Consider the following 56,685-nt stretch of genomic DNA (forward strand, 5'->3'; position numbering starts at 1 on the left):
ACAATATTTATACAAATATATAGTGAATTGGACATTTGTCCGTATTATATAATTTATGTGAGTATAAAAAATGGCATATATAAATAAAACAAAAATATATTAGATCAAAGTTTTACAAAGATATTTAAATTATCATATTTAATTTACCTACGTTGGTACTTAAATACAAATTTAAAGAAATGAATGAATAAATAAAATTAAATAGAATTTAAACATATGTAATATGAATTACTTATACGTTTCAATTGTTTTTACAAAAAATATATTTAAAAAAAATTGTATTTATTGATATAATTTCTGGAAATCATGTTTTTTCTGTACCATAATATTTTTTCTAACTGTAAATAGCGTTCACCTAATACTTTTTATATTCAGCACTCCATGTCGGTTTTTTAGACACGAGCACACATAAGTCACAATGTGCACTTAAGTTTTCCAATAACATGTTTTTTTGGGCCACAAAAAACCGCTTTACTAAACTAAACGGTGTAACGCGTAATTTTAAGATGTACAGGGTGATAAATTTAACGTAAATTGAGAATACTCAATATTTCTTAAGCAAATGCAATTTTGTAGTTTTTTCTTTTAAAAAAAAAATGTTGTTTACGTTATTTTAAAACATTATGAAATAACTAAATATTTAACTGTTTTGGGATTATCCTAAGGTCTATCGACTTTTGACACTATTAAACCCTAAATAGAATCAAACTATGTCATTAGAAAGATTAAATAGTTTAGCCATATTAAGTATAGAGTAATCTATAACCAAAACAATTATTAATTACGATGATATTATTAAATAATTTCTCAAAAAAAACTACTGTAAACCGCTTATCTGAATTAAATACTAGCTACGCCTGTTATATTTTATAACGTGTGTTTTTATCTTCATCAAACCCTTTAGGCCTATCAGTTACTATTTAAGAATACTAAAATAATACTTCTTCAATAAACCACTTAATATACTGTGCTGGTTTTTGAAATAACTAAAAAATATTATTTTTATTGGCCAAATTTAAAATTTAATTTTTAATGCTTGTAAGCAAGCTTAAATCTTATTTAAGCCAACTCAATACCAATATGGTTGTGGCCAGCCAGGATATGTCTTTCCACAACTCACGCTATCTCACTACATATACAATATAATATATATACCTGGACTTACTAGAAACCTGGCTAAAGAATTGTAAAATTAAATTGAACGAAACAAAATCAGCCCATACACTTAAAAATACCACTTAAACCCAAGCTCGTTGTTTACACTACCCTTTTCAACCCAATATGAACTTATGGTATTGGTATTATCTGGTGATTAGCAAAACCTTCAATCACAAAACAATTCGGGCCTTCCAATCCATATGCCTCTGAATAATCACAAAAGGCCTTTAGGTATGTTCAAAATGTTTTACTCTATTTCGGCCTCTAAGACGACTTAAAAAAAACTAGCCCAGAACTAGCTCGAGAACTACTAAAATTAATGATTTTTTTATCTTATTTGGTGTCTCAATTTTGAGATTCCTTATTCATGTTATTCACTGAATTTTTTGCATTCTTTTTTTTTTCTCAATAGCTAACTTATTACTAATTACTTACTGCTAATTTACTTATTGTAAATACTTTATCAAAAATAAAAAAAAATATTAATTAAAAAAAAATCTGTTTTAGTTTTTAGCTAATTAAATTTAGTTAAGTTTTTAATGGGTGATGGAAATGGAGATGTTATGTAAGAACAATTCAGAGTACGAAAATTAATCCTACGTATTTCAAATTGAAAAGTACTTTGATTTCATATTATTTTTCAACTCGTTATCGTGTGCTAAATTCCAAGTTTGTAAAATTATTCTTGTGGTTGTGTATTGATTTAGAAACATGTTTTTGTGTTGGCTATTACTCATATGTTATTCACTTCGATACGAAATCGAGAAAAATAAAACGCCAAAAACAATGATAAATAATTGTGATTTTACACCCAATACTTCAATTGGAAACCTAAACTTGGGCCTCTGGTTGAAGAGTTTAGCACAAGTTGGAAAAAATCGTTCTAGATAGAATAAAAAAAATATTATAGGTATATTCTTTAAATATTTATTAGGTAAATCATAGATATCCAGTAAAAAAACAAGTTTTGTATAAATATTAACTGTGTTATTAGCATTTTGAGAAATAGGCTGGAAGACTATCGTTAGTAATAGAAATGATTAATGTGTTTTTGTTTAAATTTTAGACACTTAAAATAATATATCTAGATCAATGGTAACGACGTTGTTTTTGTTTTGGATAAATTTCTTATTTAGTTCAAATGATGTATGACTATCAGGTAACTGTTTGAACAAGCCTACAAAACATCACATACAAATAATATGTTTTCTTCTTATTTCAATAATAACACTTAAACTGTGTTTTCGTGTAAGAAACTAAATATAACATTTTTTGGAAAATTAATAACAATAATAAAACTATATATTGTTTTTAAAAGGATTTAAATGAATATAAAAATAAAATTGTAAAATTATTTATGACCTGGTGCACAGACATTTTTAGGTGCCCTTAATGTACCAGTTATTGCAAGTGTAAAAAATATAATTCAGCAAAATTCTAATTGCAAAAGTTAAAATTGTACAAAAATTGTACAAAATTATATGTATAGTGGCCGTAAAATAAAAACACGAATAGGTACATGAAACTTTAATAGATGTGTAGCTAGAACATCTCAATATTTTTTCACAAATCTGGAACATTCTTTAAACATAGTACCTACTACCGATAAACATTGACAAAACAAGAACATATCATAAACCTTTCCCACTAAAAGAGATAGACATTTCTTCTTTTTTTCACTTTTTCAAGCAAAGTTTTAGGGATTTAGGTCTGAAAAATAGACCGGAGGTAGATCTAGAACAAAACTATAACATGTACAATTTTCTCAAAAATTTGCAGTGGAATTTTTTCTAATAAGGAAAAACTCCAAATAAAGAGGAAATCTTAGCTTTGACCGTAGTCAGTTTTCAGGTTTTCAGTTAAAAGCATAATTGTCATTAGGTGTAATGGATTTATCGATATTTGTATTTAATAACTCTCGTAGACCTGTGACTTCCCCGTCCCGACTATGTCCTAAGCCAACTGTACTGGCTATCTTTAACACCTATTTTTTTTGTTATTTTTGTATTAAATATTAATTTTACAATTGTGGGCCTATGTATTCTAAGAGAATCAGCGAATGGTGTTTCCAAAACGAATAAAGACTTAGGTAAACCCATTAATATATTTGTTATAGGATACCAATAAAGTAAATTTACAACAAGCTTCAAAACCGGAGTTGGCAATTTGATCGGGTAAAACTTTAAGTATTGATATTATATGAAAATAGCACGCTATAACTCTCATGGAAATAGTATTACTGTAATACAATATTAAATAGTCGTTATTAAGGCACCTTTGTCACGCCCAAAAATGTGTTTAAAATTATATAACTATTTTATGATAAAACAAAATGTATATAAAAACCAAAAATGCTTGGACGCCTGAAAAAAAAGATAGGCAACCTAACCTACACAAAATTAATCGGTTTCTTTTATGTAACGAATGAAATTATATTAATAACGTCACCGATAAAGAAAAATTAATTATTTTAATCAAAATTAACAGAAGCAACGCCACATTCTAATTGAAAAACTTAAGTCAAAACTTCGGGTATTTTTTTTAGAACGGAACAAATAGTTAAAAAAAATAAAATGTAAAAAATTTTTAATTTATTTAACATTAAAATTGTTAAAATTAAAAACTAAAATCTACAATGTACTATTATTTTAATTTACCCCATTAAGCATTAAATTAGATAAAGAAAAAGATTAATAACAATTTGAATGCTAATTTCTAATTTCTAATTTTTATTTTTATACAATACTATACTTACAACTTACTGGGGGTGTTGTCAAAACTTGGCCTAGCCTCCCAGCCTTGACTTAGGCATTTTTTGGAGTGGGTTGGGTATTAGTTTGTGTGTATGGAGGTGGGTTAGGATATGAAATTTGTGGGAATTGGGGATTAGTGAACATGTTATTATCAAAAAAAAAAAAAAGAGAAAGAGACTACCCGTAAAAACGACAGGACCGCGGCCGTGTAGTGGTGTCATGGACACGGTATAGTCCGTTCGTTGGACTTGTTTTGTTGTGCCCTCCGACTTTTTAGTTTAATTGTTATTTATTAAAATTATTGAAGTTATTATGTTGTGTAATACGAACAGCTAATAATAAACCACGGCGAAACGTGTGATCTTTCTTTTCATAAAACGTGTGTGTTGAATTTATTTTTCCTTTAACTTTTTATTTTATAAAATCGGTTAAAACTTAGTTAAACAATGTTTCGCGAGGGGGGAAGGGGGTACATGTTTTGCAGTGGTTGTTGATAATTTTGAAACCCGAATTGGTGATAAGGGAAACCACCTACTTGTTGAAATGAAGTAAATCCACGACTATTGTTATTCCAACCTCCATTAAAATTATTTTGGCACCCTACATTCCTACGTTGAGTATAATTATTATTCCTTCGATTCGAATTACCCCTATTATTATTTTGCCTATTATGTGGTCTATTCTTATCATTACTATTATTATTATTACTGTTATTATTATTGTAGTTGTTATTATTACGTTGATTATAATTATTATACCTTTGATTTCCATTACCCTGATTATTGTTGTGCCTATTTATTCTGTTCCTATCATTATTTCCGCAACTGGAATTACTATTAGGTCTATTATTGTTAACATAATCATTGCTCTCGTTATTAACTGCATTTATTTGGGGTGGGGTAATTTGAGAATTTAGTAATTGCTCCCTTAATGCGGTAATTTCCTGTCTCAAGTCGTCGTTAACTTGTACTTGAGATGTAATCTGTACTTCATTAATCCTAGTATTCTTAAGCTTCTCAATCTCTTTTCTTAGTAATTCTATCTCATTACTTGAATTGTTGCGCACCGCATGCGCGACTTCATACGCCTTTACATTCTTAATCACCTTGTCTACCGTAGAATTGTCTTTCGCGTCTATTCTCCAAAACACTTCTTCTGGTAAACTTTTAAGAATAATGCTTACTATTTCCTCTTCTGACATTTTTTTATTAATTCTCTTACATTCTGCTAACACATTTAAAATAAATTCCTGTAAAGATTCTTCTTCTCTCTTTTTCCTCTTACTCAGATTTTCTTTTAAAAGTAATAATTGATCTGCCGAATTATAATATTCAACAAAAGCTTTCTTAAAAATTGCTCAAGTTAAGTTTCGAATTTCGGATTCAATTTTAAGAAAAATAATTTTTGCCTGTTGCCTAAGATATAATGGTAACATTACTAATTTTTGTTTATCATCCCAGGTATTTGCCGCAGCAATTCGCTCATAACTATCTAGATAGTCATTAATATATTCTGTTAATTTATTAGAATAATATTGTGGTTTAGCATTACTATTACAAGCCATTTTATTTTTAAAAATTGTATTTTCCGGTTTAGTATGATCGCCTTTTTTATTATTTAATGTACTGTCTTGCTCGTTTTAAGAAGATATTACTGTCGTATCTATATCGTCAGATGAGCTTATATCGCTAGATTGTCGAGGTATATTAGAAAATCCACTAGGAATAACTATCTTATTCCTAATAAGAATCTGATTAATATCAGAATCGGAATCTGAGTCAGAGTTTTATTCTAATATATTAAGTAAATCGTTCTTAGAACAATAGTAATAGGAATAACCCTTAGAGTCTTTTTGCTTCAAAATAGAAAAAAAGCACACAAAACTTACATGTTTTTAATATAACTTTTTAAAAAATAGTCCAATTAGTTCCAAATTTGTATAGAATATTCTTTAGACGATCAAAAATTTCGCACACGACACTAAACTTTTAAGAATCACACCGTCAATAAAAATATGATATTTTTGGAAAACGTGTGTTACATGTACCAACAATATATTATAATTATAAAAAATAAAAGAACAGTAACTACACTATCACTATTAACGCACTTAACTGATCAGCGATGAACGGCCAAATGGTACCAGAAGTATAATAATATCAGACGTGTGGGCCGGATGTTTTTTTTTATCTCAATAGCGTCAGTTCTATTGTGTGTAAAAATGACAAATATATTTACAATAATGATATTTGAGTATTTGATGCAGGCAATGGCATACAAAAAAAATAAAATGACAAACCACTGCTCTATTATTATACAAAATTTAAATTTTGAATTCTATTTTTGCTCTGTAGGTTAGGATGCATTACATCGCAGTGGAAAAAGTTTGTGATTGCACGTCAATTCCACAGAACAAAAATGGCCCTAGGGCCTAATGGGGTCACTCGCAATTACTCGTGAGCCATAAGGAATTGTTTGGAACTGAATTTAAAAGGATCGGACAACATGATAGGGCTACGTGAAGCCCTTCCTAAATGTTTTTAATGATTACGGGTAAAATAGTGACCAGTAATTATTACAACGTCATTCGCAATTGCTAGAAAATAACTTGCTAAGTATTGGAACAGGTTAGAAGTATGTAGCATAAATCCAGAGGGCCAACTTCACACACGTTAAAGCTTTAACTCAAAATATTTGTTTCTCGCTTGAATCAACGATAGTTTAGACTTCTATTTTTTTGAAGAACATTTACATGAACAGTCGTATGATAAGTCCTCAATTTTATATTCTACCTAAATATATAATATATTATTGATATTCGCCAATTTTTCATTTTAGTGGCTCAATTTTAGGCGCGAGACGTTCATCCATATGCATCTGTATTTCCATCTCCCGCTCCATTAGTACTTCTAGAGAATGTAAAATGTGCTGTTATTTATCGTTTTAGTTTATTCGATAACAATAATGTCAAGTCATTAAATATCAAGTAGGTAGCTTACGTCCCAATTCCACGGACGCAAATAATCTGTAAAAAAAAATCTACTTGCTTAAAAGTTGATATCTGGGACGCAGCTATTTTTTTTTTTTATTTCAAACTGTTGTTTTATGTGTATAACCCATTTGCAAGAATCCTGTACTACAGAACAGTATATTATTGTGTTGTACACCAAACAACGAGTCTCTTCGAAAATATTATATACATTTAGTGTAAATATTGTGTGGCTTGCTTTGATACAAAAACATGTGTTGTTTTCGACTATTGGTTTAAAAGAAAATAATGCCAATTTTATTTTTTATTAAATAAGCCTCGACTGCTGGGCCATTTCCTATAACATTAGTTTATTGGTATAATATAATGTTTAGTTATTAGAAATAATTGCAGTTTGATTTAAATGAAATTGAATAACACAGTTCTTTTGAGAAATTCAATAATGTTTCAATTGATCGATAGGTTTATTTATTTTCATTCGACTACAAAAATTAGTTATTTATTTTTAAATAATACGGACAGATGTCTAATAAACAATGAGAAATATACCGAGGTAAATCTGAATAGTAAGATAACACAGATACAACATAACATATTAACATGATATTTTAAATTATTAACATGCAAAACATTTAAACAAATTGAAGAAATAAAACATAAGATTTAGGTCATCTTACTTTTAAAGAATGTAAATTTAAATAAATTAGCACGTCATCATAGCCAGATTGAGGGGTCCTAGGTATTTTACAAATAAATCGGAGAACTTTGTTTTAGATTGCTTCGATTTAGTTACTATATCCTATACTAGTGTTTCCCCAGATTAATGAGGCATATTCCAGCTATAAACAAATCAATTTTTTGTTTAAAAAATGTTTTTCCATTTTTTATAAAATAATTATTAAAAAAATATTTCTAATAATTTGAATAATTTTACTGTTTAACTTTTTATATTCATTTAAAACCTATTAAAAATATTATACGGTTTTATCGTTGTTATTACTTTTCTAAATAGTTGTATATTTACTCGGAAACCTAATGAAAACACGTTTTAAATTGTGTTAGTTATCGAAATAAGAAGAAACCATATTTTAATGCAAAGTTTTGTAAGCTTGTTCAAACAGTTACCTGTTATACGCCAGTACACTAAAGAAACGTATCCAAAAACAAAAACAACATCTGTTAATTCGACCTAGTTAATAGTTTGAATTCTCCATAGTTTTTCAAACGATTTTGATTATTATTTTATTTTAGGACCATTTATTTAATACATTTATTAATTTCAAGCAATAATTATAAATGTAGTACAATTGTCAGTATTCCGGAATTAGTTTTATAATTGTATATAGAAAACAAATTCATAATTTAAGACGTATAGAAAACATTAAGACGGATTATTAAGATAAAACGTGTGTTGTAATATAAAAAAACCGAATTTCTTTGTTATAAAACACATTATTTCGTCAAGTAGTGTGTAATTTACAACATTTCTGACTAATATTAACATTTTTCATCTGAATTTTGATGAACTTTTTGTTTTTACACTTGCAATTAGTACATATTATCATCTAACAGCGAGCATTTACTAAGGCACGTTGTACAGGTAGGTAATTTTTTACTAAAAATCGATATTAATCTGACATATTTAACATATTATACATTAAAAAAATAAAGAAGGATCTACTTTGACATTTAAATATTTTCTTTAACTATTATAACCCTTACAGGCTTCATTTTTGTACAAAATAAGTACTTTTAACAAATATGGATCAAGGCACAATTTTTCAAGTATTTTCAGTTAATTAGTATCTAGTTATACTATGTAAAAATTGTAATATTTATAGTTTTTGTTTAATGATTTTTGCAATAATATCAATAACGAAAAATTAAAAATGTACTACTACTAAATATTTCTCGGGGTTTTCGAAATGAAGCAATAATCGAAATGTATTATTTTCTAAAATTTTACACATTACTTCAGTTCCTGTTTGGTTTTGACTTAAATACAGTTTATAAAACCTAATACCTATTAACTGCACCTACTGTATTCTATAAAACACCCTTTAAGTTTATATCCAAAATCTAACTTTTAACCCCCCATTTCCAACTAACCTTTGTAGTCAAGGCCTTATTAGTAAAAAAAAACTTATATTATTAGTACAAAGCCATTTTAAAAAAAATGCAATTTACTAAATAACTTATTACATCATTTAGAAATCACACCTAAAAGGTATTTTATTGACCCAAAAATTTAAAAATAATAACCCCTTCCCTTCAAAATCCAGAAAAACAACCCAAAAAATTACATATGTGTTAAAAACTAGGGCACACAGTAATTTTCTTTTTAAAAATAGTCGAATTAATTTGTATGGAACATTTTTCAGTTAATGTACCTTTGATAAACATTTACAAACTAATAAAATATTACAAACATTAAAGAATAGAAACTGATATTCTTGGAAACATCTTTCTTCCACATCCCACCCTCAAATCCCTAGTTTATAATGAAAATGTTGACGTTTTCATCTCGATTTTCAATGATATTTAATATTCTTATTATCTTAAAGATCTAATTACGATATTGTAATTCAATAGAATTGTTACAAACTAGAATAGTAGTATGTATGTGTCACAAGGTTCTTCGTTTAGTTTTTTTTTTTAACAAAATCACGTGTTCAATTTTCGCCGGGAAAGCGTCCTATTTTTTGTACATAAACAAAGAGTTTGTTGGTGTATACGTTTAGCGAATTCCCATACTTAATTTTACATACAATCCAATAGCTTAGGAAATAGCATTGGGAACCCGAAAGGAACCAACAATATTCAGTTTTGTGATTCTTTATTTTCACTAAAAACTAACGCTTTACGTTAGGTGAACTTAAATCCATATTATGAGAGTCGATATTTTATTTTCCACCCATGACCTGTACAATGTATAGAGTATAAGATGTAATATATATATACTATGTACAATGTACATGTTTATATATAAACCCACTGCGGATTGGTCGTTGACGGTTCGATAAACGCACCGAGGCGAGGATGAGCGCACATTCAATTTGTATTTTAGTTGGTGGCGAGCTTAGGAAAACTTTTAGGAAGCATATTTCCCAGCGGACGTGCCGGACCGAAATGAAAACAATATCAAATTCCAAAACTAATTTCGTGGCGTAAACAAAAGGTAAAAGTAAAAATAATAGAAAATGCAAATTATACGTGTATCATGTATATATATATTATACATTTGTATTGTACCTATAGTACTTATAGACGGCTCATAAATTAACTCTACAACTCACACACACTGTACTCATAAAATAAAATGTATAATATTCAACCACAATGCCCTAATAAATTCGTCATCGCCTTGTCGAATCGAAGACCTAATGTAATATTTTTTTATGGCACGATTTAGCGACAGTTAATGTTTTTAAAGGCTTATAATTATTTTTCTATATGTAAAAAATTATTTTTTAAACAAAAAGTTTAAGGAGGGGTAAAACCGTAAGGGTGTTTCATTGTTGTTATGATTTTTTTTGTTGGTCTCTGTACTCCAACAATATTGTGTAAGCTCTAAGCGCTGAAAGTAATTCTTTATAGTATTATATAATATGTTTACCGGTAATGGATAAGTATTGGAAAACGTTTTCCTTAACAAAACATACTTTAAAAATAAAAACATTGCTGTGTGGATTTTAGTTTTAAAGTTTAAGTCTTACTTTTTCCATACTAAAGAATACAAAAAATTGTTTTATTTAAAATATGATTTATTAATTTTAACTCTTATTTCAATTATAATTTAAATAAAAAAAGACTTTTACAACAAAATATGTTTTTACACTGTTAAATTTGTTTATTATTCACCGAATTGAATTTTTATTTTTGTAAAAAAATGTTATAAATAATACCCAGGTTTGAGCTGTTATTCATGTATAAATATAATATAGATATAATAGTTGCATCTGTAATTCGCAATGTTATTTTACAGGTAACATAGAAGAAAACTTTTCCCCTGTAAATTAGTAAAATTTCGATTAATTCGGTACCATAGATTTAAAAGGACTAAGCTCACTCTTTGAAGTAATTATAAAATTGGCATTACTTTTTTTTTTCATTAAGCTCTATTTAATTTGTTTTTACAAAATTTCTTAATAAATTATATTTTAATTTTTGCTATAATAGTGCATTTTTTTAAAATCATTTAAAGGATATTTCAATATTCGTATTAATTTGTTTATACTAAAAATTTACATTGCCCCATTAGACTAAGGTACAGAATAAGTTGTTCTTTTTTATTTGACATTTTAGCTATCTAAGGCGTCGCATGTCTGTTATTTTATGTGTTAAACTAGATTTTTCTCAAATTACTCTATTTCGGTTGCAGTAAAGTTATAAAACTTTGGTAACATATAAAAAAACCACTTTATGCTCCGTAAGTCATGTATTTCATTATCACCTGTGTTTTATTACTTCAAAAAAAAAAACAATAAAAGAAAAAGGTCTTATGCGATAGATATTGAGATCTGCAGAGCGAGAACTCATATCCACAATATTATATACACCATTATTAGTAGTTGCATTAATATATTAAACCTTTTCTATGTGCTGGAATGGCATTATAATATCTATACTATTAAATAATGTCACCATAAGTATTTCACAATATCGATAGAGGTATACACGATACCTAATTGAACCCACAGCTACCACTAACACCTGTTAGGATAGTATAGCAATTATTATTTAATAAAATACATTCGGCCATTGATCGATCGTATGCGGGTCAAGCCAACGATGATTTGAATAGCACAAAACCAACGACACTGCTTTATCACTTAAACAAAATAATATAATAACCCTGACTGTGTTATACTATCGACTGGGGAGCCTTAGTTATTACTAAATGATTATTACACTGTAGAGCACAATTATTTCGGAACAAGAACCAAAGTAATAATTTATATTTCGCTGAACCAAAATTTGGCCACAGATGTTGAACTACAATTTATATGACTATTTTTAATTTACCAAAGAGAATAGAACAAAACACTATTAGAAATATATTTTAGCAAATTACTCGAGCGTACAAAAACGCAAGAAACTGATATTATTATACAGCGGGAGTTTATCTAATAAAATAATTAGTGATCGAGTAAATTTGATTATGGATTTTTAAGTAAGCCTATAACCATATTAGTACATGGTAAAAATAAGTAATTTTTTTATGAACGCATTGTGTATTGATTAAATTAAAAATGTATTTTACAATAAATAGATTTAATGTCTAAATATATAATATTTGTAATATATACTATTTATGTTTTAAATTATTGTATATTGTGTAGGTTTTCATAATAAACAGTGAAAGCGAAAAAAAACCTGAAATTCAATCAATAATAGTTTGTGAAGCTGGTCCTGCAACTTGCGGGTCGATGGTTTAAAACAGTATTGAAAGTTCAAAGTAAGTAATAAATAATAAATTTTTTTTAAAAAAAAAACATGATTTTGTAGTATGATATTTTTAGTTTTATTTATTTATTCGCATCTTATTCAATTTATTTATTTGAATATCTTGAGTATATTTTTAGTTTATTGGTATCCCTGTATTGCGAGTAATTTCTTCCATAAACTTAACAATACATTAAGGTAAACACCTGATGCTTTCAAATCTACCATCAGACCACGTACTGTGGTTACAGCAATTTCTAGAATAAATATTGTTATTAAAATACAACTTTACAACATTAAATTCAAATTTAGTAAGATAATTTAAAATTCCAGGGAAGATTTGAAACTTATATTTAATTCAATATAAAAAGAAACGTAACAATACAGAATTATTAATAAATTTACTGATTGATCGAAATTGTGTTTTTACAGTAATTTATTTTTGTAAGAAATTATATTAATTTATTATAATAAAATTTCAAATTAAGCTGCGTGCATCACATCCGATTGTTTTAAACATGTTTAGCTTGCCTTCTACATAATCGTGTCAATATACATAGTCGATGAAAATATATAACACCATAAAAAGGTAAATCTCTCTCTTAGAAAAAAAAACAATGTAAGATACTTGGCAACAATAATTTTAAATCTATGCCATTGTAAATTAGTCAATGTTGTTGGGAACTTTGAATACATTATATTGGTATTGAAATGTGTACCGGCATGAAATGAAAGTATTAGATCTAAACTGTTTTAGATAAGTTAAGAAAAATTATCTGTGTGATAAAGCAACTACGTGAGTTTCTATCAATTAAGGATGTTAGAATGTTATGTTTAACACTTGATGAATATCTAATAGTTATATATTATAGTAAAATAAGTAAGGGTGGGGCCTACGATAATGAATTTACACAACTTCAAACCTTTCAAAGCACAACTATCAGGGTAGCTTGTAAAAAATATTCCAGACATCCGACTTCAAAACTGTTTAAAGACTTTAATGTCTTGAATACAAAACAATTAAACACTAAAACAAGTACTATATTTACTTAAAAAACATCATCTTTCGTCTCCTTGAGCAATAGAGTAAATAACAAACATTCAGTTCATAATTATAACCTAGGCCAAATAAATAATAATAATTATAGGAGTAATGAGTACACCCAAGCCCCCCTCAATTCACGCCTATGGCCGAAAAATGGGGTAACTATAATACTATTTACATCACCACCCAGTGTTTATTATTCTGTTCAGTAATAAATATTCATGACTGTTTAATAAACAAACAATAGTAGTCTCTTATTTTACATTTGCCTCATTCACATTTTATACTTGAAAAAAGAGCCTTTTACAGTTCCATTAAAAACTACTAACTATTTTTTATTTTTATTTATGTACAATAAAGATTTTTAGTGAAAGTATTTAAGTTAAAATATTAATTTCGCAATAAAAAAAAATTGTCCTCAATTTTGTAACAAGCGATTAAAATATTTTTTAATACTATACTTTAATAATAACATGAAATATTATAGTTTTGTACTTCTATCTTTAATAGTATGATGTCTTATCTTATATTCATCTAAAACACTCCACCAACTTTCTGGTATACATTTTTTGAGCTCTTTAATGGAAAAGGAATTCGCTTTCAATTCTTTCTGAATGTATTTGTAAAATGCTTGCGTTGCCTAAAAAGTGTATACACATAATTAATATTCATATAACTTTGCATATTCATAATTTATGCATATTGCATATGTATAATTTATTATACATTTATATAAAAAGAATTTTTGTATAAAATAATATAAATTATTATTATATTATAGTATGGCTTTTTACCTATTTATAAAAATAGCTGAATTATACCTGGAATATTCGTTATAAATAGTATTATCGATACACAAGCCATACAAGTATTTAAAACACTTTCCTCCCGATTGGTTGGACAATTTTTTTTATTAAATTTTTTTTAGCTTAATTTTGAGACTCATGATCTAAAATTGGACCTAAGGTAGATCTAAAAAGGGACTATAGAATATATAGTTTTCTCAACAATTTGTATTCAAACTATTTCTTATTATGTAAAACCAAAGTAAAAACAAAAACATGCTTTATCGTTTTAAATTGTCCATATTGCTATGTGTGCTAAGTGCTAACAGTACTTACCACTTGTTCATGTGAAGACAAATCTACTGCTATAGCCATTAAAAACTAGTTTATTAAAAATAATATACTTAAACATCATTTTTTTACCACGTAAGTTTTAACTATTAGTTTAAAGCTTTTATGGTAAACGTTATGATAAAAATGTAAATGGATTTATTTTTTAGTATTCAAAACAACAGCTGCCATTAACATTGAACTTCAAATTCATTTTGTGTACTGTCGCGAATAAATGAAGTACCTTTATTCATGACATATGTTTACCGTCTTGTAGCTGTAGGTGTATGTACCTACATACCTACAATATTTTCATGTTTACTTGGGAAATGAAAATAATACATTTTCAATTTTGAAAAAGTCATACTCATGTATTAAAGTGGTTTATAGGAACTTTCTAATACAGGGTCCGGCAGTGAAACGGGATGATTTCAATACTTAATTACTATTTAATGAATGAATAAATTTTAATAAATAGAAATATAAAGTATAAGAGTTACAATTTTATGTTCAATACAAAAAAATACTATTTTGTATGTACTACGTTTGCCAAATGACCTCCATTGTTATTTATGTATACTTGTAGGCGGAACTTAAAGTTTTGCATGACCTCTCGCAGCATATTAACGGCTTGCGATTTTTTTTATGGGGATACCTTAAATCAAAAGTGTTTGAGGCCAATCCACCAAGAACTATCCAAACACTCAAACAACGCATTCGGGACGAGATTGAATCAATTTCCATTAATATGCTGCGAGAGGTCATGCAAAACTTTATGTTCCGCCTACAAGAATGCATAAATAACAATGGAGGTCATTTGGCAAACGTAGTACATAAAAAATAGTATTTTTTTGTATTGAACATAAAATTGTAACTCTTATACTTTATATTTATATTTATTAAAATGTATTCATTCATTAAATAGTAATTAAGTATTGAAATCATCCCGTTTCACTGCCGGACCCTGTATTATTGATAGAACTTAAATACAAATAGTTAAGTTCTGGCCTATCAGCAATATCTATACCCATTACACAATGTATATACTACTCAACAACATACACATTTGACGCTTTAAAAAAATTATTAAATTTATGATTACTGAAAAATTAACAATAATTTGTACAAAAGCCTAACCTAACCTTCAATTTGTTAATAATCATAATAATATATTCTTAATTAAATGCATTTAAATGAAACTTGGAGGTTTTCATTATATTCATACAGTGAAATTTTCCTATGATATGTGTAATCAGTGAGTAGAAAAAAATAGGCCTTTCAACCAATATTTTTTTAATCTGTTGTATACTGTTTTTTGTTTGACATATAATACCAAGTTGTTACACCATATCCCAGACAATTTTCTATAAACTTCAAATCATAATATTAAGTCTGTACCAAGTTATTTGCTTGTTTTTTAAACGCACCTTTGCAGTGACCATCAGTATTTCTTAGATGTTTATTTGAAATAAATTAATAAAAACAAAAATATTAGTTCAACACCTTTTCTTGTGCTTAATCGAAGCTTTGTTTTCTAATTAAGCAAAATGGAGGACTTAGAAAGTTTATGCATGCATTTAAAAAAAGCAAAATGCTTGTCTATTGTATATATCTGTATATATACAAGATTACAGGGTGTAAAGTAAAGTTCCATCGAGCTTCAAATGAAATATTCAGGATGCTCTATAGGTACAATTAATGGTATTCATTTTTTTTTTAATTTTAAAATTATTTAAAATAGAACTCGTGTCTAATTAAAAAATTATCTTACAAAAAAAAATAATTTCAAATTTGAAATCGGGAGAATAAATCTTGTTGAATTGATATGTAACATTATTTTTGAGTATCTGGCCACACTTGCGTCCACCGAGTGGCCACTGCGTGGCCGGCATGTGACCAAAACCAATGTTTGTTTTTAAATAAAATACAATTTTATTACAATAAAATAAAATATAATACAATAAAATGCAGTTTTTTAATTTTAAAACAAATATGCTTTAAGAAAATACATAAATAAACTGATGGTGAACGTATAGTCAAGCTGCGCTGTATTGAGTGCTTGTCATTTTTACAAGTGCAACGTTTTTGAAAAACCCGTTAATTTTAATAAATAGAGCATGAAGTTTGTCCCATGCTGAGTTTAAAGGAAAAAGTAATATAAATAATAAATGGATATAAATGGTGTTATCAACAAGAATTGGCTAACGACATCGAATGATGGAAATCTACAACAAAAGCGTGTAAAATACTTTTTGAAAAAAGTACGTTAGGATTCTGAATAAACAAGCTGTCAGTATGCAAAAAACGAATCACAATTTAAGAAGAAAAACCACTACTACAAATGACATTGTGCAAAAAAACAACACAATTATTACACTCCAAACTGAAAGAAAATGATCGTCATATGTGAGATAGGTACCATTAAAATCAAATACGAAAATGACAATTTTATTAAAAGCAATAAAATAAATCAAGCGGTATAGTTCGACCTATACATACTTAAATTTGTATCAAATATAAACGTATTGTATATTGATGAACAATTTCATCATTGCACCAAGCATTTTTGACAGCTATTCATGGTTTAGTAAATAATTATTACATACCTTTTGTTTTTTTTTTTTACTTAGAGAGAAAAATAAATAGACCTATTTCGGAATTGTCGCCGGCATTGTTAGATTTCACTTGTAAGTAAATCAAATAATCAAACGATACACTAAAAAAAATCTTAACATGTCTCTGCTGTAATTCAATTTGGATTTGTATTGATACCACTTGAGATTAAATTAAGGGAGATCCAAAGATGGGTTAAGGATTGTGCAGAGAATTATGTCTTTCCAGAGTCAATAATAAAGAATAAACAAAAAACTATACATTCAAATTATTTAACTAGTAAAAGACAGCACAAAATGTTTACTTAATTTAACATAATTAAATACACATTAAAACAATGATACATTTATCAATAATATTTAATAAAGACTGAAACATAATATTATTATATTATATTATTAAACGTAATATTATTATACTAAGACGTTATTGGCAAACATTTAAAAACAAATGATTATCTTCTAAATAAATAAATATGTCGTTTCTTAAATGGTCATTGCCAAATTTTTTTTTTTTTCAAAATGAAATCCTAATTTAATAATAAAAATGTAGTGTACTTTTATTAGTGTAGCAATGAAGAGTTTTTGTGGGTAAATTTTTTTTTTATAAGGTTATCATAAATTTTAATTTTTTTAACAAATTGTAAGCAAACAAATCTTAATATTTTTATCTATAAATACATTTCATCTAAAAAAAACTGACATGTAGCGTCTTTTTAACAAATAAAATCTATTCGACTAACATTTATTCGTTATATCGTTCTCCGTTAAGAAAATATAAAATGAGTTCGATATTGGTGTGACGCAATGTTTTTTTAATGTTTTCTAAATATTTCTGTAATGCTGCCGAATTGTTTTCCAAAAGTTTCAAGCCGGGTTTATCGTCTGTAAGCGACCATTGATTTATATTAAAATCGTTCAAGATCAAATCGGCCTTCTTCTTAATGCGCATTGACATGGTGGTTAATTGGTTTGTGTCGATTTCATCTCGATAATAAAAGTTAAGGAATTCTATGAGCTCGTCCATAAATTCGTCTTTGTAGCGAATCGCTTCGGCGGCTGACTTGAAAAGCAAATGAAAATCTTGATTAATCTTTACCGAATGTTCTTTTGAACAGGTCGCACTGGCTTTCCGATAGGCCGCCAAGTGTGTCCACGAATACAAGTACAACCTGACTATCACGATGTTCACTATAAGCTCCAGATAGATCTTGACTCGGAACGGTTGCTTTACCCACATCCGGTTTGCAACGTGGTTCCTCATTAAAATGTTGGCCGCGTCCAAATCACTTACCGTCGCAGCCCAGTCGATCAGCGCACCGGGGATTTCTTCGAACAACAACGCGTGGTTATCCCAAAGTTCTTGCAAGTACAAATTCGAAATGGTAAAATCTTGCTGGTGTCTATAGGCGTACTTGAAAGCCGTGTGGTCGTGTGGTTTGAACATTCTATCCATCAGAACGTCAATATCGTCCATCGAACGGATGGGCACGACCAAACTGTTGACATCAACGTAGTATTCGTCCAGGTAAATGTTTTCGCACTTGTGTATGCATTTTGCAATGTCGGCATTCAGTTCACTGTTGCCGACGAGATAATTGGCATCCGGTACTGTGAACTTCTCGTTTTCCGCATCTACGACACCGTAAACTCTAAAGTACAACAGCCACAACCAATTTGGCGACACGGTTTTGGCAATGAACAGTACCGACAACATTCTGGCCAAGTAGATTTTGAGTTTGTAAAATACTAGTTTTATCTTGGTGACGCGTTCACTCTCGCTGTTGAACGACACGTTTATGATGGCCTTCGAATGTTGCAAGATGGTTTGTGCGATCACGGCGTTTGTACATTTGATCTCTTGTACTTTATTGTTGAATTTTTTCAGCACTTTTTCTTTGCCCTCGACATTGAACTTACTGTAAGTCGTCGAAGACGTCAGCATAAGACGCTCGTCGTCGTTAAACGTAATTGGATTCTGACTGTAGGTCTTGAACTCATTGATTACTTTAACAAATTCCAAACTGTGAGTGTCTAATAAACTGTAGTCTTCGGCTTCTTTTTCCTGGGGGAAAAATAATGCTCGATAAATATAATTATAAGTATTGTAATAAAATTATAACAATATATATAAGTAAAATAATATTTTTACTTACAATAAAAACACCGTAAAATTAGTTAAACATATAAGATGAACTATTTAATTTGTATTCATTTCAATATTCACAATTAAATTTAATTCAACTCATATTGTGGTACATGAATTATGTGCTACAGATAGAATTACATTTCATAGAAGAATATAATAAACTCTAATTATAGAGTACTACTTTTGATAAACCAAGTATTGAAGGTTTGCGAGTGAAAGACAGTGTAATACGATTTAATTTTTGAAGGGAGAGATAAAAAAACCCAGAGAATAAGGCATGAAGAAAATGTTATGTAGGCGTGGCCTAATATTGAGCATCTCAAATACAAGTGGTGGCTTTGAAAATAATTAAAACACATTGTGTTTCGTGTAGTAGTGTTAAATATATATAACTTATAAGTGATTCAGACACTCGTTTTCTAGGGAAATATTTAAGATATACAATTTTTATTTTATTTTTTTTTCGGTATAACTTTATCTATCATATATTTATACTTTTAAAGTTTTATTTTTATGTTCTCGCAAATTAATCATTAAACTTGATGATTTAAAAGTACATTTTAGCCAATAAAATATGCTGTGCTGTTAACAGGGCCGCATTTAGGGGGGGGGGGCACTGGCTACAACTGCCCCGAGTGCCAGTATTTTGGGGGCGCCAAAATTTTCACTTGTGAATTATTAAAACTTTTAAAATTGAAACTATTTTAATAACAGTATTATATATTATAATATAATATAAAAATATAATGTATTATGCTGTTTGAAATTTAAACAACTAATGTATTTATAGATAGCTATCAGCGATCGAGAATTATTAATATACCTAATAATAGTTCCTTAGTGTAGAGCCACATAAAACCAATAAAATCCGCACCGATCAGTAAACAACCGCAACATGTATTATTAAGATACAAACAAACCGCCTTATCGTGCTGCGGATTTTATTGGTCGCCGAAAAAAACGTTAGTGTAGCTCTACACTTTCTTCCCAATTTTTTTGTGATTCAGTAGACTGTTATTTATATTCATTATATATTATTTATACTAGTCTAGTATTAACAGTCTGTTAATATTAGACTTATTTTTGATAAATTTTGAAAATTTAATTGGTAACCCATATATTTAAAATACTTATTGAATTAGGAATCATCCTTGAAATATAATCACTGGTCAATAACCAGTTTTGGACAAATATTTTTAGAATTACTGAGATTTAAACTTGTTTTTACTAGGAGGAGTGCAATATTATCTCTAAGCACTGTTTAACCGTTTTACTTAAAAAAATTGAGATGGGAGAAAAGGTGGAGTTTAGTATTATTTTTATCTGCACGCATTACTCAACCTCACTTCATCTCCTGTTTTATATTTTAAACGGTGATTATTTTATAATTTTATAATATTGTAAACTAATAAAAGCCAATTATTAAAAAAAAAAACCAATGAAACTGCAATAATTATACAAAGAAAAAATGATTTTCTTATCTTTAATGAATCACCCTGTGTATATTATCGCACAGTTGTAATACTAAAGAGGCAAACAAGGGGTTTTATTGTTTTAAAACTTCACTTACATTAACAATGATTTATTCAAAATAACAGGGTATTGATAATTATTATTTTTGTTAAAACAAGGAGTACTTTCCTATGTATTACTCAATTATAAAAAAATGTCATAATATCTACATTTAACTAAAAACAAAAGTTGTAAGATTCAAATTTAAATCTGGGTGCATAAATATTGAATTTATAAAGAAAAAAAACCTTTTCTTTGCGTAGGACATCGATTGACGGGGTGAAAAAAATTGTAATAAAAATAAATAATAAATTTATCCAAAAAAAGTGAAGTTTTCACAAGTTACATATGATTTTAATGTTCCATCTGAAAATATCATTTGTAAAGGTATTTTCAGCAGTTAAATTTAAAAACACAACAAAAATTGATTTACCTTTAAAATGTAAAATAATGCAATAAAAATAATGGTCGATGCCCCGTTTCGAATAAACGCTTTATGTGTTATTTAAATTCGATATTAATGACAAAAAAAAGCATTTGTATGTTGATTACTTAAAATTTAATATATGTTATAATATTATTTTTCTCGTAATTACTTCGTCTGATTTAGATTTGAATGAGGTAGTCTTCAACAAGCCAATTTGCATAGATATTACGAACGATAAAACCACACTAATTTTCTTCATTTTAAGTTTCAAGGATTTAACTTGTCGACTGGTTTATTTCGATAGTAACAATATAATGTATATTTTTCACACAAAAAAAAAACCAGAACACTTGTGAAGTTTAAAGACGAATAAATACAAATAACCGCTTTGTCGCTAGTTGGAATGGTTTGACATACGTAACACTATTGTTTACCTTGTATTTTTCTTATTTTTTTTATTGAAACCTAGTATGGTAAGAGAATATAAATTTTTTTTATAATTAACAACGTTGTTGTCGCTTATGGAATGAAAAAAAATCCATCACTACCTTAAGGGCCCATATTACGTATTCATTGTAACCTGATAACACAAAATTAGACCTTATGAAGGTTTTTGAGGGTATCACACAGACACCAACCCGTAGACGCTTTTGCGAAAAGCTAATAAATAGGATAACAAGATACAATTGAATGTCTGGCAAGGGAAACCAAACAAGAAAAATGCTGCAATGTTGTATATACCTGAGCCTGAAAGACAAATACTGTAGATAAGTTAAGAAAAGGATCGGATGTAGTTCGTAGTTTCCCGGATGCAAAAAGTATGCGCCCATCACAGATAACAGTGTTATCGATAGAGGTCAATATTATTATTTGATGATGATGCTACTGTTGTAAAAAACAAACAAATACTGATGTTTAATTCAAATCATTAGAAAGCCATTGCAAACGAACACAACAATTTATGAAAATTCAAACACATAAATCGTATAAATTGTTTGTCTATATATTTATGGAATTAAAAACACGTGTTCGTTCCATTTAAAAAACCGAAATCCATACTTCTTTTACGTAGGGATGAAGATAAAAAAAATGTTAGTATTAAAAATATCGATGGCTGATAGGTCAATAGATGTAACCCTCACGTTTTTCGATTTTGAGGATATGATTGCAATCGATTATATAAATAGAAATACACATTTTGGTCAACTGTGTTAACCCTCACATTATTTTTTCTGTTCAAAATTTGTCATTAAATTTTTTTTTTTTTTTGGTGTAACCCACTGACAAAATCAGTTTACTAAATACCAAATGATGAAAGCCACTACATAATATTAATCATTTTAAGGCAAACTAATTTGTACATGGTCAGTTAGTTTAAGACACAGCGTAACCAACGAGTAACTTCACTTTAGAGTAACATAAAGTGGTTAAGCCTTCTATTTACTTTTGCGAGCAGTATATTAAATTATACTTAAACTATTTTTAAAACGATTAAAAACAAATTCAACTTTTTATTCCATAAAATCAATATGCACATGCTATTTTAGTGTCTCCTGTATAATTTAAGTTTTGATGGTTACGTCTATTAACCTATCAACCGATATAGCAACATGTTTCTCTAAAAATATTCATATTTTCCAAGAACATAGCATCGTACATCAGATGAATCACCCTGTATGAACACTGAATGGTACAAAACAAATTTTGCTAAGCGGAATACGTTTCTTTGCTATCAATATATGCCTATGTAAATCGTATTATTCAACAGTGTCACGATATAATTTGTCGTTACTATTTTTATCACCGATAAAGTCAGTGTTTTCGCATTGTGCCTTTTAATCAAACAAGATGTTTTTAAGTACAGCAGTTCAAAAAACACTCGTTTTCCTATGTTCTTATATTTAATGCCGAATTAAATTGTCTGGTTACCCAATGAAAAAAATGTTTTTTTTGTAGTACATTTTGCTTTATTGATTGTAACATCCATGAAACGTGGAAACTGATCAACATGTTTCTAAAAATACTTTAATTTTATTGTTAAATACGACATAACGGTGTCAATTAATTTTAGACAGAGATCAACCCTATAGTATTCTCCCTAATTCTAGCAGAACAATATTAAGCACATTTATGTCATTACCATGTTTTTATCGGATTCACGAATCCGAGAAACAAAAAAAATTCGATACTGAATCGATCAAGAAGTTTAAAACTAAAGAACTTAAAACGTATTACTGAACTCCATAAGATTTGGGCGGTAATAATTTTATTCTAAACTCAGTGGTGTTTGTAGAACTAATTTATATTCAATGATGTGTCACATGTTGGTTTTAGTCACACGCCGGCCAAAAAATCATGTTACAAATCAATTCAACAAGATTTTTTCTTCCAATTTCGAATCTAAAATTATTTGTTTCATAAGACAATGTTTTAATGAGATACCAGTTCTATTAAAAATAATGTTAAAATAAAAAAAAATTAATACCATTTATTGTACTCATAGAGCTTCTGACTGTCTCATTTGAAGTTCAGTAGAGCTTTGTATTACACCCTGTATACATATATATATATATATATATATATATATATAAAGAATATTACAAGAATAGTATTTTTACAAATAAATTCAAAATTATACACATAACCACGTACAAGTATTATATAATGAATACTAATAATATTTACAACAGAACATCACAGCTTTTGATTTAGTTTTAATAATTCGTCTAAGTGTTTCCAAAATTTTACTCTGGCTTCGTTCACTTGGCCTTCGACCATATGAGTATCGTCGCCGTCAATTGAAAGATACTTAGGTTTTTCCAAACTTGTAAAGTCCCATTTGACATTAAGATCTGATGAATTCGGGTTTCTAAAAGTAAAATTGTTTTATTTCAACAGTTTTTGTGTAATAAAAAAAACACCTATAACAAACCCTGTTTTTGCAAAGTTAGTCCATAATTTACACATTGTTCTGCACACACTTAGTTCTTTAGAATTTGGTTTAGGCATGAGTGCAATAAATTTACCAAAGAATAAATAATACAATTCATCAGCGTGACACGCTCCTGTCGATGCATAGTATTAATTAATATTCGGCAGTGATCGTTTACTCTGAATAATGAGCGAAATATCATTTTTCAAAAGAAACACAAATTATTTCATAACGAGGAAGGATTTGATGCAATACCTATTTATTTACATAAAAAAAGTGTAATTTAAAAACATAACCAACTATATAAAAAACGACCAATAGTCTAAAAACGCTTAAAAAAGTTTTTTAAACGATTTTTTTTATGTAAAATTAACCAAAAAATTAAGTTGTTTGAGTTATGTCAAAAATGATAAAACTGATAATGTGTACCTTTTAAGTTAAGCAATTTCGGTCTTGTACAAAAAATAAGTTTTTTAATATTAAGTTCTCCGTCAAATTTAAATTCATAGTTGTAAACGGGTGTAATGCCTTCTACGATTAAGTCGTTGAATCCTTTGTAGAAATCTTTGGCGAAAAATACATCAGTGAATAGCTGAAAAAATGTTTTAAATAATAGATTATTATCATCATTACAAAAAATTAACAGACAAAACGTAAAAATAAATTACTCATACCTAAGAACTTTATTTTAAAAGTTCAATTAATTTTTTTCAGTTCACATTGCAACGCAAGCATTTAAAGATTTCTACAATTTGTAGATCAATACAATTTTAGGTTAATCTGACTGAATTTATACTCAAATTCAAAATATAAATGAAAAAATAAAAAAATAAAAAAATGTTTCAACCTTATTTTTTTTTGACTTATGATTTTAGCGTTCATATTGACAATTTTATAAATGAACTTTTTAAAAAACTGTTTTATATTTTTAACAACAGCAAATTTTGGAAATACAACCAAACAATTTTTATAAATACAACCAAACAATTTTTATGACAAGTTTAAATTGTTTTATAAATTTATTGACAATATTATGTTATTACCGCGCAAATACTTTCTAATTTCTCAATCTCAGTTTTTAAATCATGACCATTAAAGTAAAACGATTGGATCTTATTTATAAATTCATCACATTTGGCATCGTCTTCGAGGAATTTACTTATTTCTTCGACTTTATTAAAATTCTTTATTTGTCTCGACTTATAATCTAAAAAAATAAAAATAATAATTCATGACGCAACGATTATACAAGTAACATATTATTCATTAATGGAGATTTACGGTATTTCATGCAAAATAAATTAAGATTTTATTTGCCTTTAAACATTAACATTCCTTCTCTGTCGTTAAGTCCACATATTAAAGGAATTGAAGAGGCTTTTTTCAACAGCTCTTCTGGATGAGCTGGTATTAATTTTTCACTTACTTGATCGCTTTCAATGGATGGAACAAATTGGTAAATGAAAATTTCTCTTTGGCCCTACGTCAAAAAAAAAATTATATTTTCGGCCAATAAAAAATATATTTGACCTACTGTACAATTTATATTTTAATATAAAACAAATATTGTTACTGTAGTTTGTTTCCATTAATTATTAAATAGATTTTATTGGAGTTGAACGCTCGGTGTTTGAAGTATTATCGTAAATTCAATCACAGTTATTTTGCTATAGTAATATTTTCACGTAAATACGTACTTGAAATGTAGATTTGAACATAGAAGCCTTTACCAAGTCGTTTACAGGAACTTTTCTTAAATATTGTACTATTTTGTGAGGGTCGTCTGACGGACAACCCAAATCCGCCGCTATTTTAAGCGCAGCGTTTTTGTGTTTCGAAGTAAATGCCCAAGGATTAAGAACACAACCACTTTGCATAATAGCCCTTTGGAACACACTTAAATCACCCGATTCCAAAAAACTATTTTGATAGTATCTAGCCGCCTTAGAGTATAAAAAAACATTTACCTTTCGATGATGCAGAGAGTACATGGTAATGGATCGACGCTGATCCAGCGCTCTCGCCAAAAACTGTTATGTTATTGGCATCGCCTCCAAATGCTGATATGTTTTCTTTTACCCACTTAAATGCAAACAATTGATCTTTTAACCCTATGTTTCCGGGACAATCATCGATATCCAAATTTAGAAATCCTTTTTTGTTAAAAAAAATTGTATAATTATGAATTACCCAAATAAAATATCAAACATATAAATATATGTTAACTAAATATTTATGTAACGTGAATATAAGGTTCCTGAATTCTCTTAGTATTTTACCTAAAACATTAAGGCGATAGTTAAACGTGACCAAGATTACGTTTTCTTCGATTAAATAGTCTGGGGAATATACGTCTGACGATCCTGAACCGTAGTTAAATGCGCCTCCATGCACAAACACCATTACAGGTTTCATTTCATTTAACTCCTATGAAAAAAAGTTAAAAATAATGTTATTGAAATTCATTAATTTGATAACGCGGTTTTTTATTTTACGTACTTGCGGCACATATATGTTCAAGTATAAACAATCTTCGCTTCCGACAATTTTTTTCTCTATCATTTCATCGTATTGTACACATTCTCTTTTTTCTGAAAAAGCTTTGTAAACTCCGGTCCATCCAGGGTGTTTGACGGGTGGCTACAATAATTAATTAAAATCAAAACAAAATTATTAGTAAATAAGTTTCTTCTCGATATAAACTACAAACAACATACTGTTAATTACCTTAAATCTTAATTCATCGATGGGCGGCTTAGCATAGGGTATCCCTAAAAAACTGACATATGGTTTGTTCGACAAGCAGGTCTTATAATATTGACCTAGTAGAGCTCCTTGTTCGATATTAATGCTCATTTGTCTTTTCGGCTAAAAAAAAATATAAGTGTTTAATATTATAGATCTACTAAAACTATTAAGAGCTGGCACAAATATATATCTATATTATAATATTAGTATCCGATTCACCGTAAGCAATAACCAATACTATTGTGCAAAATAATGCAAAAATGTAATTAACAAAACAAGTTGAATAACATAATATTTTGTTAAAAAAAATATTAAATAGATACATATTTAAACAGCTGTAAAGATATTTCTAGCATCTATCAAACTCAACAGGTTATCTTACCATACAATTTTGCTTATGGTTATGTCATCACTTATTTTGTCGAATAGATCTTGTATTTTGAAAACCTATACCTACACTATGTTACCTCGTTTGTGTACGATTTTCATAGTAACAATTGAACGGATATTATCCCGGTTTTTACTATTACATAATGTTTACAAAGTAGTTTTAGGTGTATGATGTGTGGATACTTGTGCAATCGTATTTATTACAGAGTGATCATTTTATCGTGAACCACTCAATATCTAATAAATATAGAGTTTAATAAGATTATTGTTTTTTTTTATTTTTCTATAGTTTGTTTATACAATGAGCTCTCAATTTTCCACAATTTTTTTGTCTTTACTTCCATTCTAACTTGGTTTTTTAGATAGCAATTTTTGTAACTTAAATGGTAACGCATACGTTTTATTAATTAAAAAAAATAAAAATGTGAATAATGTACTTAACATTTTCTCTGGTAGATAACCAGTTTTGGATAACTGGTTTTGAAATTTCAAGTTCAGGGCATGAAAAAAGGTGAAGTGTGTTATTGTTTTTATCTGCACGTACTTCCCAACCACACTTAACCTTCTTATCTTAACTTTTATAACCTTAAGAAATAGTTGTTCAAAACTGATTATTCACCAGTAAAAGTTTTTAGTACATTATTCTCAAATTAAAAACTTAATGAAATGTATGTGTTACCCTTTAAATTTCAAAAGTTGCTATAAAAAAAAAGTAAGTTGTAACGGGTTAAAAAAAAATGTGGACCATTGAGATCACATCGTATAAAATCAAAATGAAAAAAAAAATTATTTTTAAGCCCAGTGAGATATTGACTGGTTCGTGATAAAAGAATTACCCTGTAAAGTACTAATATAATAATCTATATACAAAATTTTAAGTTCATTATCCCAATATATTTACTAAATAGATATTAAGAGATTCACGATAAAATTAACACCCTGTATAATAGTTTGATCATTTTAATTGGTAATGATAATAATGTTGTGCTTAAAAGTGAATTTTAAGTATTTGGTAGGTGAGGTCAGGTTTAACCGGTTTGCCGCTACAATAAATTCAATCGTCGTAGTAGCTATGCTAATACTAAAAGCATCGCAAAGCCTAATAGTTTGTATTAAGCTGGGTTTACACTAGGATAGTATTCGGCCGAGTTACTAAAGCAAATTGCTAAATCAAGTACTAAATTGAATCTAGTTAATGTCTATACACGGTATAGTAAAATTATAAGTTCTTCGTATTAGTAGTATATTTAGTCGGGCGAAAGTAAAAAAAAATGTTTTTTTAAATGTGTTTTAGGTTATTAGGGTTCACAGTTAATATATAATATTATAACTAATACAATATAATATACATAAAAAATATGGATAAAGCAAAAACAGTGACGTTAATATCAAAACGATGCTTAGTGATTTGATGATTAGCGAGGAATTATTAAATTTTATAAAAGAGGAACTAGATAGGAAGCTGTAATGAAAAATCCAAAGACATTCGTGCTGTCGATATTCTTCTACAAACTTAAGGGTCGTATCTTCATTAAACTTATGGCTTTATATTTAATTATTAATTTCCAATACAAAATATATTATGTAACGCATAATATATTATGTGACAAAAAAACACAGACAATATTTGTATAGTGATGAGTGATAAAGTATTTTATTATAACGCGATAACGTATAATCGCGCTGTTTTAACAAAAATTATCAGCGGCAGTGGTGTTTACAATGGTTTAGTAGATAAGCAAGTGCTAGTGGAAATACCAACTTGGTAAAAAAATAGAGATGATTTCTAATCGCTCGACTAAAATGTTTACTAGAAGCGACACTGAAATTACTACTAAATGATATTTCCACATCTTTCAAGCAATAAAAAAATTAGCAACTTGCTATAGTAACTCGATCGAGTACTACCTAGTGTAAACCTGCCTTTAGATCGGTATTTAAAAAAAAGCAGAAGTCAATCTCGAAATTACAACTAAAAGAGAAAACATTTTGCCGTTGTTTTTCTAAGTTTTGAACAGGAAGTGATGAACTTTTTTAATTTTCGGGCCAATTAAGTACTTCTGAGCTATGAAAATATCGCTAACTTGTATATTATTGCTTTAGTTGTATCACCGTTGAATTATATCTGTACATACAATGATGGATTGGCGCAATGTTCGACTTACCACGAGCCTCGTCAGGAAACCCAAAAATCTATTGTAAATGATGACCACGGTCAGTCGCCATATGATTAACATCTTCGTGAACTTCGTCGTGGATTTTTGAATGTTACCGTCCGGCTATTGTTTTTTTTTTATCAACTCTAATAAAAAGTAAAAACTTTGAATTTTTCTTCTATTACCCAACGAAATACGACCGCGCTGCATCACTGAGAGTCGATACACTGGTTGCACAATGCTATTGACCGCGTGGACCGTGACCGTGTGTATAGCAGATAGCCATCCGCTTTGCCTTACCCCTCCCTCGGGTTCGCCACAGTTATATTATGATTACTCCTGAAATCCTGCCTACCTACTCGGTAGTTGTTAAATCAGGCCCTGGACACTGATTACAATTTATTTTATATACTTACACTTACTTTGGAGCATCTATACATTTTCGCATGATAAACTTTAAACGCAATTTTCTCAAAATCCTTTTTTTTCCAAACGGGCTTTCACGATAGGTAGGGAAAAAAGTATTTGACCTAATGATGCAATGATGGATTTTATTAATTGGTAACATTTTCTTTTAATTTATAGTATATAGTATAAATTAATATCAGAAGTGTTTTCACAAGTCTGTTAGTAATAAAAGCAAAACCATTTGTTTTTTAATGATTGACATACCCATAGAAAACATACAATCGAATGTTTTATTATAATATTTTATATAACTATAACTATATAAGTAAATTTAATGTACAAATTCCATACTAAATATTAATGTTACTTATACATCCTTAATCAATGTTTAAAATATTTGCCAAACATAAATTGATATTTGTTTGTTTGTATACAATGTATTTATATATGGAGTCCTTAACCAGTTATTAGTTTGTTAACTTTATTTCATGTAAAAATATGACCTAACATCGTTTGTGTTAAATCCTAATGAACTCAAGACTTGTAAATGGTAACATATTAATTATTTCAACATTTTTAATTGTGAAAAATTTTCTGAGGTTTTTGAATATTTATTTTAATTTAGTTTTTAAGTTATTGTGGTATAACATTTAGGGCGGGATGAAAGGTGAAGTATAGTATATATTTTTTTTATCTGCGTGCATCACTCTAATGGAATCTAGGAAAATAACCGATGAAAATTTTATTAATTTGATTCTATATGTTATTACAATAAAATAAATATTAATAAATCAAATAATATATGTCGATGATTTAAATATAAAATGTTTTCTATTAGAATGTACCTTTTTTTTGTGTGAACTATAATTTAATATATTATCACATACGATGATATATGTATGTACACGTGGGAATTTAAATTACCAATATTGTGTAATTTTCTGAATAGTTTGGCTCATTGTTTAAATCTAGTAATTAAAACTAACATGAATAGTAATTACTTTTAGCTTCGATGCGTAGCTGAGAAGGTATTGTTTTTACAATGATGTGTTTTTTTAAAATTATTTTAATTTTTGTGTCTGGACCCACGATATCTTGTAAACCGCTAAACTGATTTTTTCGTGTAGCAATTTTATAGATCAGAAATCATACCTGTTAGGTACTGTAAAGTGGCCAAAAATTAAATAAGTCACCCCTTCTCCATCAAAATTGAGAAAAACACCTAAACAATTTACAAATTTTGCAACTTAAAATTACGATTCTCTATAACTTTTTTAAAAATATTCGAAAATGTTCCAAACTTATGTGGATTGTTCTTCAAACATAGTACTAGAGTTTTTTTGAAAGTGATTTTATCACTTTCAGTTATACTAAAATCTGTAGACCTGTGACCTCTCCGTTCCCACTATGCCCCGACCCGACTGTACTGGCTTTTTTTTAAAAATTCAAATGTATTATACATTTTTTTTGTCTGTGCTAACTATAATTTAATATATTATAGGATACGATGATATATTAAAGCTAATATGACTAGTTACTATAATAAAAGATAAGATTATGAAAAATTTGAATAATTATAAATAAACCATTATTCAAGTGTAATAACTCTATCAGAACGTAGGTAATAAATATTTAAAACAATTTGCATTATTCATAAAATCATAAGCTACACTTAAGGATATAGTAGAGGTCATATTTTATTAAAATATTAATACTTTATTTTGATTATTTATATTAGACAATAAAAAGTTTTACATCATTCTACAAAACATAACATAATACAATTTTATTAATATAATTCAATAAGGTTCAATGAATTAAATTTAAAAAACCTTCAATGATCGTCAGTCCAAATTTTGTACACTTTTATTAAGGTTTTGTAATTAGTAATTTTTGAATTTTGGTAACTAGCCAGTGATATATTTTAGCCATGCAGCCAATTGTATTAAATAACGAACTTTTTTTAAACTAAATTTTTTATAGTTAAACTGAAAAAAAATATTAAAAACTAAGCAATGTATAAACCAGCACAGAAGAGGTTTGCAAAGTTGGTTTATATAAATTATTAAGTATAAATGTGATTTTATCAAAATTAAACGCTTAGATGCGAACCTTGAAATAGGAAGAATCCAGCACAATATAAACAGACTTGTACATAGATTTTCGCACTTCATCGCCGCCTTCAGAATACATTTTTCTAAATAAACTATTGAAATCGTTGTCGTCATCGTATTTTGCGTTTTTGCTGACTAGTTTGCCCCAATTGCGTTTTTCATTGCTTACACTGGTGTGGACTTGACGGTATATATCAATGTGTCCTATCATTCCGATTCAGATTTGGCAAGAACTACTTCCAATAGTATATTATATAATTTTAATAAATACAAATTCGATTATTTTGATATGGATACAAACCACAATATAATATTAATATCGTCGAGAACTTAAGTATGGGCTATACCAACAACAGTCAATATTTGTGAATTTATTTCCTTTTAAGTATATCACAACTTAATTTGAGTTTAATTTAATTAAAATGTTTAATTAGATAAATACGATTTTCTAAAATAAAGGTATTAGCTCTTAGGTAGTATGTATGTATTTGTTTGTATAAAATAAAAATAAAAGTAAAGGCTTTCAAATTATTTTACAGAAGTTTTGGTATTATGGGTGACCAGGAAGACGAGTCTAAAGAAAACGATAATGTTCTCGAATTTGAAAATGTGGAGCTGAAAAAGTAATGAGTACTCCACCGACGATGTCAATAAAGATAACAAGCAACAAACTACATATACTCTATTCAGAATAAGAACAGTCTTCGGCAGCTGACTTGTGCGCATGGGCGTGGCTTCACTACGAGCAACGGACCTCGAACACTGCCGCCGGTGGGGCTACAGACGAAATGTAAAATGGGCGGTGCCTGACCGCCAACCGACGAAAACTGGTCGGCCGCCGAAGCCTGTTCTTATTCTGAATAGAGTATAAGTATAATACAAATTATAGATAATGACGATAAGTCACAACAAAATGTAATAAACATTTAACACAATATATATTTTAAGGATATTATAAGAATAGTAGTTATACAAATAAATTCATAATTATACAGATGATCACCTAAAAGTAATATATAATGAATACTAATAATATATGTTATAACACAACATTATAGCATTTGATTTAATTTTACTAATTCGGCTAAGTGTTTCCAAAATTTTACTCTGGCTTCGTTCACTTAGCTTTTGTCCATATCAGTACCGTCACCATAGATTGATAAATACTTAGTTTTTTTTCAAATTTGTACAGCCCCATTTGACTTTAAGATCTGACGAATTCGGGTTTCTAAAAGTAAAATTGTTTTATTCCAAAAGTTATAGTTTTATATTAAAAACACATATAACGAACCTTGTTTTTGATTATACGAGTATCGTTTCGCAAAGCCCTGCACGAGTTCAAGTGTTATTCAGAGTTGTTGGCCATGGATAAGTAAAAAAACAATAGCCGTGGTAGAAAAAGAAAAATCTAGAATCGAAAAAGATTCAGTTAACAACAGTATTCGTCCGGATATAACCAACCTTACCAACAGTATACATTCACTGGCCAAGACTATACAAACTAGTAGTAGGATACTTGAACTTTCAATAATAAGCACTTATCGAATTAATTCGATAACACAGTATCGAGTTACACAATAGAACTACTGGCCATGACTATGCAAACTAGAAGTACCCAGCTCAGACAAACTAAAATCAATCGTAAGCCTCGTGTTTTTAGAAGAGTGTATATTAAAGATGTCAATAATATTATTTACCAGTTCGTAAATTGTAATATAGACAATCATTTCATTACTTATAAATAAAAATTGTAGAAAGTGACGATAAATTAGAACAAAATATATTAAATATTTAACCTAACACACACACACATATATATATATTAAGGATATTATAAGAATAGTAGTTATACAAATAAATTCATAATTATACCCATAATCACCTAAAAGTAATAAATAATTAATACTAATAATATACATTTATCGCAGAACATCACAGCTTTTGATTTAATTTTACTAATTCGTCTAAGTGTTTCCAAAATTTTACTCTGGCTTCGTTCACTTGGCCCTCGACCATATGAGTATCGTCGCCGTCAATTGAAAGATACTTAGGTTTTTCCAAACTTGTAAAGTCCCATTTGACATTAAGATCTGATGAATTCGGGTTTCTAAAAATTATATTGTTTTTATTTTAACAGTTTTTGTGTAATAAAAAAAACACCTATAACAAACCCTGTTTTTGCAAAGTTAGTCCATAATTTACACATTGTTCTGCACACACTTAGTTCTTTAGAATTTGGTTTAGGCATAAGTGCAATAATTTTACCAAAGAATAAATACCACATTTCATCACCGTGACACGCTCCTGTCGATACATAGTATTAATTAATATTCGACATTGATCGTTTACTCTGAATAATGAGCGAAATATCATTTTTCAAAAGAAACACCAATTATTTTATAACGAGGAAGGATTTGATGCAATACCTATTTATTTACATTAAAAAAAGTGTAATTTAAAAACATAACCAACTACATAAAAAACGACCAATAGTCTAAAAACGCTTAAAAAAGTTTTTTAAACGATTTTTTTTATGTAAAATTAACCAAAAAATTAAGTTGTTTGAGTTATGTCAAAAATTATAAAACTGATAATGTGTACCTTTTAAGGTGAGAAATTTCGGTCTTGTACAAAAAAAAAATGTTTTAACATTAAGTTCTCCGTCAAATTTAAATTCATAGTTGTAAACGGGTGTAATGCCTTCTACGATTAAGTCGTTGAATCCTTTGTAGAAATCTTTGGCGAAAAATACATCAGTGAATAGCTGAAAAAATGTTTTAAATAATAGATTATTATCATCATTACAAAAAATTAACATCTAGAAGTCTATTTCGACTTATAACTTGTTACACTTTTAATATTCTAAACACAAATGTTTGTTTACAGACAAAACGTAAAAATAAAGTACTCATACTTAAGAACTTTATTTTAAAAGTTCAATTCATTGAAGGAGTAGATCTACCATTAACAAGACGTACTTGATCATTGGTTCTAATATTGATGCAGTTTCTTGTAAGAAAGACGGGCATTATTTTTAACCCGGATCTAAACTACCATTCCCATATATAATCATTTTGCTATAGAGCGTTTAAGGTGTTAGGATTTATTATACGTACATCAAATCAATTAAAGTTGTCTAGTTCGCTTAAAATTGTCTATTGCTCTCTTGTAAGGTCTCTTTTGGAATATGGTTCTGTCCTTTGGGACCCCTTTACGACGGCTGACTCCTCTCATTTAGAGCGAGTTCAGAGGTGGTTTTGCTCTTCAGCAGCTTTTATTCTAAAAAGTACCCACCCTCCTTATGACTACAGTATAGTTATGGATAAGCTCGGACTGGTTTCCCTAGCTGACAGAAGAGTGGAAGCAAACTTGGTGTTTTTGCGAAAGTTGAATGATGGACGAATTGAATGTTTCTCTCTCCTTTCCCAAATATATTTTAAAGTCCCTTCTCGTGCCACTAGATCTAACTTTCAGTTTGTTGTTCCGTTTCACAACTCGAACAATGGTAGGAACCATACTATCCATCGAATGATGCGTCTTAGCAATGAGCACCTAAGCTTTCTATAACCCATTATGTGTAAAATTGTTTTTGTCTTTTTGTTTTTTTTTTGTTCGTGTATTATAAATTATAATGTAAGTTACTGAGCTGTTAATTTATCTATACGTTGTGTTATTTTTACTCTTATTCTATTGGGCTCAAGCCCGCTAAATAAATAAATAAAAAAATTACCGCGCAAATACTTTCTAATTCCTCAATCTTAGTTTGGAAATCGTGACCATTAAAGTAAAACGATTGGATCTTATTTATGACTTCATCATATTTGTCATCGTCATCGAGTAATTTACTTATTTCTTCGACTTTATTAAAATTCATTATTTGTCTCGATTTATAATCTAAAAAAATAATAATAATCATTCATGACGCAACGATTAAAGTATATAAAATTGTATGCTACTAACTGATAAAATCTTTTAATTATTCAGTTTTCATATGATAAAAGTACTAACAACATGAACTCAAAACCAAAACATACAGTTGAACTTAGTTAAGGAGAATATAAAATAAAATGTAAGCACTAAAGCAATTACATTTAATCGGCGATGATGATAATTTGTAGCACAATAACGTGAATTACGTCTTGTTAGTTTACATTTGCAGCAACCTAACAAATATCATTTTACATGTGGCTGGTGATGATCAGACAAGCATTATATTATGTAATTTTAAAAAATTGTTTAAACTTTTACATTTTATTTTATCGCATTGTACATATTTTTTTATAAGTGATATAAGCCTGTCTAGTCTTTTAACTAATTATACAAGTAACACATTATTCATTAATGGAGCTTTACGGTATTTCATGCAAAATTAATAAAGAAACTTATTTGCCTTTAAACATAAACATTCCTTCTCTGTCGTTAAGTCCACATATTAAAGGAATTGAAGAGGCTGTTTTCAACAGCTCCTCTGGATGAGCTGGTATGAATCTCTCACTAACTTGATCGCTTTCAATGGATGGAACAAATTGGTAAATCAAAATTTGTCTTTGGTCCTATGAAAAAAAAAAAATTATATTATCAAACAGCCAATAAAAAATTAATTTGACCTACTGTACAATTTATATTTTAATATAAAACAAATATTGTTACTGTAGTTTGTTTCCATTAATTATTAAATAGATTTTATTGAAGTTGAACGCTCGATGTTTGAAGTATTATCGTAAATTCAATCACAGTTATTTTGCTATAGTAATATTTTCACGTAAATACGTACTTGAAATGTAGATTTGAACATAGAAGCCTTTACCAAGTCGTTTACAGGAACTTTTCTTAAATATTGTACTATTTTGTGAGGGTCGTCTGACGGACAACCCAAATCCGCCGCTATTTTGAGCGCAGCGTTTTTGTGTTTCGAAGTAAATGCCCAAGGATTAAGAACACAACCACTTTGCATAATAGCCCTTTGGAACACACCTAAATCACCCGATTCCAAAAAACTATTTTGATAGTATCTAGCCGCCTTAGAGTATAAAAAAACATTTACCTTTTGATGATGCAGAGAGTATATGGTAATGGATCGACGCTGATCCAGCGCTCTCGCCAAAAACTGTTATGTTATTGGCATCGCCTCCAAATGCTGATATGTTTTCTTTTACCCACTTAAATGCAAACAATTGATCTTTTAACCCTATGTTTCCGGGACAATCATCGATATCCAAATTTAGAAATCCTTTTTTGTTAAAAAAAATTGTATAATTATGAATTACCCAAATAAAATATTAAACATATAAATATATGTTAACTAAATATTTATGTAACGTGAATATAAGGTTCCTGAATTCTCTTAGTATTTTACCTAAAACATTAAGGCGATAATTAAACGTGACCAAGATTACGTTTTCTTCGATTAAAAAGTCTGGGGAATATAAGTCTGGCGATCCTGAACCGTAGTTAAATGCGCCTCCATGCACAAACACCATTACAGGTTTCATTTTATTTAACTCCTATGAAAAAAAATTAAAAATTATGTTATTGAAATTCATTAATTTGATAACGCGGTTTTTTTTTTTACGTACTTGCGGCACATATATGTTCAAGTATAAACAATCTTCGCTTCCGACAATTCTTTTCTCTATCATTTCATCGTATTGTACACATTCTCTTTTTTCTGAAAAAGCTTTGTAAACTCCGGTCCATCCAGGGTGTTTGACTGGTGGCTACAATAATTAGTTATATTTATACAAAGTTATTAGTAAATAATTTTTTTCTGGGTATAAATTACAAGCAACATACTGCTAATTACCTTAAATCTTAATTCATCGATGGGCGGCTTAGCATAGGGTATCCCTAAAAAACTGACAAATGGTTTGTTCGACAGGCAGGTCTTGTAATATTGACCTAGTAGAGCTCCTTGTTTGATATTAATAATCACTTTTCTTCTCGGCTAAACAACAAAAAAATCTGTGTTCAATACGGGTGGGTTTAATAAGAAATTAAATGTTTTTTGTTGATATTGTTTTTATTCAATATGACCTCAATTTTCACAATTTTTTTGTCTTTACTTCCCTCCTAACTTGGTTTTTTTATAGCCACTTTTGAAACTAAAATGGTAACGTATATATTTTGTTAACTTTTTAAATTGAGAGTAATGTATTAAAAATGTTGACTAGTGGATAACCATTTTGGGATAACTATTTTTAAAGTTTTAAGAGTTTTTAAGTTATGATGGGAGGGGAAGTGCGGTTGGGAAATGCGCGCAGATTAAAATAATACCTTCACCTTTCCTCATGTCCTAAACTTGAAACTTTAATAACTTTTTTATTCAGTTTATTATAAGTATAGTATAAGGCTTGGAAATTTCAATGTCGGGCGATGTCGGGAACCATCTTAAAGTTTGGCTTCTAACGTAGGGTGACCACACGTCCCGTATTATACGGGATTGTCCTGTATTTCAACTTTGTGTCCCGTTGTCCCGACAAAAGTAATACGGGACGCATTTTGTCCCGTTTTTCCAAGTCCGTCCCGTATTAATGCCGTTTTTTCCATACCGTTAATTTATAATTTCTGAAATTTATTTTACTATAAAATCGTTTTGTTTACGATATTTTTGTACAACATTATTCAATATGGAATATTAAAATCTATTATTTTTCAGTGGTAGGTTATTTTTTGATTCTTATTTTGATTATAACTGTTGCGTCACATTGTTGTCGGTGATATAAAACGTATATAATGTCATAATACCATAATAGTGTTATATTTTCGTATATTTTGATATCATTGGATTATTATTAGAACAATCTCACTGGTCGCGGCCAGTTCGTTATCTACAATATTATTAGATCTATGTATCATTGTAAATGTTATTTGTTATAATATTTGTACTCCTTCAGTCTACATTTTGTCCGTCGTAGTAATAGTGTTCAGTCGTAGTGGTGTCATTTAAAATATACAGTTTGTTTATTTTTTTCTCACAATGCCGAAAAGGAGGTGTGTTTTTGCTCCAAATTTAAAATCCAAATTTCCTTTTTTAAAAGATGCTGATGAAGTTGGCAAAGTGTTTTTTACAATATGTAAATCGGTATTTTCTATAGAACATGGTGGACTTAGGGATATTCGCATTTCATACAGTTGTACACAATCACTCATTTCGATCGATGGATTGCACATAATCTCTTTTAAAACAAATTTATAATAAAAAATTCACTTGTGCTCGAACTAAGGCTGAATCGTTTGTTTTAAATGTGCTAGCTCCTTTCGCCATGCAACAGATTTGTAAGGAATTAGAAAATATGAATTTTGCTACTATCATGATAGATACTTCTAACCATAAAAATCTGAAAATCGTACCCATTTTATTACGTTATTTTAATCCAAATCTGGGAGTACAAATTAAAGTTTTTGAAGTGACAAATTTAAAAGGAGAAACAGCAGATATTTTATCAAATTACATAATTGAATGTTTGAAAAAATACAAGTTATTGGATAAAATTATTGCATTTTCTGGTGACAATTGCAATACTAACTTTGGAGGTATTTTACGAAAAGGAAAAAAAAATGTTTTTTCAATCTTAAATAATAATTTAAAAACGAATATTAATGGGATAGGTTGCGCTGCTCATATTTTGCATAACGCAATTCAATCAAGTACTGATATGTTACCTATTGATGTAGAAATTATAGTGAACAAATTTTTTCAATTTTTTCATATCTATACAGTTCGAGTTGAACATTTGAAAGAGTTTTGCGAATATGCAAATGTCGAATATAAAAACATACTTGGAAATGTAAGAACTCGTTGGCTATCTTTATTACCGGCCATAACAAGAATTATTGATATTTACCAAGGTTTAAAATTATACTTCGAAAAACAGGAAAAGTGTCCAACCATTTTAAAATCTTTTTTTAATGATCCTATGTCTAAAGTATGGTTTTATTTTTTGCAAAGCCAATTCAAAGTTGTCTGTGATACTGTGACAAAAATAGAAGGAGATAAAATATCAGCATGTGAAGTTGCAGAGGAATTAGAGATTTTGGTTGGAAAAATAAAAAGTAGAAAAAATCAACATTTTCTTACATCAAATATTTTATCGATTTTAAATGATTTGAAAAACAATAATATGTATGATCAAAACTCATTCAAAAAAAGTACTGATCTATTTTATAATACTTTTTTATCTTACATAGAAAAATGGGGTTGCCATTTTGACGAGTTTAAAGTATTTCGTTGGGTTCAATTAAGAAATTGCCCTACTTGGGAAAATGTTCAAAAATGTATACAATTTCTTATAGAAAAAAACCAAAATAATATAAACCTGGAAAACTGGTTGAAGATAATTTGTTTGACGAATTCAGTCATATTGAACAAGTTTTTCAATCACGAATAAATGAATGGCAAAAAAGTTCAGCTAAATTGGAAGTTAAGTGGTGTGAAATATTTGAGTACACTAAAGCTCATAACATTGACACAACTAACATATCAGCAATTGTAGAATATGCTTTAGCAATGCCGGGTACAAATACTGCAGAAGAAAGGATTTTTTCTACCATTAATGTCTTATGGACGGACGAAAAAAATCGTTTTTTAGTTGAAACTATAAAATCAATTATCATAGTGAAAACACATTTTTCAAACTATTCTTGCAATGATTTTTATAATATTTTATTAAAAGAAAATAAATTACTTGATGCAATTAGTTCAGCACAAAAGTATACAAAAATAGCAGAATAAGACCAACCCATCGTCATCAAAATAAATATTTTTGTGTTCTTGCTTACGTACGAATATTTACTAACCATATTTTATTTATATATAAAAAACATGATACAGTACAAATTAAATTTAAATTTGTTTTTTTATATTATTATATTTAGTTAGGTAACTTATATAATACATGTATAATCTTAATTCTTAACTAGTTCACCATTAATATCAAAATAAAATTGTTTTCATGTATCTACTATATATTTAAAAAATTATTCATCAGATTATTTTGTTTTTTGAAATGTCCCGTATTTTTATTTTATTTTTATGGTCACCCTATTCTAACGAATAGTTCTCACCTCCAGTATTAATGCTAAGCTAAAAGTTATTGTTTTTTAAATTATGTGGTTTTATTATTAACAAATATTGAAAACCTTTTCCACCAGATGAGGTAGAATGTTTTTGTTTATATCTCTTCAGCAAGTGTTTAAGGCATAAAGTCTGTTTTTTTGCATTGTGTCATATAATTAAACAAGAATTTTTTTTTGTACAGTGGTTTAAAATATACTTATTTTCATACATTTTTCTATTTAATGCAGAATTAAATTGTCTGGTTTCACAATGTAAATAAAATATTCTTGTTTTATATGTGATTTTGCATTATTTATAACGATTGTACTGTAAACAGGAAACTCGTTAATTAAGCGTCCACATATAATCCTAGTATGAGTAATTATCTTAATAATACAATTATATTATATTAATAATATTATATAATTTTATACTACTCAAATAGTTAAAAATAAAAACACTTATTGAACTTAAAAAATTATGTTTTTATAGTTAATGATATTTTTATTTATCATTTATATGATTATAAATATTATAGCTTTGGAGCTAATCTGAAAGTTATTATTGTTTTTAAATTATGTGGTTTTATTTAATTTTTTAATTTGTATAAGCACCGGATCCACAATTTCCTTTAAACCACTGAACCGACTTCTTCATTTAGCAAGTCCTATCCTATAGCAAGTTCATAGCTATGACAAATCGTTCCTGATGATAACTTAATTTGATCAAAAATTTAAAATGTCACTTCTTTCTAGATAGTATCAAGTAAGAGACACAAAAAATGTACATATTTTTCATCTTAAAAATTCTACAAGCAATAACTTTCATATAAATAGTCGAATAGCTCAAAATTTGAGCGGAATAATCTATTAAGTTGACAAACCAAAAAAATATTTAAAAACCTTTCAACCAGTTGAGATGGAATGTTTTTCTTGATATCTCTTTATCGACCAACTTTTTTAAGTCATAAAGTCTGAAATGTTCACACAACTGGCTTGGATTCAAAAAAAGGATTCAAAAAAACACTTGAAAAAAAAAACAGACAACATGTTTCTGAAAAATATTTTTATTTTATTGATAAACGCGATCCAACGATGACAAATTATTTTTGGCAGACAACCAACCCCAATCGTATTGACCCTAATTCCAACAATATAATTTTAAGCAAACTTTTGTCATTACCGTGTGTCATTTACATATGGCTTCTTCTTGGTTTTGGATAGGAATAGGTATACTTTTATCATTTTTGGGCACAATAAAGTATTTCTGAGTTATAAAAATACTGTTAAGTTGTAATTTTGTGCTTTGGCGTATCGACAGAAATTTATATTTTTGTATGCAATGATGATTAGTTCAATGTTTGACTTACCACAAGTCTTGAAAGCAAACTCAAAAATCGATAGTAAAGAATGACCACGATCAGTCGCCCCATGATTAACATCTTCATGAACTTCGACATGATTTTGTATTAACCGACCGGCGATTGTTTTTGTCAATTATTCTTTATTTTAATTTTAATTTTCGTTATATTACCGATTGAAACACGGCTGAGCTGTACTACTGAGAGCTAATGCAGTCGTCCCACGATACCATAGACCGTGCGAACAGTGACCGTGTGTATAGCAAATAGCCACGAGCTTCGCATCACCCCTCCCTCGGGTCCGCCACAGTTATATTATTATGGTAACTGCTGAAATCCTGGCGAGTCGGTAGATGTTAAACCTGGCCCTGGACACAGGTAAAAATCAACTTTATATACTTATAGTTGCTTTAGAGTACCTATACATTTTCGTAATATAAATTTTGAACGCAGGATAGGAAAAAAATTATTCGACCTAATGACTTATTAATGACATTTTCTTTTAATTTATAGTAAATCATTATATTAATAAATATAATAAATTTCTTAATGTAGTCCCTCCTTATCTAGTATCGTGTTCAGTTTGCTCATCCTTCTCATATCATTGCATAGCCTTTGAATTGTGCGAACTCCCCGTTTCCTATTCATAGACTGATTATGTTTTTCAATTTTTTTTGTCCTGTACTTTGGACCTTTTGGCTGTGTAACATTAAATTATTATACAAATAAAAATACTTAAATTATACGTTTACCGGAGTGCATCACCATCGCACCCGAACACCGTAAATTCGACTAGAAATTCCAGTAATTGTTATTATAATTGTAAAAGTTAGTATTCTTGTCCACCTTCAACTGTAAAAAAATCATTTTTAAATAACGGCATTTTTGATTAAATAACATCAAAATAGGTCAAATTATAAATTTTATAAGTCGCCGAATTTAAATAAAAAAAAAATTGATTGCACATTGATTTAGATGTGGTAGCTGAGCAAATATAGTATTGACAATTATTTATTTGAAAAAAATAACATTTGTAATTAAATCAATTACTAAAAATGCCATTAAATAATACATTCCAAAGTTGATATCAAAAAAACTAGTTTGGGTAAAAACATAATAATTTGTGGAAAATTGAGATCACATAATATAAAAACAGTATGAAAAAAAAATTCAATTATTAATTAAACCCAGTGAGATATTAAGTGGCCCATAATAAATTAATCAACCTGTATTATTATAATAAAAAAAATGTTGCCATTTTTCATTATATATTTTGATATGATTAAAATATGAAAAGTACTTATTTTTAATTAAAATTGCTTATACATTTTTTCCTCTGTGTGAACTAAAATTTAATATATTATAGCATACGATAATATATTAAAGCTATAATTAAGGTTTATAATAGGGAATATTTGAATAATTGTAATTAAAACATTATACGATTGTAATATTTCTATCAGAACGTGGGAAATAATTTTTTATAGCAATTTTCCTTGTTATTAAACTCATAAATTATCTCTTAAGGACATTGTAGAGGTTATATTTAAATAAAATGTATAGTTATATGGATTTAAGTAACCCAATTAATTCAACATTTTATTATTTCATTTTGATTAATTATATAAGACAATAAATTGTTAATTATCATCCTAAAAAACATAACATAATACAATTATATTATAATTCGATAAAGTTCACTGAATTAAATTTAAAAAATCATCAATGATCGTAAATCTACATTTTGTACACTCATATTAGGGTTTTGTAAATTGTAATTTTTGTATTTTTGTATCTAGCCAGTGATATATTTTAGCCATGCAGCCAGTTTTATTAAATTACAATCTTTTTTTATACTAATTTTGCTACAGTTAAACTGAAAAAAAAAATCCAACAGCCCAAACCAGCAAATTATAAGCCAGCACAAAAGAAGAGAGCAAAGTTCATATTGATTATTAAGTCTCAATGTGATTTTATCACAATTGAACGCTTCAATGCGAATCTGGAAATAGTAAGGATCACGCACAGTATAAACCAGTACAGTCCGAACCAAGCACAATTCCAACAAGCTCAGTATGAACTAGAATAGTCCTAACCTCATAGCTTAAATCTCATAGCTTAAACTAGCCAGCCCAGTAAGAAATTACCAAATTGGGGTCCGGTATTAGCTTATTGAATACATTTTAAAATACAGAATTTTTTCTACACATCTTATAGACATATGTTAGGTTATCTGCAGACTTATATTCAGCTCCTAAATCCTAAAATTGCCAATACCTACCAGGAGGCGGGAAGTTGTCGTAATTTAGATTGGATTGCATGCGACCGTTTCTCGCGAAGTTATAGTAAATCAAAGCTGACGGTTGAGAGACAATTTTTTCTTGGTTTTTCTCGGTTTCGTGGCTAAAAGAGTTAACTCTCTCTTCTTATGACCCTCAAAAGTATCATCTACATATGATCCAAGTCTATAGAGGTGCTACACGAGTAATTGGTTCAACAGGAAAAAATTGATCGTGTCGACGGATAAAAAAAAAACGTTATAAAATCAATACTTTCTCAGCTATCACGTCGAAGCTAAAAATATCTAGTGATTTTATCCGAGAGGACTAGTACAGTAAAGTATAGGCATAATGAAATAAAAACAACGAGGGGACGGAGAGCCGAGAGGTCACAGGTTTACAGGAATTATTATAAATAAAAGTGATAAGATTGAATAAAATCACTTTCAAATAAACGCTTTGATGCTTATTTGTAAATACAGCACCTCAATTTAATATGTTCTTACTTTGCTGGCTTACACTGTGCATAGTTTGGACTGTATTGTCTTGAAAATACTAACTACTGATTTACATCGAAGCATTTTTTCGAAAGTGATTTTATCACTTTTAGATTTAAAAATTCCTGTAAACCTGTGACCTCTCCGTCCCCACTATGCTCCGTACCCACTATGCCTCGACCCCACTGTACTGTTTTTTTTTTTTTTTGCAAAAACATAGTGGACCAAATAACACATAATCAATGTCTTGTTAAATTTAGTTGGAATGGTCGACGATTCATGTTTCAATCGTTTGTAATCCATAGTTTAAATTATAATCGCTTATTCTCATTAAAATTAATATTTATGTATTATATACTTCCAATAGAGCAATTTGACTATTTATACTTCGTAGATTATATTTTTTCAAAGATCTATTATGCTTCTATTTTACTAGATTGACAATGTACAAAACAAAATGCAACTAAAAAAACCTTTTCATAGATCCTTAAATTGTAAAGGGTGAAGCAGTAAAACGGGCGATTTTCCCATTTAAATTGTTATAGCTGGCAAAAAATTACTTTGGAAGCGTTTCATTGATGTAAGATGAATCCATTCATAAAACCTGTTTAACATCATTTTGTATACTAATAAGATAATAGGTAAGATAAAATAGTGTATTTTAAAATTTGAATTGTAATGTTATATGTTTAATAGTAATAATATTTTCGAAATATAATTCGAAAAATATGGAAGGAAGGAACAATGCCGGTACAATGGAATACTTCTTTCCCATCTTATGCCCAATATATAAATAGGCAGATACGTTAGATTGCAGAAATTACAAGGGAATATCTTTGCTCTGCACAGCATATAAGATACTATCAAATGTATTATTAAACAGGCTAATACCCTATACAAAAGAAATAGTAGGGAGTATCAAGCAGGATTCACAAAAGGAAAATCTACATTGGATCAAATTCACATAGCAAAACAACTAATGGAGAAAAGCTACGAATTCAATCAAGACTTATTTATCCTATTCATTGACTATAAACAAGCTTATGACTCAATCATCAGAAAATCCTTGTAGGCTGTGATGCTGAAATTTGGAATCCCGGAGAAAATGGTAAAATTAATACAAACCTGCACTACAAATTCGAAATGTAGGATTAGATACAATCAGCAAATGTCGGAAGAATTCAATGTACAAAATGGTATAAGACAAGGTGATATCTATCTCCTATGCTATTTAATATAACACTAGAATATGTAGTAAGAGCTGTCCTAGAATTCAACACAGGGGTTAAAATCCAGGAAAACACAGAAGTAACTATAGTAGTATACGCAGATGTTATTATGATCGTAGCTGAATCAGAAGCAAATCTAAAAACGACAACATCAAACCTGATAGAAAAAAGTAAGGATATGGGAATAATAATAATCAATGAAAGTAAAACAAAATACATGATATTATCACACAGAATTCACAACCAAACAGAATTAGTAGTAGAAAAAACGAGATTTGAAAGAGTAGTAGCTTTTAAATACCTTGGAGTAGGTCTGGACACAACCAATGGTGGACACAATGATGTACAAAGAAGAATAACTGCAGCTAATAGATATTTTGGAATGTTAAGACCACTCTTTAAATCTAGAATCCTCTCAAAAAAGTCGAAAATAACAATGTATAAAGTACTTGTCAGGCCTATTGCTTTATACGCATGTGAGGTATGGCCCTCAACAAAAACGGATGAAAAAAGGTAGCAATATTTGAAAGAAAAATACTAAGACAAATATTTGGCCCCAAAAAGAATGAAGATACCAATGAATATGAGCGTAGAACTAATGATGACTTATATGAACTATACAAGTAACCGGACATAGTAGCAGTAATGAAGAGCAAAAGAATCGGATGGGCAGGACATGTCTGGCGCGCTGAAGGACAAAAATTAAATTATATAACCTCACGGAAACCAAACAAAAAGAGACCCTTCAGCCGACCGAGACAACGATGGAGTGACCGTGTATATTAAGACCTAAGGTTGTTAGGAATAGAGAATCCGGAAGAGATGGCAAAGGCTATATATTGCCTATACTAAGCAAAAAAAAAGTAATAATATTTTATCTTTTTTTTTAAGTGTCCTGTGTCAAGTATCTACTATATTCAGTGTTATACTTTTTAAGTTGGAACAAAATCCTTTGTACTACTTTGTAATTTGTCCCAGAATGTCAAACAAACAACTGCAAACAGTTATCATTTTTGTAATATATTGTACTGGTTACTTTATTAGATTGGTACCTAAGGTAACATAAGTATAATTAATATTAAATAATATATATATATAATATTATTTATCTAGTAGGAAGTTTAGGATTACAGAGAGGTAAGCTCTTAATATTTTTATCATTTGCTTTGATCATAACCCATATAATGCATTTATGCATTACGGATATTTTGGTTGTACTGTGCTTAATTATTAAGGCCTACTTCTTCTTAATTCTAGACAATACTAAACGTATAATGTATAGATATAACAATTGTTTTTAGTTTTTAAACTACTGCAAAAATACATTTGTATATACTAGATGTAAAAGAAAGACAATACTTACATTTTTAAAATAATAAATATGTATACTTCTTATAAAATTGCACCTAATTTATAAATTATGAAATTAAAAAAATTTAATTTAAATAGCATTTTAGAAATTTTTATTTTTACTATTATAGTGAGAATGTAAACTTAAATTTGTGTGGAATTTTATCACATTGTAATTGTATACTTTGATTAGAATTGTATCATTCATAAAACTATAATATGAAGTAATATATATTTTTTGGTTTTCTACGGTAAATTACTCTCACATTGTCATTATCCATAAGACAGCTGTTTGTACTTGGTATTGATGTTGAAGAATCGTAACAATTTGACTTAAAATAGGTAACGACTTAATGATATTGATAATTTAACTGGGAATAAAGTGAGGTAAATTTTAAAGGATTATGATAAATTCCTTTATTTTATCTTTATCGCTTGAACATCTGACTAAAATAATTTAGTATTAAATTATAAAAATAATGATAAGAATAAAAAGTATGTCAAATTAATAAACAATTATTATTCAGTTAATGGACAATCGATTTATGTTAACAAAATAAAAAAAAAAATCATTTAATCCTTTCCCTCCGAGGGGGTAGACATGTTTTTTTTTTTGCTTTTTTTAAAACTTAAGGACTGCTAAGTCAACAGAAGGGGCATTTAACATAATAATATACATATTTCTTAAAATCTGAAGTCAACCTTTTTTTTAATTACGGAAAACCCACTAAAAATACCGAACAAAAAAAAAGATTGCTATGTGTAAGTGAATAAACAGTCAGCTAGTGTAAATATAATTATTACATTATTGATTACCGTATATGGGTAACTACGTCATTGAACTATTTTAGACAGACAATCAATCCTAATCGTAATACTAAAAATACATTTTTAACCTCATTATGTTCACTAGGTACAATGTATTATCAATATTTGTACTTCTACCAATTAAATCTTGTAACGAAGCGTTTATTTTTGAAAGTGATTTTACATTTTTCAGTTGTAATAATTCATATAGATTTGTGACCTCCCCCGACCTAATATGTTTCGACACCACTATGCCTAACATCATTGTACTGTTTCTTATTTATTTTGTAGTTCTAAGTATTATCATAGAACAAAATATTTACTATATTTAATCTATGGTATTATTGTAAAAAGTAGTGGTAAAAAGCATTCGATTTACCTGATAAATTATGTAGAATAGAGAAAAAATTCCTGGTACCTGGCCAATTTGAAAAATAATATTGATTGAGTCATTACAATAATTTATTTTTGTATGATATAAATTTAGAATAACATAAAATTAATATTGTTTTAGAAATGCTAAGTTTTTGCATATATAAGTTATATTGACAGGATTCTACAAATTAACAATCTGAACTGAAAAGATATTATGTTGGTATTAAATTTTGGTCAATATTTATAATAATTTTATCTAAATAGTTTATTCGTCATCATTGTTTCTCCTGAGAAAGAATAAGGTAAAACTTAAATCGACATGATCATTTATACTTGTGATGTGATTTAAGTACTTGTGTAAATATGTAATGTTAGAATTCCAAAAGTGTGTGTCAAAATCATCAACGAGAGGGTTGAAAATAGTCATGTTCAAAACATTTAGGATGAACTTAACTTTTTTCATTATTCGATCAGCCATGTTTTCAATTTTGGATTTGTCTGTTACTAGTAAATCGTTGAGCAGGAATGCAATAAGTTCTTCTATTATAATGTTATCTTTAGAGAAAATGAATTCGGCAGTTTTTTCCAATTCATAAACAAAATTTTTATTTGAATCTTCTATTTCATTATTGACTGCATCATTAGAAGTGATATTTACAAAAGCTGTTAAATGCAACCAAGAATGCAAATACACTTTTAGTTTCATAAGAAGCACAATATGTTCCAGATATCTATTTTCGGGAAACGGCTGTTGAACCCACATCCGGCTCGCAATATGATTCTTCATTAATGTCCTTTCAGCATCTAAATTTTCTTTCATTTTTTTCCTATCGAGCTCAAATCCTTTTACCTCTATCAATAAAATCTCATGTTTATCCTGCAGCTCTACCAAATAGAGATCTTTCAAACTAAACTCATGACCTAACCACCTGTCCACCCTTTTACTACCGTATAATGGGTTAAATAAAATGTCCATTATAATGTCAATTGGATCAGTGAAGATAGTCGCCAAACCTCGGTGAATGTCTTCACTACACATGTCTATACTTTTCAAAATGTCAGAGTTAAGTTCTTCATCGTCAACAAGATAGATGTCGTCCGGTAGCGAGAATTTATTAGGGTTTATGCCATCAACGACGTCACAAACTTTAAAATACAATTTCCATAGCCATTTTTCAGCAGCAGCCTTTGCCACGTACAAAATTGACAACATTTTTGCCAATTTTTTCTTGAGCTCGTAATATATTCGCTTTGTTTTCGAAACACTTACACCGTCTTTTTTCGTCGAATGGCTTAGATTTTCTTTGAATTCATTCAATATAACATTCGCATCGTCATCATTCATCGAAAGATTTATAGGTTCTTCGAATAGATTCAATATTACACTGGCATATTCATTATCCGCCGCAAGGTTTTTAATTACTTTGAATTGATTCAATATAACCTGAACGATTGCGACATTAGCACACTTTATTTCTTGTATTTTTCGTTTAAATTTCAACAAAGTTCTTTTCTTATCGACAACAGTGTATTTGTTGCCAAAGTTATGTGGCATTCGAAGCATGTTAAGCTCGTCTTCGTTAAATGTTAACGGCCTAAAGATGTAAGTTTCCAATTTATTCAGGGCCATAACCAAGACGTTATCGTAGAAATTTAATCGTCCATAAAGTGTATTTTCATATGGCTGGAAAAAAAAAATTACACATACTGTTATTTTCACAATAAGCCAATTTTATAGAAAATACTAACATTTACAACTATTACATAAATTAGTATGTACATGTATGAAAAACTATTTATATACACTGTACAAGGTGATTCTTTTATCATGGGCCACTCAATATCTCATAGGGTTTATTAGGAATTTTTTTTTTATTATTATTTTTATACAATGTGATCTCAATTTTTGACAACTTTTTTGCTTTTACCCCCCCTCCTTTCAAATTAGTTTTTTGGACAGAACATTTTTAATTTTTAACGGTAACGCATACCTTTTATTAACTTTTAAAACTAAGAATAATGTACTAAAAATGTTGAATGGTCGATAACCAGTTTCAGATAACTTTAGGGCAAGAGGGAAAGGCGGAGTGTAGTAATTTTTTTATTAGCGCGCATTTCGCTACCGCACTTCCCTTCCCATTCTTACTAAACATTTAAAACTCAAAATGAAATTATACAAAACTTTTTATCGACCAGTAAATATTTTCTATTGATTGATCTTGATATTTTAATATTTTTAAAAACAAAATTAGAAACGTTAGATTCTTAATTGCCTTAGAATGTACTAAAAAATTGTAAAAACTCACAAAGATGTCTATTAATACATAATACTTTCTATAAGGTTAAAACTTCAACGTGGTACGCTTTTTTAAGTTTGGTAACTACGGTGCTTTAAAAGTAGCCACTAGTCGAGTACAAACTTAGTAAGTTGGCTACATGGATTATATAAAAATCGAACTTGATTATTTTTTCTTTTTGGACAATGGTTTGGTTTTAAAATATAAATCCAAAGATATAAGAATAATAGTATTCCAGCCCTTCTCTCACCTCGTCGAGAACATTAAACTAAATTTTATATTTTAATTGAAACTTTTAAGCTAAAATAAATAGAAAAAATAATGTTAAGTACATTCAAGTTCATTGGGTAATTTTTTTGATTTAATGATTTAGTAGGCTACATTAGTGTCTAAATAATGTCTGGGACTATAGCCCCTCCAAAAATCAGCCCCTAAGTCCGCCTATGCATATGACAAAATGTTTATAATGCATAATAATAATCCGGCAGTACGTGTTTGACCTCCGTTCAATACACACGCGTGTTTCGTATTTCTTAGCTACCGATAGCAGTATTCATATACAACAATAATCTTCGAACAGGTATGTGATTCTTTTATCTCTCTTCGAACCATAATAATAAATTACACCTGCCGTCGTTACACCGCGGCACAACCTAACCGATTAAATTGCCACGGCAATTTTATCAACATGGAAAACCACAACTCTACACAATCTTCATCAACCCACAATACTAATGAAAATGCAAAATCGTTCGCTGAAACAACAGCCAATATAAAATTCCCTAAAAAAGAACAAGCCATCGTTTTAAATACGATAAACGAAATTCCCCAAATCGAATATATAAGAGCATTCAGTAAAATCACTTCACCAAAAAACATCTCCTTTGCCTCCCGTATCTCCAACAACCGTTTTTGTATTTACTTTACCGATAAACATATAGTAGACGAACTAACACAAAATTACTCGTCCATAACAGTAAATGAACAACAAATTCCTTTTCGCCGACTAGTGAACTTAGCCAAAAGATTCATAATATCAAACGCACACCCAATTATTCCACACGATATAATTAATGAAAATGTAATTTTAGAAGGCATTGGAATAGTATCGCCAATATCATTTATGAAAGCCGGTTTTCAAGACGAACTAGCACATATTAGTAGTTTTCGACGTCAAGTGTATATACACCCTGATGACATTGCAAACGTACCCGGCTCCCTACTAATCAAATACGACAACACGGACTTTAGAATCTTTTTAACGGACGACACGATGATCTGTTTTATTTGTAAACAAACGGGCCACACATCTAATTTCTGCAAAAAATAGTTGAAAACTACTAACACTATCAACCCCAACACAACAATAATAGAGGAAAATATAATACCCAATGATACAAAAAGTACACAAGTTTCAATCGATAAGCAAAACATTAGCTCCAACCCAAGCCAAAACCAACCCTCTATTAACATAAATATACCAAATACACAAACCAAAAGACCTCCACCATCATCAAGTTGCCCCTCTTCGCCAACATTTTCGTCACATACGGATGTACAACATGACGACCGAAAACCCATACAGCCCAAAAACATTAGAACAAAACTGGTAGAATCAAATAAAGCAAACGATAAATCTCTAGGCCAAAAAAAACTTAAAAAAAGCAATTCTCTAGAAAATGTCCCACATAAACTTGATGACACCCTAAGACCTGCGGAAGGCGTTTTCTCAGACAATAAAGAAACTCCTATCTCACTCACACAATTCAAGTACATAGTTGAGAATTTCGCAAATAAATCTATCAACATCCATTCTCTCTGCAACGAAATCAACGTAGACATACCCACATTGACGACAATTATTGACAAGGTCAGACCACATATAAACGATCGTTCTATGAAGATGAAACTAACTAAACTGTCTAATCTTCTTTTTCAATCTTCAACGTTCTAAATAATTTTAACCCTCAAATGAAAAACCACAATATTTGTCGCACAAATAATAACAAACAATAATAAAATCACATTTACCTACAAATGAATAACTCGCATCTCAACAAATCGTCTCAAATGCCTTTTCAATAACGAAATGATAACCGAATCCAACGTTGAAATATACTAAATATAAAATAAAACTCATATAAGCAATTACTGTACACTAACCCAATAGAAAAGAAAAAACAAATAATAATAAACAATATGACTCATAATAAAATATTACAATGGAATCTTAATGGATTCTTCTCAAAATTAAATGAATTGAAACTTCTAATATTTAAATACAGCCCTAACATTATATGCCTTCAAGAGACAAACTTCAGCAAAAACAACGTCGGAACTCTAAAAAATTACGTAGAATATACCAAAGAAAGAAGTATATGTAATAGGGCCAGTGGAGGGGTGTCGATTTACATAAACTCCGCATTCCCTAGCGAGCAAATTCAAATTAAATCCGACTTAGAGGTAGTAGCAGCAAAAATAAAAAGCAAACAACCATTAACAATATGTAATATCTATATTCCCAACCAAAAATTATTCTCGTGCATCGACATTGAAAATATTATACAGCAACTACCCTCTCCTTACATTATTGTGGGCGACTTCAATAGCCATCACACCTCTTGGGGCTCATATAAAATTGACGAAAGGGGTAATGAGATAGAGAAACTATTAGATAATGAGAATATAGTTATTTTAAATAATGGCGAACCCACTCGCATTAACCCTAATAACGGTAATCTATCTGCAATTGACTTAGCCTTCTCAAACGCAGCTTTAGCAAACGGTATAGAATGGAATACACTTCCAGACATATATAGTAGCGACCATATCCCTATATTAATCACCTGTCTACCCCGGAAAAATAACCAACAATCTAAATCTACCAGATGGAATCTTAAAAAAGCCAACTGGGAACTATTCACAGCTTTAATCGAAGATGAAGTAAACACAACCGAACCCATTGAAGATCTTACAAATACAATAGAAAAATTTACCAACACTATCATTAATATAGCTGATAAAACCATTGGAAGAGCATCCATTTTTTCAGAGAAGCCCCGGGTACCTTGGTGGGATGATGAAATAAAACAAATTATAAAAATAAAAAATACAGCGTTCAATAAATTTAGAAAACATCCCTCCCAGGAAAACTTTATTGAATTTAAAAGACTTAGAGCAAAATCTAAATTTACGATTAAAAATAAAAAGAAACTCTCATGGCAAAACTTTACATCAACTATAAACTCATATACAGACTCTAAAATAATATGGAATAAAATAAAATCCCTGAAAGGGCTTAATAGAAATAATAGCATCAAACTAATCGACAACGATAAAATATTAGAAAAAGACGACGAGGTTACATCAATAATTGGAAAATATTTCCAAAAATGTAGTAGCGATGACAATTATGACGAGAAATTTTTGGAATACAAGAAAACTATGGAAAACCTTCCATTTACTGGGAATGAAATTCATCCCGAAACATGGGAATTAACAGAGTTGAACAGACCAATTAACATCCATGAACTTGACCATGCAATGACAAAATGCAAAAGTAAAAGTCCTGGACCCGACAACATCCCCTACATATTTTTAAAAAACCTTGGAACTAAAGCTAAAAACCAGCTATTAAAAATATTCAATGAAATATGGGACACAGGTAATATTCCAGATAGCTGGAAAAATGGAAATGTAATAGCGATACACAAACCAGGGAAAAACAAATTTCATGTTAATGGTTATAGACCTATTACATTACTCAACACCATGTGTAAAATAGTAGAAAAAATAATAAATTTTAGATTAGTCTGGTATCTCGAACACATACAATACTTCAGTCCTATTCAAAGTGGATTTAGGAAAAATAGGTCTACTTATGATGCTCTCAGCAAAATACAAGATGAAATAAATTCGGCTCAACAGGGTAAGCAAAACCTAGGACTTGTTAGTTTAGATATAGCCAAAGCTTATGACACAGCATGGAGACACAAAATCAAAACAGAACTATTTAAGGTAATAAACAAAGGAAAAATGTTTAAATTTATTGAAAATTTCCTTCAAAATAGAACATTTCAGGTCAAAGGAGTAAATTGTTGTTCAGATAAATACATTTTGGAGAATGGTGTCCCTCAAGGATCGACATTATCTGTTACGCTTTTTCTAGTATGTATTAATAATATAGCTAATACTATCTCAGCACCAATACAGGCTACGTTATTTGCCGATGACTTTAATATCTCTTGTAAAAGCAAAAACATAAAAACAGTGAGATACTTTTTACAGGACACTTTAGACAAACTTTCAAATTGGACACTTAACTCAGGATTTCAATTCTCCCCTGAAAAATCAAAATGTATCAATTTTACTATGAAACGCAAAACCGAAAACCTTTCATTAAAAATGGCCAACAAAGAGATTGAACAAGTCACAGTCATAAAAATATTAGGTCTAACCTACGACCAAAAAAATACATGGGTACCCCATATAAATCAGCTAAATATGTCTTTAAATCGAAACTTAAATTTAATCAAAATGATATCGAACACTTCTTGGGGTGCAGACACCTTAACTTTACTGAGAATATACAGAGCCATTATTAGGTCCAAAATTGACTATGGATCTATAATATACAATAATGCATCTACCAACACTCTTAAAAAAATAGAAAGCAAACACAATAATGGGATACGTCTTGCCCTAGGGGCATTTAGAACCAGTCCCATAAATAGTATGCTAAATATTGCAGGAGAACTTCCCTTACATTTACGTCGTTTAAAATTATCTCTTCTTTACATAGCTAAATTAATAAGAACAAATAACCCAGCAATAAACCACAACAAATCAAGAATCGACCAAGCCAAACTTAAAGGAATAAATCCTGAAAGTATCACTCAAATAGAACAACACCAAATTATACCCTGGACAACCAAACAAACAATATCCGAATACTACAGTACAACAACAACATTACCACACAACATAAAAAGAATAATACAAGAAAAAATAGAAATAGAATGGCAAAACATCTGGCAACAATCAAACACAATGCTAAACGAAATAAAAAACAGTATAAAAAGATGGCCTAAAAACAGCATAAGTAGTAGGAAAATTGAAGTCATATTAAATAGACTAAGAATTGGACACACAAAACTTACTCATATGTACTTACTAAAAAAAGAAAACAAGCCAGTATGTCAAACCTGCGGCACCTCTCTCACGGTCAAACATGTATTAGTTGAATGTAAAAAATACGAAGACCTCAGAAAAATCAACCAACTGCCTGACGATCTATGGGAAGCTCTGGGTCCATATTCCGACGTCTCCAAAACTGTTAATTTTATCTCTCAATCTGACTTGTATGTACTCGTATAAATAATATTTATTGTATATATCAAAAGTTATAAAATAAGATAATTGTATTGTATAGCCAATGGTCATTGTAACCGAGGCTTTTGATCAATAAAAAAAAAAAAAAATAA

General features: G+C 29.0%; 3 protein-coding genes across 3 annotated transcripts; all 3 read right to left on the minus strand.

The window, feature by feature from the left end:
- Window positions 1-17,602: 17,602 nt before the first annotated feature.
- LOC126842252 (uncharacterized) lies at window positions 17,603-21,512 on the minus strand. Its single transcript, XM_050579138.1, has 2 exons — window positions 21,375-21,512; window positions 17,603-19,182 (listed from the first exon to the last, which is right to left on the minus strand). The coding sequence occupies exons 1-2, from the start codon at window positions 21,462-21,464 to the stop codon at window positions 17,863-17,865; spliced, it is 1,410 nt and encodes a 469-aa protein (XP_050435095.1). The 5' UTR covers window positions 21,465-21,512; the 3' UTR covers window positions 17,603-17,862.
- Window positions 21,513-23,795: 2,283 nt separating this feature from the next.
- On the minus strand, window positions 23,796-29,642 carry LOC126842251 (juvenile hormone esterase-like). The gene is made up of 11 exons (XM_050579137.1): window positions 29,441-29,642; window positions 26,865-27,005; window positions 26,637-26,777; window positions 26,417-26,564; window positions 26,101-26,290; window positions 25,835-26,030; window positions 25,455-25,617; window positions 25,181-25,344; window positions 24,567-24,729; window positions 24,138-24,270; window positions 23,796-24,074 (listed from the first exon to the last, which is right to left on the minus strand). Exons 1-11 carry the CDS (start codon window positions 29,510-29,512, stop codon window positions 23,900-23,902), a joined length of 1,686 nt encoding a protein of 561 aa, XP_050435094.1. The 5' UTR covers window positions 29,513-29,642; the 3' UTR covers window positions 23,796-23,899.
- Window positions 29,643-32,948: 3,306 nt separating this feature from the next.
- On the minus strand, window positions 32,949-42,604 carry LOC126842249 (juvenile hormone esterase-like). The gene is made up of 12 exons (XM_050579136.1): window positions 42,378-42,604; window positions 37,757-37,897; window positions 37,530-37,670; window positions 37,310-37,457; window positions 36,998-37,183; window positions 36,728-36,927; window positions 36,344-36,506; window positions 35,684-35,847; window positions 34,555-34,717; window positions 34,125-34,257; window positions 33,245-34,060; window positions 32,949-33,181 (listed from the first exon to the last, which is right to left on the minus strand). The coding sequence occupies exons 1-11, from the start codon at window positions 42,465-42,467 to the stop codon at window positions 33,886-33,888; spliced, it is 1,704 nt and encodes a 567-aa protein (XP_050435093.1). The 5' UTR covers window positions 42,468-42,604; the 3' UTR covers window positions 32,949-33,181; window positions 33,245-33,885.
- Window positions 42,605-56,685: the final 14,081 nt, after the last annotated feature.

The sequence above is a fragment of the Adelges cooleyi genome, unplaced genomic scaffold (assembly GCF_023614345.1).
Source record: "Adelges cooleyi isolate 19-005CV unplaced genomic scaffold, UGA_ACOO_1.1 ACOO_flye_CR_arks_rails_tigmint_CR_PRNA_462, whole genome shotgun sequence".
In the NCBI taxonomy this organism is placed as follows: Eukaryota; Metazoa; Arthropoda; class Insecta; order Hemiptera; family Adelgidae; genus Adelges; species Adelges cooleyi.

What these genes read in the sequence shown, in the direction of transcription:
- LOC126842252 (XM_050579138.1), bottom strand. Translation starts at nt 21,464, where the DNA reads ATGAAGAAAATTAGTGTGGTTTTATCGTTCGTAATATCTATGCAAATT. An exon ending in TCAAATCTAAATCAGACGAA is followed by an intron (nt 19,183 to 21,374) that starts GTAATTACGAGA and finishes TTTTTCCCCCAG; the next exon opens with GAAAAAGAAGCCGAAGACTA.
- LOC126842249 (XM_050579136.1), bottom strand. Translation starts at nt 42,467, where the DNA reads ATGTCGAAGTTCATGAAGATGTTAATCATGGGGCGACTGATCGTGGTC. An exon ending in AATTAGAAAGTATTTGCGCG is followed by an intron (nt 34,718 to 35,683) that starts GTAATTTTTTTA and finishes ACATTTTTTCAG; the next exon opens with CTATTCACTGATGTATTTTT. An exon ending in ACTAACTTTGCAAAAACAGG is followed by an intron (nt 34,061 to 34,124) that starts GTTTGTTATAGG and finishes TATAATTTTTAG; the next exon opens with AAACCCGAATTCATCAGATC.
- LOC126842251 (XM_050579137.1), bottom strand. Translation starts at nt 29,512, where the DNA reads ATGTTAATCATATGGCGACTGACCGTGGTCATCATTTACAATAGATTT. An exon ending in TGTTCAAATCTACATTTCAA is followed by an intron (nt 25,618 to 25,834) that starts GTACGTATTTAC and finishes TTTTTGACGTAG; the next exon opens with GGCCAAAGAGAAATTTTCAT. An exon ending in AGGAATGTTAATGTTTAAAG is followed by an intron (nt 25,345 to 25,454) that starts GCAAATAAAATC and finishes TTATTTTTTTAG; the next exon opens with ATTATAAGTCGAGACAAATA.